Source organism: Sciurus carolinensis, chromosome 16, assembly GCF_902686445.1.
Source record: "Sciurus carolinensis chromosome 16, mSciCar1.2, whole genome shotgun sequence".
Classification (NCBI taxonomy): domain Eukaryota; kingdom Metazoa; phylum Chordata; class Mammalia; order Rodentia; family Sciuridae; genus Sciurus; species Sciurus carolinensis.
In genome coordinates, this window is record NC_062228.1 from 53743726 (window position 1) to 53815814 (window position 72089).

Genomic DNA, 72089 nt, shown 5'->3' on the forward strand with positions numbered 1-72089 from the left:
TAGGAAGAGACAGAAGCTAGATCTTACAGAAAAGGAAGGATGACTCTGTAGAGACCAAGGGTGCTTGGGGTGGAGCCAATGTACATAGAGAAGCATTAACAGTCAGCAGAAGGGGGCCAAGTCCAGAACCAGTGCTGCTATCTGTCACTTATCCTTTTGGGACAACTGCTCATATAAGGCATGCAAGAAGCTGGACTGGGTGAAACTACAGATTGCCTCATGTAGTTGTGGAGGTCTCCAGACCCAAGACTCAGGGTGCCTCAGAGAGTAGGAGATGCACCAATGACTAGTTCCAGTCCAAGTCCAAGGGCCAGCAGTCAGGAGGGTCCCTGGTGTAGGACCAGTCTGAAGGGCAGCAGGCTTGAGGCCCAGGAAGAGCTGCCATCCACTTTGAGTCTGAAGATAGGGGGAAAACACCACCACCAATGTGCCAGTTTGGAGACAGTCACTCAGGTGGAATTCTCTCTTACTCAAGCAAGCATGTCTTAGTCAGGTTGGGATACAGCAAAGTACCACAGACTGGGTGGCTTATAAATATCAGAAGGTTATTTCTCACACTTTGGAGGCTGTATGTCTGAGATCAGGTGCCAGGTCAGAAGGGTCACATTCTAGTGGGTCCCTCTTCCAGGTGCACACCATCATCTTCAGTTTTATCCTCACAGGCAGAAAGAGGGTGAGAGATCTCTGGAGTTCCTTTTGATGAGCACTAATGCCAATCACGAGAGCTCCACCTTCATGATGTAATCACCACCAAAGACCCAGCCTCCTAGTACCATCGCATTAGAGTTAGGATTGCACATGAATCTGGGAAGACACAATCATTCAGTCCATTAAGGAGATCCAGCCTTTCATATACTTCAGGTGGTTAGGTGAGGTCCATTCGTATCAGGAAGGACTACCTGCTTTATTCATCAGCAGGTTAAGTGCTAACTCATCCAAAACATCCTCACAGAGACAGCCACAATAATATTTGACCAAACATCTGGGCACCTCATAGCTCAGTCAAAGTTGACACATAAGTTTAACTATTACACAGTGTTTTTGACATCTAGCATTTCTTTTGTATTCCTTGTGAGGATTTCCATCATCCCACTACCTTGGCCATTTGTTCTTGCATGTTGTCTACCTATTCCATTAGAGATCTATATTGATACCTTTTCAGTTCCTATAAGAGTATGAAGAGAGAACCTATCCAATAGGAGAAGATCCTTACCACCTTATGGAATGGCAAGTGGAATGCATCCTGAGGCTGGATGATGTCTAATGAAAAGAGGATCATTTACCTTAGAGTTATGGAGATCTAAGGGCATGTTAGTAGCACCTGTTCAGCTCTGATAAGGTGTCAAGGCAGATGGTCACACATGGTGGGAATGTATAAAAGAGTATGCATGACACAGGAAGACAGAGATGACCGTGGGGTCAGGCTCACTATTTTATAATAGCCCCCTCTCATGAGAACTCACTCACCCCAGGAGACAAGCACTAATCCCTTCCAAGCAATGTCCTGATGACCTAACCACCTCATACAAGGTCCCATCTCTTGAAATTTCCACCACCTCTTAACATTACCACACTGAGGACCAACCTTCCAGTATATAAATCTTTGGGGGACACAATCAAGCCATATCCACACTAAAGCATCCCTCCCCAGATTCCCAAGGTCTATGTCTGTCTCACCATGTGTAATGCATTCTCTCCACAATCATAGTCCCATTAACTGGCTATTTTTTTTTTTTTGGTGTGAAGTGTTTTGGGTCCTCTATGTGTTTTCAATATTAATCCCCTGTCTGGGGAATAGGTGGCAAAGATCTTCTCCTATTCAGTAAGTTCTCTCTTTGCACTCTTAATTGTTTTCCTTTGTTGTGTAGAATTTTTTAATTTGATATGGCTAGATCAAAATTGGGGGTGGGGAAGGAGGCAGTGACAGTTCCCAGGAATATAGAAGAGAGATCAGAGGAGTAGAGAAAGGAGATTGAGGGGGAGGGATGGGGAGAGGGAGGAAGAGAGGAATGCAATTGACCAAGCTATGCTATGTGAATGTATGGATACACCACACTGAACTTCACCTTCATGTGTATCTATATAGCACATATTTTAAAAAAACTACTACAAATTAATGGAAGGAAGACCAGCAGAGTGGAGGAAGGAGAACAGGGGGAGGGAAGAGGAGAGCAAAAGGGGAGGTACTGGGGACTGAAATGGAGTCAGTTATAGTCTATGCTTATATAATTATATCAAAATGAACCCCATTATTATGTCTAACTATAATGCAGTAATAAAAAGTCCCCCAATTTTAATTCATTTCAACATCATTAAAAAGCCCAAGTTCAAAGCCTCATTCAAGATTCAAGGTAAACTCTTCCCAGCTTCGAGCATTAAAAAAAAAAAATCAATTCACAGGACTGAGTGCAGCTCTGAGGTGGAGAGATGGACCAGTAAGCACATGGCACTGGGTTCAATTCCCACAACAAAGAGTAAAACCAAAAAAAATCACATGCTTCCAAGATACAAGGGCAGGACAGGACAGGGTAAAATAGTCCTGGACATTAACCAGTGAAAGGGGTCCATAACTTTAGAGAGACCAAATATCCACAGGGCAGACACTAAGCCTCAAGCACCCTGATTGGCACCTGGTGCAGACTGCAGTGTCCAAGGGCCTTGGGCAGCCCTGCCACCCCTGGGTTGCTGTTCAAGCCCACATGGCTGCTCTCCTGGGCAGTGCAGTGATGTCTGTGGCTTTCCTATTTGGTTGCTGCATGGTGCCCACTGCTCTGCATGTCTGAGGTCCTGGCAGCAGATCAACTCCCATTGCTCCACCAGGCACTGCCCCATGGGGGAATTTCTATGGCACCCCCACCCCTGTAGCAAACTCCAGACTGTCTTCCCAGGTTTACCATTACAGCCTTGGTGGAAGCTGCCATGACCTCCTCACACTTGCATTCTGTGTGCCTGCAGAACCAGCACCTCACAGATGCACCAAGGGCTGTAGTGGCACCAGCCTCACCTGGACCTGCTTGAACTATGGCTGGAGCAGCCACAGAGCACTGTGTGGGAAAACAGGGGCAGCGTCCCAAGGAGGCCCTGGACAGTGGGTCCATGGGGAAAGCCCTGAGCTCCCTTCCCAAAGCTCTCTGCCCTGGAAGGCCTGTGGAGCTTTGATGGTGAGACAGACTTGCAGGTTTCTTAGATGCCCTCAAAGTCTTGTGGGGATGAGGTGGTTCTGCATGCTGGAGTTAGGGGTCATGGAAGCTTCCACCAGGATTTCAAAGGAAGGCCTGAGAGGCCAGGCCAAGTCCAGCAGGGTTGGAATCCCTGCAGACAGCCCTTGAGATCTTGGTGTGTGAGGATGTGAGAAGGAAGTCAAAGTTCCAGTGGGGACACCAAGTAACATGGAACATCTGCTGAGGAATCAAGCAGAAGGAAGCCAAGAGAGAGGCCATGTGGGCTACAGTGAGCAAGGCCCTAGGGGCAGAACTACACAAGCCCTTTGGAGTGAACATCATGATGCCATGTGTGCCCCCGATGTTGGATATGGAGCTATGGATGTGGTTGCCCAGCTGAATTTTGGTCTTGCTTTGGTCCCTCCCCTTCTTTCTGTGCTCCTGTTTCTCCCTTTTGGAATGGGAATATTCACTTTGTGCCACGATATATGGGAAATATATACCTCGTGCTTGATCTTTACAGGGATTCACAGTCATGAGTTTGCCTTGAGTCTTAGTGAACGTGGACTTGTTGGCAATGCTGAAACTGTTAAGACTTGTGGAGAGTCCTGGAAGTGGGCAGCTTTAGTCAGATTTAGTTGCTGTGATTAAAGGACCCAACAAGAATAGCTGTAGAGCAAGAAAGGTTGAGGACTCAGATCCAGAGGTCTTAGTCCATGGAGACTGGCCTCATTCTTTGGGGCTTGAGGCGAGGTTGAACATCCTGGCTTCCATGTGTGGTGGAGGGAAGCAGTTTACATCATGGTCAGGAAGTAGAGTCCACTCACCAGATACAGATATGTACCCAAAACCACACTCCAATTTCCACCTCCTCCAGTCACACCCTACCAAGACTTCAGTTACCACTCAGTTAATCCCTATCAGGGGGTCAAATCACTGATTGGGTTAAAACCCTTACAACCCAGTCATTTCTCCTATGAACCTTCTTGCATGTCTCACATGAGAGTTTTTGGGAACATCTCACATCCAAACCATAATATGGACTAAATATATATTGCATTCTGAGATGGGCATGGGTGAAATGGGGGCCAGGGTGAAATGTTATGGTTTGGATATATGGAGTCCCATGAAAGCTCATATGTACAAAAAACAGGACTGTTACAAGATGAAATGAGTAGATAATGAGATTCTTAACCCAAATAGTTGATTAATTCATTTGATGAATAAAGATTTTGAATGTATTAATGGGTGATAACCATAGGCAGGTAGGGCTTGGCTGGATGAAGTAGGTCATTCATGGTGTGTTCTTGGGGAATTATCCCTGGCTCCTTGCACTCAAGCTCTCTCTGCTTCCTGGCTGCCATGTTCTGAACTGATTTCTTCTATCAAGAACTTCTATCATGATGTTCTCCTTATCTTGGGCCCAAAGCAATGGAGTTGGCCAACCATGAACTGAACCTCTGAAACTGAACCAAAATATACTTTTCTCCTTCCAGGTTGTTCTTGCTGGGTCATTTGGTTACAGCTATGAGAAGATGACTAACACACCATATGCTTGTCTGTCACAGCAGTCTCTCCCTATTTATAATCAATTACTTTGTTTTATAAAGAGGGTTGTAAACTGTGAACCCATTTCTCTAGCCTTCTGATTGATTCTCTGGATTTCTCTATATCCTTTCAATGAATTTCTTTCCTGGATTTTTTTTGTATGTGCTGGGGTTTGAACCCAGGGCTTTGTGCATGTGAGGCAAGCACTCTGCCAACTGAGCTACAACCCCAGTCCCCTCTTTTCTGGATGTTATTTATCCTGATTGCAATTCAGACTCCTGAAGGAGACATAGGACTTCAGATGAAATTGAAAGTGTTTCAGACTTGAGCAATGAAAAGACTCTTACACAACTGAGAAAACCCTTATGGGATGTTTAACAGGAAAAAGTACTGTCATAAATGACTCATGTGGTACAGACATTGGTCACACATTGTGCTCATGAAGTCAAGTACCAGTAGCAACATGAATTGTAAATATTGAAATTTGTGAGGATATACAAATGAAGACAGAGATGAGCAACTCATCCCTGGAACTCAGGGTCACCCAGAGAGCTGTGCTGGGGTCAGGCAGAGAGTGAATGGATGCTCCATGGGAAGGCTTCAGTGGTTCTTTTACTAGTTTGGCAGAAAGTCTTGAGAGAATAGGTGTGAGAATTGAAGGCTTTGATAAATTAAAGTATGACTTTAATTTATTCTTTCAGAGTGAATATTTTTACACTGTGCTTCAGAAATACTGGGTATCTCTTTTTGGAGTGCTTCCCTGATACCCCTCTGCAGATCTTAAGTGAAAGCATCACATGGTCTTTCTGAAGACCAAAAAAATCATGGATTCCAAAATGCTTCAGCCCCAGGATGCTGTGCACAGAAATGAGGACCACAATCACTGCTCCTCTCTCTCTTGGCTCTGGGGGATTGTGGCAGCCCTTGCTTTTCTCCAGTTCCTGTCCCACGTTCTCCATGGGGGGAAATGTGAAGTCTCAGAAGACTCATTGATGCAGCCAGGAACTAGTTTCCAGGAGTTTGTTTAAAGCTGGGAACTGGAGGAGGGTGTGGGGTTGAATGTTGGAGCTTCCAAGAAACACAGGAATGAGAACAAGAGACCGCATCAAATTAGCCTTGGAGAGAACTAGCGATGAGCATGCTCCCTTCAGCCAGGGGATCTTACCTCTTGCCTTGTGGGAAGGATGAGCTTGTGAAACCACAGCGAACCGCAACCTAACTCCTTGAAAACCTGAAACCCAAGTTCAATAAACATCTGGCACCATCTCTCAAGGAGAATTCCCAAGTAACATAGGTCTGCTATTTGTATGTGAATTTCAAATAAGAAGATAAAAATCTTCAGTGTAAGCACCTGTCAAATGTTTTACCCAAAGTTCTTCAAAAATGGATTCATTATTTATCTGAATATCAAATATATCTGGGCTTCTGCTGTGGTTGGGGTGTAGATTTTCTTCAAAGGGTCCACTCATGGGAGGCTTTGTCCTCAGGGTGGTGGTATTGGGAGGTTGTGGAAAACGAAAGAGATGAAACCTCATAGGATGTCCCTAGGTCACTGGGGCTGTTCCCATGGTAGGGGTTAAGGGAGGTACCCTGGATTTCATGGTTGTTCTCTTTACAAGTTTATTGCAAAAGTCCAAAACTGGCCCCATCCAGCTCTCTGGCTTCCTGTCTGAAGATGTGATCATTTATACCCTCACGTACTCCCTTGTGACTATCTACGATGGCCATAAGGCCCCTCCCCAGAGCCAAACTGATGCAATCCATACATTAGAATCACCAAAACTGCAAGCTAAATCAACTTTCCTTCACAAGTTGTCTTAGGTATTCCATTATGATAATGAATGCTTACTAGTAAAGTGTCCTTTTATTTCTTGAATTTGGCAAACTCAATGAGCAGCACCTGGCTCCAGTGTCCATGAAATTCCCCTCCACTTCCTTGCAGATTTGAGGTCAAGGAACCCCAGTGCTCCTTCAAGGGACCTGTTCCTAGTTCCAGGTAGTCCAAGGCCAGTCCTAGGGACACTTCCCCCTTCCTGATCACCAAGATCCCAGAAGAATCAGTCTCAAACTTACACTGGGTTTTAGGCAGAACCAGAACTAAGGTAGGACATTCCCCTGAAGAAAACAGATAAGCCAGGTGCAGTGGCACACACCTGAAATCCCAGTGGCTGGGGAGGCTGAGGCAGGTGGATCATGAGTTTGAGAACAGCGTGGGCAAATTAATGAGCTCCTGAGCAACTCAGTGAGACCATGTCTCTAAATAAAATATGAAAAGGTGTGATTAGGCAGCCCTGGGTTCAATCCATGATGCCAAAAAAAAAAAAAAAAAAGAAGAAACATGACTGAGTCCCATCACCACCCCCTTTCCTTTCCACAGAGCTGGTTTGTTTTCTTGTACACCTGTGCTCACACTCAGGGATTTCTGGTGGTGAATAGGGAAGAGGGAGGAGGCGATTCCGCACCCCAACCACAGCAGAAGCCCAGATACATTTGATATTCAGATAAATAATGAATCCATTTTTGAAGAACTTTGGGTAAAACATTTGACAGGTGCTTACACTGAAGATTTTTATCTTCTTATTTGAAATTCACATACAACTAGCAGACCTGTGTTAATGTGGGAATTCTCCTTGAGAGATGGTACCAGAAGCCCAGCACTGGAGCCAGGCCTGGTGTTCTCTGCCACTTGAGGACATTACCCAATGTGCCCCAGGAGAGGGCTGGCCAGCCACCAGGTGAAGGAACCAGATCTATTACACATGGAGGGCTGATGTGTGGAATAGACCATGCACCTCTGCCCACCTGGGGGCACAACTGCACCTAATGCCACACTTCTAGAGATGCTCATCCAGATTTGTGGGTCTCCTTTGGCAGATGACTTAAGGACAAAAAGTCCTAGGTGTCAGCTGTGACTGCAGGACTCCTGCCACCACCATCAAGGAAGGCACCAGCTGGGAAGTCTGCTGAGTTTAGGAAGGAGGGAGCATGGAGAGAGCAGCAGGGAGGGTTCCAGCACCTGCCCCTCCTGAGAGAGGGCCTGCTGTGTCCCCCACCCTCCACCTCCCCTCCCAGGTTCTCTTCCACCTGCTCTGCCTCTGTGTCTCTGAAACCCAATTGCAAAAAGTCTCCCCTCTTGTCTTTTCAGATTAAAAAAAAAAAGCTTGTCAGAGAAGCCAGAGCTGATGTTCTCTGGAAGAGGCTTACAGAGAAGCCTGTAGTCCTAGGCTATGGACATGGGCAGGCTGCACCACAGCTTTAGAGACTGTGAGTTTGGAGTCATTTCTCATCAGGATAGAATGAAATGTAAAGTAGACCAAATGAAAATGTGATGTTTTAATTGTTTGCTGAATTGAAGGAGATGATTTTTCACTTGATGATTTGCTTGCAAATGTGAACTTAGTTAACTAGTACTGCACTGTTTCCTTATTTTTTTCTGCTTTACTGACTCCTGAATCAAAGAGTTGAAGTTCATTTAGAGTACTGAGGGCATTAAAGCCCTCTGGATGTTCACCTGATGATGAATTTTTTCTCTGGCTGGATCCATCTTCCTTTCTGGACCAGTCATGTCCAGGGCCTTCCCTTTGATAAACAGTGGGGAAAGATCTGGATCCTAAAGACAGGCTTGGGTGGGGATCCAGCATTATAGGTGCTTCAGTCATGTGTGGCTGCCCCTCAGCCTCAGGCCACTGCATGCATGACTTTGCGAGGCACAGCACACAGAGCACTGTCTCTTTGCTTTAATGACTTCAGTTCCCACCAAGGTAACAACCTCATGCTAGAGACTCCATCAGCCCTGATGAGGGATTGGAGAGCATGTTTCTGTTCTGGCCTTGGTTTGTGGCTGCAGGAGGGGTGTTGAGTCCAGGTCCTGGGGCTGCAGGGAGCACAGGGAGAGCTGTCCAGTCAGCACTGCTCAGAGAAGGAGGCCAGATAAGTGCCTCCCTGGACTGTGGAAACCCATGCACATTATTGACTCTCCCCAGACAAGAGAAGGGGGTGAGTGGCTTGTTCCAGGTCCCACCCTAGGATCAGGCACTGTCAGTGCTTAGAGCAGAATCCCCTGCCCCTTCCTCACTTTCTTTCCATCTAGTCCTTTGTTGCTGAGGTCATTTGATGTATGTCTGTTCATTCTCTGTGATCCTTCTCTGTATTTTTAATTTTTGAAACAATACTTAAAGTTATTATACAGATTATGAGGGAGAATAGATTAAGGACCCTTGTCCAGGCCCCACTCCACCTGGATTAGCAGAGCTGACACAAGGCTAAGGATCTACCTTCATCCTGTCCCTTGCAGTTATCAGAAGAGCAAGCCTTTCCCCAGTTATAAACAGCAAGATCCTGTTTTCCATATGGGTTTGTAATCTCAGTGACTCAGGAGGCTGAGGCAGAAGGATTGCATGTTCAAAGCCAGCCTCAGCAATTTAGTGAGGCCCTGTTCAAGATAGGGATATCCTGTCTCAAAATAAAACATCAAAAGGGCTGGAGATATGGGTCAGTGATAAAGTGCCCCTGAGTTCAATTCCCAGTACCAAACAAACAAAACAACTGACAGACAAACATGTTTTCCAAAATATTTCCCTACCATCCCTAGGAGCATGGAGAGATCCCCAAACTTGACTTATAGTACCTGGAGGGAATAATCTCCTACTTAAGTTCCCATACGTATTCCTTCAATCTTATGCATCCAGTGTAAAACCTAGGAACAAACATTTGGTAGATGCACAAGAGATATTATGGGTAACACATGGGAATCTGTCCATCGTCCCACATTTAGTTTGAACCACTCCTAGTGAAAAGCTCATCAAAGATGAACAAAGAACTCAGAAGTGCATAGTAGCCCATATCCCCTCTGAGTGGACAGGCAGATATCTATGTCATGTTCCTGCTACCAGGGTGCAGCTTATCTCCTACCAATAAACTCTCTCAACTGCTTTCCTTTGTCCTGGTGAATTCTTCTTACCCACTGCCCCACACTATACCAGCCACCATCTAAAAGTCCTGCGACAGACAATGTAGGAATATATTTTATGAAAATACATTGAGAACTAGAGCTTTCACAGTGAGGGCTGGTTCTCATCACATGCCCTTCCCTCACCAGAGGTAAGTGCATTTACAGGGTGAAGTTTGTATTTTTCCATAAATTCTGCATAGTTGAATACGTATGTATACATACAGACTACACATTTGATTTTCATAGGTAGACTGTCATACACACCTACTCAAACCCTAAGTGATCACAGGTATTTCTGCCTGGATCTCCATAATAAGGATAAATTATAATTTATTTCATTTGATCCTTTTGAAAGTCATTTAGTTTGCACGCAATGTTTCAGTCTTGTTCCAAAAATGCTGCAACAGATGTACATACATTATAACATGGACTTGAAAAACTGCTTTTGCTAAAAAAAGTGATTTTACTCAGGTCTGCAGATGCCCAAAGGGCAACTAAAGCAGGATAAAGCTTGGCATCTTGGCCTTTGCTTACATCTGTCTCTTTTATTAAATGAAACTTTGGGTCAGTTCCCTGCTCAAATCTGCACAGTCATGTCAATCATTTTGGGAGAGTTCACCTAAAAACAAATAATATGAGGTTTATCAGCCTCAGATTTACCTAACTTCTCAACCTCCTTAAAGATTTGCAGATTTGCAGCTTCCTGTTTCAGATGCCTGGAGTGGCCCTGGAAGATTCCAGTGACTGTCCTACACTTCCTACACTCAGGCTAAAAGACACAGCTGAAAATTTCTCAATGCCTATTTATTTATTTATTTATTTATTTATTTATTTATTTATTTTTATTGTAAACAAATGGGATACTTGTTTCTGTTTGTACATGGAGTAATAGCATACCATTTGTGTAATCATACATTTACATATGGTAATGTTGTTTGATTCATTCTGTTATTTTTTCCTTCCCCCCACCCCTCCCACCCCTCTTTTCCCTCTATACAGTCCTTCCTTCCTCCATTCTTGCCCTCCTCCCACCCCCCATTATGTGTCATCATCTGCTTATCAGTGACATCATTCATCCTTTGGTTTTTTGAGATTGGCTTATCTCACTTAGCATGATATTCTCCAATTTCATCCATTTGCCTGAAAATGCCATAATTTTATTATTCTTTATGGCTGAGTAATATTCCATTGTATACGTATACCACAGTTTCTTTATCCATTCATCAGTTGAAGGACATCTAGGTTGGTTCCACAATCTGGCTATTGTGAATTGAGCAGCTATGAACATTGATGTGGCTGTATCTCTGTAGTATGCTGATTTTAAATCCTTCGGGTATAGGCCGAGGAGTGGAATAACTGGGTCAAATGGTGGTTCCATTCCAAGTTTTCTAAGGAATCTCCACACTGCTTTCCAGAGTGGCTGCACTAATTTGCAACCCCATCACCAATGTATGAGTGTACCTTTTTCCCCACATCCTCTCCAACACCTATTGTTGCTTGTATTCTTGATAATGGCCATTTTAATTGGGGTGAGATGGAATATTAGGGTAGTTTTGATTTTCATTTCTCTTATTACTATGTTCCATCCAGCAGAACTGGTGCGGAGAAAGGAGACACCACTAATCTTTAGTTTGATGAGATTTATTGCGTCCTCCCTGTCTCTCTGCCTCCTTTGTTCTATCCCTATCTTCCTTCTTCTTCCCTCTCCCTCTCTCTTCCCCCAGGCTCCTAGCTTATCAGCCAATTATAGCAAAGCTTTCTCTCACACAGGAGAGCATGCAGAGGAGTGTCAGCATAGCACTATATGAATCACGAGCTGTCCACACGCGGCATGATATTAGATAGCCAATCCTTGAGCTTGGCGTTAACATGTCATAAGTCTCCAAGGAACTAGTAAGCAAGCAGCCTTTTTGGGTACTTATTTTGGTATCCAGTGCCCTTTGGCTCACTGCCAGGTGCCATCTTGTCCAAGATGGCCCTCAACAGGCTCCTCCTTTTTATTATTAAAAGAAAAGGACAGTGACTGTGTCTGTCTTAGGTGCCAGAGTCAGACTTTATCATTACCTGTCATTGGGAGTCAAAGAGCTGTTGGCATGCTTTGATCCCTGTCTTGGGTTGGTATAAAGTCCACCCTGTGCTTACCCGTCATTGACTACCAGCCCTGTAATTGGGAGAGCCAAATCTGAGGATCAGAGCCTTGGTCCATGACCATAAGGGCTTGCCATACCACTAAGGCTTGCTGTCTTTGATGACTCCTTAGAGACAACAGATATCTCAGCAGCAATAATAACAGAAAGAACAACAATCCCATCATAGCAAAACTTTCCATCCATTGTTTACCAAATTGTAACGCTGGCTGTAAGAAACTAATGGCTTCTGGTATACCCGGGACCTTGACCTGAGTACTATTTATTACAAATATAGAATTTCTTAATAGGGTAGTCAAATGAGTAAACTCTTTAGTCCATGTCCCATTAAGCATGTTTCCAAGCTGTTTGGACAGATTTGCAGTAATATTAGAATAGGGTATAGGGGTAACACATAGTACTTGGCATGCACTAGACAGCCCATCTGTGCGGTAACAGTCAACATGTCCACTTGTTCTTGTAGTAAGTCCACTCTTTGGTTTAGAATCAGGATCCCCGTGGTGAGATGTGCATTGATGTTTTCCTGGGCTGTCAATGCTTTGGCAGTGGCTTGTGACAGATTGTTGAGCGTGTGAGCAGTAGGAATAGCAGTTCCTAGGGCAAGTCCAGCAGCAGTGGCAGCAGCCGCAGCAGCCGCCGCAGCAACAGTGATGGATATAATTGCTGAGATACCAAAATCTCTTTTTGCTCTCACGGGTAGGAAATTCCACTCACTATGATTTAAGGTCACTGGGACTGGAATAAATTTATTTATTATAAATTGGCAATCCCAGCCAGAGGAAATAATGAAGCATCCCAACAACTAGATAACACTCTTGGTTGGCGCAGTCAAGGACCTCAGTATCATTATCATTGTTATTAGTAATGTTAATATTAAACTTAGAACTCTTAGAATGAACACAAATGGAGAAGTGACACATATGGGAGTAGGGGGGAAAGATTGATAAAAGGAAGAGTAATTGGCCATGCACCTTGTATAACTATAAGCAGGTGTATTACTTCCCTATATAATAGGCTTGCTTTTGACTGCACCTTTATTGAATGAGAGAGAGATTGCCTCCCTGTATCATGGCAGTTTCTGAGGTGGCTAATCAGAGGAGGCAAAGACTACCTCTTAACTTGAAGTTTAGACTAGTAATAAGTGGCTTTACAGTGGAATCAGCTGGTAGGTAAGGGATACCTAAGTTCTGTACTAGGAAATAATTGAGGGAAAACTTGTGCACATGAGTAATAGGCAAGGGAATAGGCCATATGGATAGCAGTCCCCAGAATATATCCCCAAAAGTTTTAGGAAGGGTTAACAACAGTAAGCTTACCACCATCACCATCATTTTGTGTTTCGGTGCCATTTTCTTTCTTATGGATTTTTCTTACCAAGCGGTCCGGGACCCAGATAGGTTGTTGTTGGTCCTGAGGAAAAACACAAACAGATCCTCTCCCCCAAATTAATACTGGGTCAGGTCCTTTCCAGGACCCAGTCAAGATGTCTTTCCACATGGCTTGTGGATGGCCACCAGACTTTCCACTAAAATGTCTATCAGCTGCAGTACAGCCCATAGCATACAAATTAAAAAAATTGAGGGTGAATAAAGCAAGGTTAAGTCTGTTCTTGGGAGGGGCTAATGCCCCTATTCCCCCTTTTTGTTTAGTTAAGCAGACTTTCAATGTTTGATTAGCCCTTTTCACAATAGCTTGTCCTTGTGGATTGTTGGGCAATCCTGTAGAATGATAGATATTAAACTTTGAGCAAAACTGTTGAAATGAAGAAGTATACACAGGCCCATTATCTGTTTTAAATGATTTTGGCCTTCCCATAGTAGCAAAGGCTTGAAGGCAATGACTGATTACATCTTTTGTCTTTTCCCCTGTATGGGCAGTAGCAAATATATATCCTGAGTAGGTATCTACAGTTACATGTACAAATCTTAAAGTACCAAATTCAGGGATATGGGTGACATCCATCTGCCATAGATGATTTGGAAGGAGTCCTCTAGGATTGACTTCAAGACGAGGAACAGATAAATGAGGCACACAGGCAGGGCACTGTTTTACTATATTTCTGGATTGTTCTTTTGTAATGTTATGTTTTATTTTGAGAGTAGTAGCATTGACATGAAAATCTTTATGGAAATTAATTGTTTCTTGTACAATATTAAACACATGAGGATCTCGAGTAGCTGAGTCTGCAGTAGAATTTCCTTGAGCTAAAGGCCCAGGTAAGCCTGAATGTGCTCTGATATGGCCTATATATAGAGGTTCTTTGTGAACCCACAGAAGAGTTTGTACTTGATAAAAGCATTGTTGTAAGGTAGATTGAGGACTAATGGGTCCAGCTGTCTCAAGCCGTGGCACAAGCTGGGCAATATAGAGACTGTCAGTATAAATATTTAAAGGTTCCTCAGGAAATGTTTGTAAGGCAGTTATAAATGCTTCTAGTTCAGTTTTTTGAGCAGACTTATGAGAAGTAATAATAGTCTGCACTTTATCAGAAACTACTGTAGCTGAACCGGAGGAGGAGCCATCTGTAAAGATTGTATTTGCTGCTGGGATAGGTTGAGCCTTAACAACCTGAGGGAAAATAACAAGATGTCTTTTGAAGAAGCTGACAATAGATGAACTTGGCAAGTGATTATCAAATGTGGCCATGGTGGAACAATAGACAATTGTCCAATCTTCATTATTGTTAGCTAGTATTTCAATCTGTTTTGCTGTGTATGGGACAATAACTGTCTGAGGATGAACTCCAAAAACTCAAAGGACTGTCTTAAGTCCTAATGCAACTAGATTTGCCACTATCACAGGATATGGGGAAACAACATTTTTGGGGGACACTGGCAAGTGGATCCATATCAGGGGTCCAGTCTGCCACAATAGACCTGTAGGAGTATATTCAGAATCTAATACTATGAGATTAAAAGGCAAGGATAGATCAACTCTATCACTATGAGCATTTTGTAAAGCTTGTTCTACTAATCTCAAGGCTTTTCTATCTTCAGGAGTTAAATTTCTGGGGGATGTAGGGTCTGAATCTCCCTGGAGAATATCAAACAGGCTTACGTTGACTAGTGGTGATTCCCAAATTTGGCCTTATCCAATTTATATCACCTAATAATTTTTGGAAATCATTTAGAGTCTTAAACTTTTTAGTGGCTAATTGAAATTTTTGTGGCCTAACACAGGTATCTAATATTTGATGTCCTAGAAAGGTAATAGGGCTGTGGGTTTGCACCTTTTCTGGGGCCACATGTAATCCCCATTTTCCTAGGGTCTCAATAATATTGTCAAATATCCCTAATAAAGTCTCCTGTTCCCTATGAGCCTAAAAGAATATCATCCATATAATGGAGACAATAAAGTTCTTTACAATTTTGTCTTATCTGTGATATAGCCTGGCCAACATATATTTGACACATAGTGGGACTATTTGCCATTCCCTGGGGAAGGACCACCCATTGGTATCTAGTATTAGGCCCTTCATTATTTAAAGAAGGAATGGAAAAGGCAAATCGAGGACTATCCTCGGGATGAACAGGAATGGAAAAGAAACAATCTTTTATGTCTATAGAGATGATATGATAATGTTTTGGAATAGTGGCTAATGAGGGGAGACCCAGTTGCACTGGGCCCATAATCTGCATACTGGAATTTATGGCTCTCAGATCTTGATGTACAGTATTTCACCCAGTGCCTTCCTTTTTGGCACCGGGAACATAGACCTGGGTCAGGTTGACTTGCCCCTTGCTGTTCTCTAGTCTTAGGTGTTCCCCTGGGCTCTAGATCTGTGGGTCCTTCAGGGAAGTCTCTTCTGAAGTGCCCTTTTGGTCCACACTTAAAGCATGTTATTCCTTTAGCTCTTGATGGCCCCTGATTTGGCCCATGAAGAGCAGCAGCTTTTACTTGTCCTGTAATGACTGCATCATTGATATCCCTGCAGACCTTTATATAGGTACTTAAATCTTTATTTTTTCATGGTCTTCTTTACACCATTTATTTGCTTGCTCATAAGCTAATTGTTTTATCAAGGGCATTGCTTGTTCTGAATCTCCAAAACCCTAGCAGCAGTTTGGATTAATCTATCAACAAAATCTGCAAATGGTTCGTTACTTCCCTGAATCACATTGGACAACTGCCCCTGTAAATCTCCTGTCCCTTGAATTAATTTCCAGGCTTTAGTGGCAGCAACAGCAATTTGTGCATACACCCCAGGATCATAAATAATCTGCTGTTGAATACCTTCATAGTTTCCTTCTCCTGTCAGCATTTCTACATTTCTTTGGGGAAAGCCTGCGGCAGCATTACAGCGTGCCGTTTCTAATGAGGCTTCCTGCCATGCAGTTTTCCACACTAGGTACTGCCCCCCTGATAGCACAGCTTTACATAGCCTTTTCCAATCTTCCTGCACTAGATTTAGCCCCACTACTGATTCCAACATACTAATTGTAAATGGGGCCTGTGGACCATATGTAGCCACTGCTTCCTTAAAAATTTTCACTGTTTTGAAATCCAGAGGTTGGTGGAATCTTTGTCTATTTTGGTCCTCTAGCACAGGGAAGAATTGTGGAACTGCTGAGGTTTCTTTAATGGGGGTTTCTTCTCCCCATGGTGAAAAACCCTTCTGATTTATAGCATAAGCTAACTCCTCCCAGGGGTACCTTGGGGGATGTAGGGGGCAGGCTGCCTGGGGGGGGGCTGCTTCCTCCAGGAAGGGATTGGTATTCCTTCCTGACATAACTGATGGGGGCCACCGTGTCCCTGATGCTCTTTCTAATTTCTCCCCAGTAAGCCCCTCCTCCTCTTCTTCCTCTCTTTGAGAAGTTACACTTAGTTGTTCCTTTATCTCTTCCAAACACATATTTCCTTCTTCTACTAAAGTTTTTATTCTGCCTTTCTCAGATGTTAGACATTCCTTAATGAGCTGCCACATGGGAAAAGTACCTCTAGGTAACGGGGATTGTTTTTCTGCTTTGATAAGATCCTCTTTATGAAGTTCCCACTGTGAAATATTTAGGACTCCCTCTTCCAAAAACCAAGGACTAACCTTGACCAGTGTGGTTACATATGCTGCTACAGTAAATTGTTTTATGACAGTCCCATTACCCTTAAGTACATCTTGTATGATTCTTATCATTTGATTTCTAGACACTTGTGACTCCATTCTGGAGTTATGTGACCCCTCCACCGGGTTATGTGACCCCTTCCACCAGGGTTATGTGACCCCTTTGCCGGGGTTATGTGACCCCTTCCAACAGGGTTATGTGACCCCTCCACCAGGGTTATGTGACCCCTTCGCTGGGGATATGTGATCCCTTTACCAGGGTTATGTGACCCCTTCACCCGGGTTATGTGACCCCTCCACCGGGGTTATGTGACCTCCCCCTTATACACTCTGGCCAGAGATTTCTGGGAGGTTATCCTACAGTTTTCCTATAGCTTACCTTAAGTTACTTAGTTTTCCTATAGCTTACCTTAAGTTACTTACCTGGGAGGATGCAGAAGGAGAAAGAAGTTCCCCATATGGGCCACCACTTGTTCCGTCCAGCGGAAATGGCGCGGAGAAAGGAGACACCACTAATCTTTAGTTTGATGAGATTTATTGCATCCTCCCTGCCTCTCTGTCTCCTTTGTCCTTTGTTCCTCTCTCCCTCTCTCATCCCCCAGGCTCCTAGTTTATCAGTCAATTATAGCAAAGCTTTCTCTCACACAGGAGAGCATGCAGAGGAATGTCAGCATAGCACTATATGAATCACGAGCTGTCCATGCATGGCATGATACTAGATAGCCAATCCTTGAGCTTGGCGTTAACATGTCACAAGTCTCCAAGTAACTAGTAAGCAAGCAGCCTTTTTGGGTACTTCCTTATTTTGGTAGCCAGTACCCATTGGCTCACTGCCAGGCACCATCTTGTCCAAGACGGCCCTCAACATTACTAGAGATGTTGAACATTTTTTCATATATCTGTTGATTACTTGTAGATCTTCTTTTGTGAAGTGTCTGTTCCTTTCTTTAGCCCATTTGTTGATTGGGTTATTTGTATTCTTAGTGTAGAGTTTTTTGAGTTCTTTATATATTCTGGAAATTAGTGCTCTATCTGAAGTATGAGTGGCAAAGATATTCTCCCACTCTGTAGGCTCTCTCTTCACATTGCCGATAGTTTCCTTTGCTGAGAGAAAGTTTTTTAGTTTGAATCTATCCCAGTTGTTGATTCTTGCTTTTATTTCTTGTGCTATGGGAGTCCTGTTAAGGAAGTCTGATCCTACATTTTGAAGATTTGGACCTACTTTTTCTTCTATAAGATGAAGGGGTCAGAACGTAAGTGACGGCAAAAGCGGTGGGATAGCACCTGGAGGGCAGGAGAGGTGGCGCAGCTAGCTGGTCCTGTCTTCGCCATGAGGCCGCACAAAGGTATTCATTCAAGGAGACTACAGCAGTGGCACATGCTGCCAGTTCCAGACCAAGTTCCCTGTGGAGCTGGAAAACCGGATTGATAGGCAGCAGTTTGAAGAGACAGTTCAAACTCTAAATAACCTTTATGCAGAAGCAGAGAAACTTGGAGGCCAATTGTATCCTGAAGGCTGCTTGGCTTGTTTAACAGCATATACCATCTTATACATGGAGACTCATTATGAGAAGATTCTGAAGAAAGTCTCCAAATATATTCAAGAACAGAATGAGAAGATATATGCTTCCCAGGGCCTCCTTCTGACAGACCCTATTGAGAGAGGACTTCGAGTTCCATTTATGAAGACAGAGGCATGAGCAGTGGAAGATAAACCATAAAATTAAAGATCCCACCTCCAGCTGGGACCCTCATCTACCCACTGGCTGATCACAGAGTCCCTACCTCCTCTCCAGAGCATCATTCTTTTGTATCTGCTGCCAGAGCAACGGTACCATTTACTCCAAGGACTAACTTTCAAAAATTCCACACCTGGAGTGACCTCTAGTCACTCAGCATCCACTTTGTGTCTCTAAATTGTGTAGGACTCTGTAATCTTTTGATTCATTTCTGAGAAAACACAATGAAGCCTTTCACATTTTTTAATTCAAAGTGATTTAATAAAATACGCAGTTGGTCAGCCCAATGCAAAGTTTTATTTCTTACCTGCCACCAGTACCATGAATTCTCTTCATTCCTTGGGCCAGTTTTCCAGGTGGCTTTAGACTTCAACGAGTTTATATCAGCCAATGTTCAGTCTCATTCCCCAAAATTATTAAAATACTTTTTTCCAGGTGAGGGATAGACTGTCTGTGGTTATGCTAATGCATTTCCCAGATTTCAAAGAACTACCCATTTTGCCATGATTCAAGTCTTAAGATTGATTTCTGTTATTCAGTTTTCAAACCGAAGTTCATTGAAAAAAATACTGTATAATGTTATTTGTTTTATTATAGCAATTATACCCAATTAAAGCAGTATTGAATACTATTTCCAGTTATTTTCTTTGGAGACTTTTATGTTATTATTGCATTACCTTGAATGTTGGAAAGATGTGATATGTGTTGCTTGTTCATTACACAAATAAGTGAGCATAATAAAGTGGATGCTAAACCATCAAACACATATGTCCCTTCTGTGTCCCTGAATGTGTAATAAGCAAGTATAGTAAATATGTTAATTATAGTTTTGTTATAAATATAACTTACGAGAAAAAAATTTGATAGGCATATTACTGTATATTGCTAATTTTTAACCATACTGGCAACTTTATGATTTATAGATTCCTCATACAGTATTCAGTGCACAAAAATCTTGATTGGTTCAAGTAAGTTAAGTGACTTCAATGTTAAACTCTCAAGTCTGAATCAATATTTCTAACTCTTCTTTTGTCTCTGTGTTCCTAGTGTTTGGGTTTCTTAAAGTCTTTCATTCTTTTCTGGGTTTGAGAGCACTGAATTTGAGAGAAAGTTACAAAATATATTAGGTGAGAATGAAGCAGTTAAAAGTTTTACTTTCAGAGATATTGTAGGTGCTAATACTGGGTCTAACCTTTCAGATGTAATTTCTTTTCTGGATGTGGTAGTTACTCAAATCTCATAGGTCTGTGTAATATTTTAATTGTATAAAACTTTGTTAATATGTAGCCTCTTTCAGTGTGTCTCTCTGACTTTTAAACCCATTGCAATAACTTTGCTGAAATACTGACACATTAGTAAAACTTTTCTTAAACAAACAAACAAACAAAAAGATGAAGGGTCTCTGGTCTGATTCCAAGGTCCTTGATCCATTTTGAGGTGAGTTTTGTGGAGGGTGAGAGATAGGGGTTTAGTTTCATCCTGCTGCATATGGATTTCCAGTTTTCCCAGCACCATTTGTTAAAGAGGCTATCTTTTCTCCATTGCATATTTTTGGCACCTTTGTCTAGTATGAGAAAATTGTATTTATTTGGGTTTGTGTCTGTATCCTCTATTCTGTACCATTGATCTACCTGTCTATTTTGGTACCAATATCACGCTGTTTTTGTTACTATTGCTTTGTATTATAGTTGAAGTTCTGGTATTGCGATACCCCCTGCTTCACTCTTCCTGCTAAGGATTGCTTTAGTTATTCTGGGTTTCTTATTCTTCCAGATGAATTTCATAATTGCTTGCTCTATTTCTGTAAGGTACATCATTGGGATTTTAATCGGAATTGCATTGAATGTGTATAGCACTTTTGGTAGTATGTCCATTTTGACAATATTAATTCTGCCTATCCAAGAACATGGGAGATCTTTCCATCTTCTAAGGTCTTCCTCAATTTCTTTCTTCAATGTTTTGCAGTTTTCATTGTAGAGATCTTTTACCTCTTTCGTTAGATTGAGTCCCAAGTATTTTATTTTTTTTGAGACTATTGCAATGGAGTTGTTTTCCTCATTTCCCTTTCAGATGTTTCATCGCTTGTGTATAAAAACGCTTTAGATTTATGTGTGTTGATTTTATAGTGTGCTATTTTGCTGAATTAATTTTTGAGGTCTAGGAATTTTCTGGACGAGTGTTTTTGATCCTCTAAATATAGAGTCATGTCATCAGCAAACAGTGACAGCTTAAATTCCTCTTTTCCTGTTCTTATCCCTTTAATTTCTTTAGTCTGTCTAATTGCTCTGCCTAGTATTTCCAGAACAGTGTTGAATAGAAGTGGTGAAAGAGGACATCCCTGTCTTGTTCCCATTTTTAAAGGGAATGGTTCAGTTTTTCTCCATTAAGAATGATGTTGGCCATGGGCTTAGCATAAATAGCCTTTAAAATGTTCAGGTATGTTCCTACTCTCCCTATTTTTTCTAGAGTTTTGAGCATGAAGGGGTGTCAAACACTTCTGTGTCAATTGAAATAACCATATGATTCTTATCCTTAAGTCTATTGACATTGTGGATTATGTTTATTGATTTACGGATGTTAAACCACCCTTGCATTCCAGGGATGAACCCCACTTGATCGTGGTGAACAATTTTCCTAATATGTTTTTGGATATGGTTTGCCAATATTTTGTTCAGGATCTTTGCATCTATATTCATCAAGGATACTGGTCTAAAATTTTCTTTCCTTGATGTGTCTTCTCCTGGTTTGGGTATGAGGGTGATATTAGTTTCATAGAATAAGTTTGGGAGGGTACCCTCCTTTTCTATTTCCTGGAATACTTTGAGAAGTATTGAATGAGTTCTTCTTTGAAGGTCTTGTAGAACTCAGCTGAGAATCTGTCTGGTCCTGGGGTTTTCTTGGATGGTAGGTTTTTAATGGCTTCTTCTATTTCATTGCTTGATATTGATCTGTTTAAATTGTGTATGTCCTCCTGGTTCAGTTTGGGAGGAGCATATGTCTCTAGAAATTTGTCAATGTCTTCGGTAGTTTCTATTTTGTTGGAATACAGATTTTCAAAGTAGCTATTCATTATGTATCTCAGTGGTGTCTGTCATGATATTTCCCTTTTCATCATGAATTTTAGTAATTTGAGTTTTCTCTCTCCTCTTTGTTAGTGTGGCTAAGGGTTTGTCTATTTTGTTTACTTTTTCAAAGAACCAACTTTTTGTTTTGTCAATTTTTTGAATTGTTTCTTTTGTTTCAATTTCATTGATTTCAGCTCTGATATTAATTATTTCCTGTCTTCTACTACTTTTGCCGTTCTTCTGTTCTTCTTTTTCTAGGGCTTTGAGCTGTAATGTTAGGTCATTTAGTTGTTGACTTTTCATTCTTTTCTTGAATGTGCTCCATGCAATGAATTTTCCTCTTAGTACTGCTTTTATAGTGCCCCAAAGATTTTGATATGTTGTATCATTGTTCTCATTGACCTCTAAGAATTTTTTATCTCCTCCCTGATGTTTTTTGTTATCCATGTTTCATTCAATAGTATATTATTTAGTCTTCAGGTGTTGGAGTATTTTCTGTTTTTTATTTTGTCATTTATTTCTACACTCATTCCATTATGATCTGATAGAACACAAGGCAATATCTCTATTTTTTTGCATTTCCTAACAGCTGCTTTGTGGTATAACATATGGTCTATTTTTGAGAAGGTTCCATGTGCTGCTGAGAAGAAAGTGAATTTGGTTGTTGATGGATGGAATATTGTATATATGTCTATTAAGTCTAGGTTATTGATTGTGTTATTGAGTTCCATGGTTTCTTTGTTTGGTTTTTGTTTGTGAGATCTATCCAGTGGTGACAGCCATGGGTTAAAGTCACCCAGAATTATTGTGTTGTGGTCTGTTTGATTCCTGGAATCAAGAAGGATTTGTTTGATGTACAGGAATGCACTGTTGTTTGGGGCATAAATATTTATGATCATTATGTCTTCCTGATTTATGTTTCCCTTAAGCAGTATGAAATGTCCTTCTTTATCCTTTCTGACTAACTATGGCTTGAAATCCACTTTATCTGATATAAGGATGGAAATCCCCACTTTTTTCCTGAGTCCTTGTGCATGGTAGGTTTTTTCCCATCCTTTCACCTTTAGTCTGTGGATGTCTTTTTCTGTGAGATGAGTCTCTTGCAGGCAGCATATTGTTGGGTCTTTTTTAAAATCCATTCTGCCAGTCTATGTCTTTTGATTGATGAGTTTAGGCCATTAATGTTCAGGGTTATTATTGAGATATGATTTGTATTCCCAGTCATTTGGGCTTATTTTTGGTTTTTAACTTGCCTTGGATTCTCCGTTGTGTGGATTTTTCTTTAAAGTAGTTCCTCCCTTTGCTGACCTCCATTGTTGTTTTTCATTTCCTCCTCATGGAATATTTTGTTGAGAATATTCTGTTGTGCAGGCTTTCTATTTGTAAATTTTTAAAATTTTGTTTATCCATGGAAGGATTTTATTTCATCTTCAAATCTGAAGGTTAGTTTTGCTGGGTACACGGTTCTTGGTTGGCAACCATGTTCTTTCAGAGATTGAAATATGTTGTTCCAGGCCCTTCTAGTTTTTAGAGTCTGGGTTGAGAAGTCTGCTAATATCCATATTGGTTTCCCCATATATGGAATCTGATGCTTTTCTCTCACGGCCTTCAAAATCCTATCTTTATTTTGAATGTTAGGCATTTTCATTATAATGTGCCTTGGTGTGGATCTGTTGTGATTTTGTGCATTTGGTGTTCTGTAAGCCTCTTATAATTGATTTTCCATTTCATTCTTCAGGCTTGGGAAATTTTCTGATATTATTTCATTGAATAGTTTGTTCATTCCTTTGGTTTGTATCTCTGTGCCTTCCTCAATCCCAATAATTCTTAAATTTGGTCTTTTCATGATGTCCCATAGTTCTTGGAGATTCTGTTCATATTCCTTGCTTTTTTCTCTGTTTGGACAACTCTATTTTCAAGATTAACTATTTTGTCTTCATTGTCTGAGGTGCTGTATTCCAAGTGGTCTAGTCTTTTGGTGATGCTTTCCATTGAGATTATATTTGGTTTATTGTTTCCTTCATTTCAAGCATTTCCATTTTTTTTGAGAATCTCAATCTCTTTGTTGAAATGATGTTTTGCTTCCTGCAGTTGCTCTTTCAATTGCTTATTTGTATTATCATTCATTGCCTGCATTTGCTCTCTTATCTCATCCTTTGCTTCACAAATCATCTTAATCAAGTGTAATCTGAATTTCATTGATGACATTTCTTCTACCATTCTGTCATTGGATTCTATTACTATAGAATCTAGATTTGTTTGGATCATTTTCTTCCCTTGTTTTTTCATGTTGTTGATGTATCTTCACCTCTAGCAGTGCAGATCTGGGGTATTGCAGATTCCCCCCTATAGGCTTATAGTGGCTCTATAGGTTTCCTAAACCTTTTCTTTAAGGGGGAGATCAATATTAGCAGTTTCTAATTCAGACAGTATGCAATCCTAGATCAAATTGCTCCTATGAGGACACTAACAATATTGTCATAATAAACAGAATAAGTTCAACTATTATCTTCAGTATAACAAACAGATTTGCAATAAGTTCTGCAGTTTCTAATGGAGGACAAAGAGGATGCAGAGAGAGGTAGGATGTAGCTGTTAATTGGATAGGAAAAGAATATACAGAAGTTCTGGATAATAGAAAGGGTGAGAGTATAATCAAAAGACATTGGTTGTTAGCATGCAAAAGGGGAGAAAGACACTGAGGGAACAGGCAAACAAAAGGAAAAGAGAGCAAGAAAAGTAAGAAATAAAAACTTAAAATTGTTCAATAAGGAGAAATCTACAGTATTAACAGCCATATAGTATTCAAACCTCCCAGTCTTCAGTAGTCTGATGCACGAGAGGTACCTGAAAATGAGTTTCAAGTCTCCAGCAGGCAGCTCAGGATGGGATTTGCCCCACCTAAAGATCAGAGCTATGGTTTCCAGGATTATCCAAGATGGCCACTCTGGTTTATAAATGTGTTGGCAAATGGGGAGCTGCAGCTCAGGGTGTGGACGTGGTCAGCTGGAGGTCCTGGAGGCAGGGTACGGTTGGTCAGGCAGGGGTCCTGGAAGTGGGGTGTGTTCGGTGTGGTTGCAGGATCCTGGAGGTGGGGTGCAATCAAATTCCAGTTTGGAGGACTGTATTAGGATTATGTAAGTAAGATGTTACATTGGGGGAATTGTGTGAAAGATAAATAGAAGTTTTGTTATTCATAATTCTTATGAAACCTGAAATTATTTGAAAATAGTAAGCTAGAAAATATTTTACATTCACAATTATCATGACCTTCCCCAAAGATATAATCAAGAAGCCCTTTGGGCCACCTCATGCCTGAAATTGCAACCATAAACTCCTCCTCTTCTCTGTGCTTTGTATCTAGGTTCCCTGGACTTTGACATGGTCCAGGGGATTCTTTGGAACCACGATGCTCAGTTAAAATACTCTACCACCTGCAACACAGCTGACCACTTTTTGGTCCAGATGTAAGAGCAAAGGCATGCTGATCATTTCAGAATGTGACAGGCATGTTGTGGAAACCTAGGGAGAAAATGTCCTGATTACCACATGTAACCCACATAAACCACTAAAGACTGAACAGGTCCAGTGGTATGGTTTGCCTATTATGTGTACCCCCCACCCTCTGCCAAATCTCATGTCAACTCAGGGATGATTGGAGGTGAAATGCTTGGAGTGTGAGAACTGTAACCTAATTAGTCCATCCTAGTTTGAATAGATGGCTGGGGTGCTTACCTGTAGGGAGGTGGGTTGAGCTTGAAGAAGATGAGTCATTAGGTGTGGCCTGGGAGGATTCATCTTTCCTCTTGCCCTTTTCCCCCTTCCCTCTGTTTCCTGGCTGCTATGAATGGAGAAGTGCTTCATTATCAGCACCTCCCACCATTTTGTTCTCCCACGTCTGGGGCCCAGGCCAAAGGAGTCAGTCATGTATTGGCCAAGACCTCTGAAATCATGAGCTCCAAATAAGCTTTTCTTCCTATAAGCTGTTCTTGTTAGATATTTTGGTTACAGCAATGCAAAACTTACTAAAATAGAAACTAAAATAGAAGGTGGTACCAGGAGTGAGGCTATTGCTATAAGTAGCCTGATCATGTGGTTCCAAAACCTTTGGAAACAGATTGCAGGGGGAGTTTGGGTTAAGTGAGGCTGAAAAAACTTTAGAATGTTGGAAGAAGAACTTAATAGTGATTCTGGTGGAAGCTCAGAGGGACAGAATGCCAACAGGAATGCAATCTTTGTTCATGAGGTTTCAGAGGAAATGAGGACTCTCCTGGGAATTGGACTAGAGGCCATTCATGTTACAATCAGGCAAAGAGGCTATCTACAACATGACCATGTCCTGAGATTTTCAGTGTGGCTGAATAGAGTAGTGGTGAACTAGTTAATCTGGTGGAGGAAATTTCATGGCAGCACAACATACAGTCAGTAGCATGTATGTTGCTGGCAGTTTTTAGCCAGTTGTACTGTGGGGGTCAGGAGAAGAAAGCAAGGCTAAAGGATGTTTAAACATGCAGTTTGACCAGAAAAGGACTTGTCAAACTAGGATCGAGGAAGGTGAACTTTTCTAAATAGATTATGACCTAGATGTTCTTTGTGGAATTAGGGCAGAGGATGGGACCTGTTTTCTCACTTAATTTTGGTCCTATTTTGGTTTCATCCTTCTTTCTATGCCCTTATTCCTCTCTTTGGGAATGAGAATGTTTACCCTGTGCCACTGTATATTGGATATATATATATATATCTATATATATATATATATATATATCTTGCTTTTAATATGTATATAACTTGCTTTTAATATTTACAGAGTCTTGTAGCCAAGAGTTTTCCTTGAGTTGTAGGGGAGATTTTGAACTTGGACTTCTGGGCAATGGTGGAACTGTTAAGACTAAGTGACTCTTGGAGATGAGAAGAATGCATTTTGCATTGTGAGATGGACATGAACTTTTTGGAGGTCAAGGGAGAATGTTATGGTTTGAATAAATGTGTGCCCCTAAAGCCGCTGTGTTAATGCAGAAATATTCAGAGGTAAAATTATTAGATTCTGATAGTGGTAACCTAATGATCCTAATTTAAATGAACAGACTATAGGAAGATGGGGCATGCTTGGAGGAGATGCGTCACTGGGGGTTCGTCTTCAGTGGCCCCTCCCCCTCCCCTCTCTCTCTCTGCTTTCTGGCTGCCATCAACAGAGAAGCACTCCTGCACCTCACCCTTCCTCCATGATGTAGTCCTTAACCTGGGGCCCAGAACAAAGGACTTAGCAATCTCCAGACTAGATCTCTGAAACCACGAGGTCCCCCACCTGAAAAAGTTTCCTTCTTTAACTTGTTTGTGTTGGGTATTTTGGTTACAGGGACTCAAAGCTGACCAAACATGCAGTCTGTACTAAGAGTCCATGTTTCCTGGACCTTACCTGACTGCAACACATGCTGGGAAAACTGCAGGGACTTCACAAACTTTTCTGCAAAGCAAAATTACTATTAGTATTTAAATAGATCATATTGCTAAAAAATATTGATTGCCACATATCATTACAAACCACATTTGCTCTTTATTTGTGGATTAAAAATCATCACTCATTTCTTTTCCTTACACACAAATTGGGGCAGGTCTCAGATTGGAAAGGCTCATGTCTCTTTCATGTAATGGTAATAGGTGAACAGACTTGGCCTGGAGAATTTTCATCCAGAATGGCTCATTTGTGTTCCTGGGAAGTGGTGCTAAGTACTATTTGGGAGCCTAGGCAAGCCTTTTGACTGGGGCCCTATGTCTCCCACATGGGCCTTTTGACAGGGCTCCTTGATCTTCTTTGCAGACTGACAGATGAGCTCCATGAGCAATTTAAAAAAATTGTTTGTTTTTGTACTGGGGATTGAACCCAGGGGTACTTTACCACTGAGCTTCACCCACAGCCCTTTTTATTCTTTATTTTGAGATAGTATCTCTCTAAGTTACTGAACCTCACCTCAAACACTCCATTCTCCTGCCTTAACCTCCCAAGGTGCTGGGATTTTAGGTGTGTGCCACTGTATCTGGTTCATGGACAGGTTTTCCTAGAAGCTTGTGCAGTAGCCACAAAGCTTATGGTCTACTTTAGAAATTAGCCTTGATGGTGGAAAACCATGCCATTGACATGAAACTCAGATCATTTCCAACACAATACTCAGGGAAATCCCAGATTTAGTGGGGTCATGGGACAAATTAGAATTCACTCTTCATTGGGAAAAATAGGAAGCATTTGTGGCCATCTTTCATCTACCAGATACATGGAAATTCAATATTAAAATAAACAATATTCAGTCTCTGTGCCTCAGCCCCTGTGGTACCGACAGCACTCCCACAGCTCCTGTTGCCACCACCTCTGAGTAGAAAATGGTTGTGTCTGCCACATACGATGAGCTTGGTAAATGGTCCAGGGACATCTTTACCAAGGACTGTGGATTTGGCTTGTTACAACTTTTTTTTCAAAACAAAATCTGAGAATGGATTGGAATTACAATCTCAGGATCAGCTAACACAGAGACCCCAAAGAGACAGGCGGCCTGGAAATAAGTACAGGTGGACAAATGACACCTGATGTTTACAGAGAAGCAGGACAGTGACAACATCCTAGGCAGTGAGGCCATGGTGGAAGATCATCTTGCTCCTGGACTGACACTGACCTTCAATTCATCCCACTCACCTAACACTGAAATCAGCTAAAATCAAGACAGGATATGAGCAGGAGCACATCCACCTGGGCTGCAGGGTGGCCTCTGACATCCCTGAACCTTCCACAGAACATCTGGTGTTGTGCCAGAGGGCTGTCGGTTGACTGACAAATCAATTCTGAGACTGCATGTCCCAAGAGACTCAGAGCAACATCACAGATGGCTACAAGACTGACAAGTTCCAGCTTCACACTAATGTGAATAATAGAACCAAGTTTAGTGGCTCCATTTATTAGAAGGTAAACAAGAAGTGGGAGACCACCATCTATCTCTCCTGGACAGGAGTAAACACCTGCTTTGGAATAGCAGCAAAATATCAGATCCACCCTGAAGCCTGCTTCTCAGTAAAAGTGAACAACTCCAGCCTGATAGGTTTAGGATACACCCAGATCCTAAAGTCGGGTGTCAAGTTGGCATGGTCAGCTCTGCTGGATGGCAAGAATTTCAAAGCCAGTGGTCTGAAACTTGGTCTAGGACTGGAATTTCAAGCAGAAACAAATACTGTAACATGGTTAATTATAAACTATTTTGCAGCATAGCTACCTTCAGAATTTAGTGTACCTTTTAATGCTATATGTATGTGATACAAGAATTGGTAAAAATCAGCAATGTGAAGAGAGAGCCTACGGAGTGGGAGAATATCTTTGCCACTCATACTTCAGATAGAGCACTAATTTCCAGAATATATAAAGAACTCAAAAAACTCTACACCGAGAATACAAATAACCCAATCAACAAATGGACTAAGGATATGAACAGACACTTCACAGAAGATCTACAAGCAATCAACAAATATATGAAAAAATGTTCACCATCTTTAGTAATAAGAGAAATGCAAATCAAAACTACACTAAGATTCCATCTCACCCCAAGTAGAATGGCGATTATCAAGAATACAAGCAACAATAGGTGTTGGAGAGGATGTGGGGAAAAAGGTACACTCATACATTGCTGGTGGGGCTGCAAATTAGTGCCCCCACTATGGAAAGCAGTGTGGAGATTCCTTAGAAAACTTAGAATGGACCCACCATTTGACCCAGCTATCCCACTCCTCGGCCTATACCCAAAGGATTTAAAATCAGCATGCTACAGAGATACAGCCACATCAATGTTCATAGTTGCTCAATTCACAATAGCCAGATTGTGGAACCAACCTAGATGTCCTTCAACTGATGAATGGATAAAGAAACTGTGGTATACATATACAATGGAATATTACCCAGCTATAAAGAGTAATAAAATTATGGCATTTTCAGGCAAATGGATGAAATTGGAGAATATCATGCTAAGTGAGATAAACCAATCTCAAAAAACCAAAGCATGAATGATCTCTCTGATAAGCAGATGATGACACATAATGGGGGGTAGGAGGGGGGCAAGAATGGAGGAAGGAAGGACTGTATAGAGGGAAAAGAGGGGTGGGAGTGGTGGGGGGGAAGGAAAAATAACAGAATGAATCAAACACTATTACCCTATGTAAATGTATGCTTACACAAATGGTATGCTGTTACTCTATGTACAAACAGAAACAACATGTATCCCATTTGTTTACAATAAAAATAAATTAAAATAAAAAAATGTTATCTACAATAACAGTCCTCTCCCCAACCAACACTTTAAAGATGTCACTCCATTTTCTTCTAGCATGCATAGTTTCTGAAGAGAAGTCTTCTGTAGTTCTCTTTTTTTTCTTCTGTAGTTATTTTTCTTTGTTATTGCTGTTTTATTTTGCCTGTTTTTGTCTACTTTGTAGATTTTATCCATACTGGGTTTTCAGCAGTTTGGATATGACATACCTAGGTGTTTTCTGGTTTAGTTTATTGGTTTTTGTCTTGTTCTGTATTTTCTTGGTGTTCTATGAGCTTATTTGATCTATGGTTCAGTCATAATTTTGGAAAATTGTTGATGGTTTTTTTTCTAATGTTTTTCTCCCCAGTTTTTCTTTCTCCTTATGGGATTTCAACTATACATGTATTATCCTACTTGATAAATTTTCACACTTGTAGAAGCTTATTCTTAAATTTTTCCTTTTTTGTTGCTTTGTTTTTCTATTTGTGTAATTTCTATTGATTGATCTTCAATTTTGGAGATTCTTTCCTCACCTGTTCAAAGTCTACTGGTGAGACTTTAAAATACATTGTCAACATGTGTTACAAAAAAAAATCATGTTAGACCTCAGGTCAATGAGGATTCAACTTTAAAGTATTACCATTTCAGAGGTATAGAGGAAACCGAGGTTCAAAAAAAGTCCTTTCAGTTGTAGATTTGTGTGTAAGAGGCCTTGGTGTCCCTCTACAGATTCTCTCTCTCTCTCTCTCTCCCTCTCTCTCTCTCTCTCTCTCTCTCTCTCTCACTGTCTCTCTCTCTCTCTTAACGTATAAATGCCTGGAAGTGGAAGCTGGTAATATCTGGGCACTTTGTAAACTGCACTGAGTAAATGAGTGAAGTGTGACTTCCTGGGAGTCACACTCTGGCTTCCTAATCCTCATGGATGAGATGCTCGTGGTTGGTGGTGTGTACAAACACATCTGAAGGGACTTTGCTTAGACATATCTTCATGACCTTTTTCTGTCCTAGTGCATCATGACCTTTTTTATACCACAAATAGTCTTCAGGGGGTGGTTGCTCTTTATTTTGTGCCATTTTGGGGTGGAGTGTGGGTGTAATGAAGCATGTAATTCCAGACTTCATTCCTTTTCATGTTTTTTGGCCTTTTCAACAGTGTATGAAACAGCTTCCAGGAGCTCCAGCTACAGTCTGGGAAGAGGCTGCATGATTGTGATCCACAGTGACAACACTAGGAATCTACACTGGACCTCTGTTGTACTCTACCACTCAATTTATTTTTTAGCAGTTTCATGGGGACACTTTACAGGCTTCCATTGTGTGTGGAATTGGATCTGGCCCTTCAAATAATGTAATTAGCATCACTTAAAACTTGAACATTAATGAAACCTTTAAAAATTTAATTCATTTTTAAAAACAGTTTTAAGTTTATAGAGAAATTAGGAAACAAATAACAGTTTCCATATACCTCCAATCTATTCTCCACTATTATTATGTTCTTTTTTTTTTTTTTGGGGTGCTGGGGATTGAACCCAGGGTCTTGTGCTTACAAGGCAAGCACTCTACCGACTGAGCTATCTCCCCAGCCCCTATTATTATGTTCTTAAATCAGCATGGTAGTTTGTTATACTTAATGAAGCAATATGGACACATTGCTACTTACTAAAGCCCACACCCTCTTCAGAATTCTCAGCGTTGCTTTCCAGAGAGGGAAATGAGAGGTCTCAGGGGAACAATTGAGGGAGTCAGAACCAGTTTCCAGGAGTTTGATCAATGCCCAGAGCTGTTGGGGGGTGTGTAGGGCTGAATGTTGGACCTGGCATGAGACAAGTGAATGAACCAGAGAGCCCATCAGAGTGGCTGTGTCCCATGCCACCCTCCACCCAGCCAGGAAACACTCCTTCCCTGAATCCCCCTTCACTTTTTAGGAGCATCCTTTCCTGCCTTTCCATCTCTGGATCTCAGACTGCACAAGACCAGTTCTCAGGAACACTGCCCACTCCCCGAGCACCTAGCTCTCCAAATGATCATCCCCCAAACAACACTGTCCTTAGATCTCCAGAACTACCTTACAACATGCCCAGGCAGGAAACACGCCTACAAATCAGCCCCATACCAACCCATTCTTTCCCCCATGGCTGATTTGCTACCCTGCCCACCTGTGGTTAGACTCAGGGAGTTTCTAGTGACTAAAGGATGATGAATAGGGAGGAGGGAATTTGTGGGGGGATTGGACTCCCACATAGCCCAGAACTGCAGCCAAGCCAGTTGCTCTCTGCCACACACATCTAATGCATCCCTGGGGAGGGCTGGCCAGCTTCCAGGTGAAGGAACCAGATCTATTACACATGGAGAGCTGATGTGTGGACTAGACCTCAGCACATTTTACCCATCTGGGGTACAACCACACCTAATGCCACACTTCTGGAAATGCTCCTCCAGATGCACAGGTCTCCTGGGACAGATGACTTAGAGGCAAAAGGTCCCAGCTGTGGACTGTGACTGCAGCACTCCTTCCACCATCAAGGAAAGAACCAGCTGGGAAGCCTGCTAGGCTCCAGGAAGGAGGGAGCATGGAGACAGCTGCTCTGCATCTGTGTCTCTCTGAATCCCAATTTCAGAAAGCCTCTCTTTATTAGAAAGTGGATACTGGGGATTTAACCCAGGGCTCTTTACGCCAGTCCTTTCTACTTTTTATTTTGCAATAGGATCTCTCTAAATTGCTGAGGTTGGTCTTGAACTTGAGATCCTCCTGCCTCAGCCACCCCAGTTCCTGGGATTACAGGCATGTACCATCATGCCTGGTTCTCTTTATCTTTACAGATTAAAAAGAGACTCATCCAGGATGTGCAGCAGATGCTCTTTGGCAGGGGCTTAGAGAGGAGTCTGGGCCTGGGATATGGGGATGGGCAGTTTACATTGCAGCTTTAGGAACTTCCAGCTCTGAGCATCATTTCTTATAATTTGAAGAGCAAGGTAAGGTGGTCCAAATGTTTTAACTGTGATAAACTGAAAAGAATGGTCTTCCCTTGTCTTTACTTCTTGCTGATTGTGGGATAAGTCAGTGTATAGGAACTCTTTCCTTATTCATCATCTTGCCTTGAGGATTCCCTAAGGAAGAGCTTAGGGTATGTTGGGAGTAGAGAGATCTGATGCCTGAGAGGAGGGCTGTGTACTTACTAATAGAATTAATTTTTCTGCTGGTCTCCATCTTCCTCCCTGGGCTAGGCAGCCTTGACCATGGTCTTCCATGTGATAAAGTTTGGGGAAAAATCTGGAGCAAAATTCTAGAGTTTGTTCTGGATGCAACCTGAGGCATTTGTTTTTGTTTAAGGAGGAAGTGTTACAGGTGCCTCAGGTGTGTTTGACCATCCCTCAGCCTCAGGCTACTGTGTGCTTAACTTTGCAAGAAACAGCACTCAGAGCCCTGGGGACCTGAATCTCTTTTCTTTACTGATCTCAGTTCCCATCAAGGTAACAACCTCATGCTAGAGACCACTTCAGCCATGATTAGGGAATGGAGAGCACGTTTCTCATCTGTCCCTGGATTCTGCCTGCAGGAGGGGTGCCGACTGACTGGAGCTGTCCAGTCAGTACTGCTCAGAGCAGGAGGTCAGATAAATGCCTCCCTGGACTGTGGAAACCCATGCACATTATTGACTCTCCCCAGAGGAGACAAGAAGTTGGTGGGTGCATGGTTTTGTTTCAGGGCCCACCACAGGGACCAGGCACTGCCAATGCTAAGAGGATAATGTCCTGTCTCTCCCTACGTTCCCTCCATCTGGTCCTTCTGTTGATGACATTGTTTTCTCTCTCTCCCCATCCTCTGTGATTTTTCTCTGTCATTTTCACTTTTTTTCAATATTAAACAATATCAAGTGTTTTCTTCAAATACACTTGAACACCAATAGAGATAATGTAGGAATGAAGTATATTGAAAAACACTCATCTGCTGACACGCCAAGGGCTGGTGATCGCCATCCCATGTCCTCTTTCCCCAGAATAGATTTCATGGGCAGGGCAGCGTTTGCATTCTCCTCTGTATTCTGAATAGCTACCTGCATATAAACGCCTGTGCATACATTTCACATTCCCCTTCATGTATAAAGGGTAATATAACATTCTCTTGAAATGCTACAAGACTACAGATATTTCTTAGGGTTGCCAGATTTGCATTTTATGAATAAATTGTAATTTATTTCATTTGATCATTTTGAAATCATTTAATTTATTCCCTTTTTTCTGTATTGCCCTAAAAATGCTGCAATGATTATCTTTTAAAATTGTTTTTATTTGTTCTAATTGATTATACATGATAGTAGAATGCTTTTTGACACATTGTACACAAATGGGGCACAACTTCTCATTCCTCTGATTGTACAAGGTGCAGAGTCACACCAGTAGTGTAATCATACATGTATATAGGGTAATAATGTCTGTCTTATTGAACCACCATTCCCATCCCCACTGCCCCACCCAACCCCTCACTCCCCTCTGCATAATCCAAAGTTCCTTCATTCTTCCCTACCCACCCCCCACTAGGAATCAAAATCCATTTATCAGAGAAAACATTTGGTTTTTGTGTTTTTTTTGGGATTTGCTTATTCCTCTTAGCATGATACTCTCTAGTATAGAAGTTTCAGGTCAGTCAATGTGCAGAGGAGTAAAAGTCCTTTGAGTGAGCAAACTCCTCAGGACAATAAGGCCTTCTGTTTGAATGGATTAGAAACACTCTGCAAGTCCTCTCTCCTTGAGGCCTGGAGACATTGTCTTATTATAAGAACCTTTGGTACTAGTGGACTCTGAGGAGCAAGCAAGTTATGTGGTCTGCACATGTGCAAAGCTACCTGCACTATATAATCTAGGTAACTTGGGATGACCATGGGATAGATAATAAAACTGAATTGGCTTTCCCACGGGAATCACTTCTTGCTATACACCATCCTGTGTGCTTGCCTCTTTATTTGCTTTCCCCTTAACCTTTACAGCTGGACCCCAATTCACCTTTACAGTGGTGCCCTGAGCTGGGACATTTGTGGGTGTGTTGATGGGAGAAGGGAATAGCTTACTTCCTGGAACAGGCTTTGACACATTGCTCATTCACAGGTACTGATCCCACTGTAGAGCTATGGGAAATTCCCTATCTGACGCTCAACGTTGTCATCAGGCTGAACTTTCCTATTTGTTTTGTAAGGCTAAACATTCTGTAAGTAATGCAGAACTTGCTGCTTTGCTGTCTGAAGTAGATTATTGCTGTCCATGGTATCTGGAGAGTGGGTCTTTGAGACCCAAAGATTGGGAGGACATAGGTAAAAAATTTCATGAGTAATGGTGGGTTTCTATACCTGTGTTACATGCTTGGTATTTGCGTAAAGATGTTCTCTCAAAAATAGCCTTGACAGAGTCACAAACTTCTCTGGTAGTCTCTACAACTGAAGTTTTTTCTCAGTCACCTCCTTCTTCTTCCCCTCTTCCTTATCCTCTGCAAGTCCAGTCTTGTTTATCTGAGTGTCTCAGGCAGGAATGTGAGGAGGGAGAAACTCAGATATTGGCTGTCTGCCATATTAGATTAAATAATGGTAATCAGCCAGAATATGAACAATTGCCTTTTGCTGCATTTAAAGAATTAAGAAGGACAATGTTGGAGAGTGGAATTAATAGTAATTTCATGCTCAATATGATAGAGAGGCACTGATGAAATGGTTACTTCTCCTGCCCAAAGTACAGTGTTTTTTACAAGAATACTCTGATTAAGCCCATGTTCAAGCTGAGGATACTGCTTAGGGAAATGTTAATATTGATTATGATGACTTGTTTTTTGTGGGTCAAAGAAGCACATTACAATAAGCTCAGTTACCCACAACTGCCTTTGCCCAGATTAGAACCTTAGTTTGTAAAGCATGGAGGAGTACTTTGCTATAATTCAACAAGTCTCAAGGGAACCTTTTATTAATTTTCTTAACTGATTGTCTAAAGCTATTGGAAGACAAATAGACAATTTGGAAGCTTCCAATATTCTGAGCAAACAACTAGCTTACAAAAATGTCAACCATGATTGTAAAGAAGTAATGAAATCTATTTACCTTAAAGTGGATACTACACTTTCTGATTTAATAAAAGTATGTCACAATGTTGAAACTGAAAGTCATAAAGCAGGTTTACTGACCACTGATTTCAAATCCCCTGATAAACTTTGTTACAATTATAGAAAAACTTGGTCATTTTCAAAAGGACTGTAAGAGGGCTGGGGGTATAGCTCAGTTGGTAGAGTGCTTCCCTTGCAAGCACAAGGCCCTGAGTTCAATCCCCAACAGTGCAAAAAAATTTTGTAAGATTAATAAAAGGGTCACAAAAATGACCCAATCAGAAATGTCCAATCTGTCCTAATGGATTTCATTGGGCTAATCAATGCAGATCTAAAACAAACATGTTGGGAAACCCAGTTATGGGTAGCCTCCTGACCCAGGGCCAAAGGAGGAGGAACTCTTTTCACCTGCAAATGCAAATGTCTCCTGCACAAATGTTTTGGATTCAAGCAGAAGCTCCTTCAAAAAATCCTTCCATGCCACTAGAGGAAACACGGATAAATTCAGTTACTGTTGAGGATGCTCAAATATGTCTCCCTGCAGAAGTTTGTAAAATTGCTACCCAAATTCAAGGACTTCTACTCAAAGATACCATTAGTTTAATTTTGCACACTCCCACAGTGCTAAAGAAGGAAAATTTATAATTCCTGGAGTAATCAATTCTGATTATGCTAGTGTTATATACATTCAAGTTTGGTCTCATATGCCTTTAAATCTCCCCAAGGGATCCTCCATAGCTCAATTAATTGCCATTCCTTATATTACTGTCCAACAACTCCTAAATGAAAGAGGGAATACAGGATTTGGGTTCACTTTTACTGGAGCATGTTTAAATATTACTGAAAATGGACCAAAGTTAACCCTCTGCTTAAATGAACAGTGAATCACAGGGTTATTGGACACCAGTGCTAATTTTACACTTTTACCTGTCTCAGTGTGGCCTCGTACATGACCCTTACAAAGGGCCACCCTGGTTTGGGGCACGGGAGGCAATAATGAACAGATACTAAAAGTTCTGTATGGTTATGTTCTGCCCCTTCCAGTCCACAACAAGTTATTACTCAGATTCAACTGTACATTGTGGCAGTTCCCTTTCTGTATGGGACAGAGACATCTTACCCAAGTTACAAATGTCTGTGGAGTCGCGGTTTTATAGGGTCCTCTGAGAATCCAACCACCTTGCCATTAAAATGGAAGGTCACCACTCCTGTCTGGGTAGGACAATGGCCACTGTCAAAGAAGGAGGTGGTAGTTGCAGAGGCACTCATTCAAGAACAGTTACAGTTGGGACATATCGAACCTTCTACCAGTCCATGGAATATGCCCATTTTTACCATAAAGAAAAAATCAGGGACATGGAGATTATTACAAGATTTAAGAGAAATTTTAAAAATGTGTACAACTAATGAGTCCACTTCAGTACGGATTGCCTAACACTAGACTTTTTTTTTCTTAATGATTGGGAAAAATTTGCCTTCACAGTTCCTGTTTTCAATTATCATCTATCAGTGGAAAGTTCTTCTTCAAGGTATGTTAAATAGCCCCACATTATGTCAATATTTTTTGAATAAGGTTCTTCTGCCTTTCCAACAATTATTTCCACATATTCTTGTTTATGATTATATGGATGATATTTTGATTGCTGGGCCAATACTTACAGAAGAGACTTTAAATTACAACACATTCTATTACATTCTGGCCTCCTTGTGGCCACAGAAAAAATTCAACAACAACTCCTTACTAATTATTTAGGACATAAAATACTCCAATGTTATTCCATTCCTTATATTCCCAGATTGACTCTTTCTTCCAAATTTTCCTGACTTCATATGCAATAATTTTTAGGACACTTATATTGGGTCTGACAATATATTTCGTTAACTACTGATAGGCTGTCACCTTTTTTTCAACTGCTGAAAAAGCAACATAATCCCACCAGTTTTTTCCAGGTAACTCCTGCACTGACTGCAGCTCATCAATCTGCTAATAAAAAATTATCTACAGTTTTTTAAAATTTATTTTTATTATAAACAAATGGGATACATGTTGTTTCTGTTTGTACATGGAGTAAAGGCATACCATTTGCGTAAGCATACATTTACATAGGGTAATGATGTTTGATTCATTCTGTAATTTTTCCTTCCCCCCACCTCTCCCACCCCTCTTTTCCCTCTATAAAGTCCCTCCTTCCTCCATTCTTGCCCCCCTATAACCCCCCATTATGTGTCATCATCCGCTTATCAGTGAGATCATTCGTCCTTTGAATTTTTGATATTGGCTTATCTCACTTAGTATGATATTCTCCAATTTCATCCATTTGCCTGAAAATGCCATAATTTATTATTCTTTATGGCTGAGTAATATTCCATTGTATATGTATACCACAGTTTCTTTATCCATTCATCAATTGAAGGACATCTAGGTTGGTTCCATAGTCTGGCTATTGTGAATTGAGCAGCTATGAACATTGATGTGGCTGTATCTCTGTAGCATGCTGATTTTAAATCCTTTGGGTATAGGCTGAGGAGTGGAATAGCTGGGTCAAATGGTGGTTCCATTCCAAGTTTTCTAAGGAATCTCCACACTGCTTTCCAGAATGGTTGCACCAATTTGCAGCCCCACCAGCAATGTATGAGTGTACCTTTTTCCCCACATCCTCTCCAATATCTATTGTTGCCTGTATTCTTGATAATCGCTATTCTAATTGGGGTGAGATGGAATCTTAGTGTAGTTTTGATTTGCATTTCTCTTATTACTAAAGATGTTGAACATTTTTTCAAATGCTTGTTGATTGCTTGCAGATCTTCTTCTGTGAAGCATCTGTTCATATCCTTAGCCCATTTGTTGATTGGATTATTTGTATTCTTGGTGTAGAGTTTTTTGAGTTCTTTATATATTCTGGAAATTAATGCTCTATCTGAAGTATGAGTAGAAAGATTTTCTCCTGCTCTGTAGGCTCTCTCTTTGCATTGCTGATAGTTTTCTTTGCTGAGAAGAAGCTATTTAGTTTGAATCTATCCCAGTTATTGATTCTTGCTTTTATTTCTTGTGCTATGGGGGTCCTGCTAAGGAAGTCTGATCCCAAGCCAACAAGTTGAAGATTTGGACCTACTTTTTCTTCTATAAGATGCGGGGTCTCTGGTCTGATTTTGAGGTCCTTGATTCATTGTGAGTTGATTTTTGTGCAGGGTGAGAGATAGGGGGTTAGTTTCATTGTGTTGCATGTGGATTTCCAGTTTTCCCAGCACCATTTGTCAAAGAGGCTATCTTTTCTCCATTGCATATTTTTGGAAACTTTGTCTAGTATGAGAAAATTGTATTTATTTGGGTTTGTGTCCGTGTCCTCTATTCTGTACCATTGATCTACCTGTCTCTTTTGGTGCCAATACCATGCTGTTTTTGTTACTATTGCTTTGTATAAGGTTGAAGTTCTGGTATTGTGATACCCACTGCTTCACTCTTTCTGCTAAGGGTTGCTTTAGCTATTCTGGGTTTCTTATTCTTCCAGATGAATTTCATGATTGCTTGCTCTATTTCTGTAAAGTACATCACTGGGATTTTAATTGGAATTGCATTGAATGTGTATAGCACTTTTGGTAGTATGTCCATTTTGACAATATTAATTCTGCCTATCCAAAAACATGGGAGATCTTTCCATCTTCTAAGGTTGTCTTTAATTTCTTTCTTTAGTGTTCTGTAGTTCTCATTGTAGAGGTCTTTCACCTCTTTTGTGAGATTGATTCCCAAGTATTCTATTTTTTTTGAAGTTATTGTGAATGTGGTAGTTTTCCTAACTTCTCTTTTTGAAGATTCATCACTTATGTATAAAAATGCATTGTATTTATGATCATTAATCTTATATCCTGTTACTTTACTGAATTTACTTATGAGTTCTAAAATTTTTCTGGTGGAATTTTCTGGTTCCTCTAAATACATAATCATGTCATCAGCAAATAGGGATACTTTGAGTTCTTTTTTCCTATTCATATCCCTTTAATTTCCTTGGTCTGTCTAATTTCTCTGGTAGAGTTTGGAGTACAATGCTAAATAGAAGTGGTGGAAGAGGGTATCCCTGCCTTGTTCTGGTTTTTAGGGGGAATGCTTTCAGTTTTTCACCATTTAGAATGATATTGGCCATGGGCTTCACATAGATGGCCTTTACAATGTTAAGGAATGTCCCCACTATCCCTATTTTGTCCAGTGTTTTTTAGCATGAAGGGATGCTGTATTTTATCAATGCTTTTTCTGCATCTATTGAAATAATCTTGTGATTCTTGACTTTAAGTCTGTTGATATGGTGAATGACATTTATTGATTTCCTGATGTTGAACCAACCCTGCATCCCTGGGATAAAACCCACCTAATCGTGGTGCACTATCTTTTTAATACATTTTTGTATGCGATTTACTAAGATTTTGTTGAGAATTTTTGCATCAATGCTCATAAAGGATATTGGTCTGAAATTTTCTTTCCTGGATGTGTCTCTATCTGGTTTAGGTATCAGGGCGATATTGGCTTCATAGAATGAATTTGGGAGGGTTCCCTCCACTTCTATTTCATTAAATACTTTGAGAAGTATTGGAATGAGCTCTTCTTTAAAGGTTTTGAGAACTCGGCTGAGAACCCATCTGGTCCCGGACTTTTTTTTGTTGGTAGACTTTTGATGACTTCTTCTATTTCATTACTTGAAATTGATCTATTTAAATTGTGTATGTCCTCCTGGTTCAGTTTAGGTAATTCATATGTCTCTAGAAACCTGTTGATGTCTTCTAGATTTTCTATTTTGTTGGAGTATAGATTTTCAAAAAAGCTTCTAATTACGTTTTTTATTTCACTCATTTCTGTAGTGATATTTCCTTGTTCATTCCGAATTGTAGTAATTTGGGTTTTCTCTCTTCTCTTTGTTAGTGTGGCTAAGGGTTTATCAATTTTGTTTATTTTTTCAAAGAACCAGCTATTTATTTTGTCAATTTTTTCTATTGTTTCTTTTGTTTCGATTTCATTGATTTCAGCTCTGATTTTAACTATTTCCTGTCTTCTACTACTTTTGGTATTGCTCTGTTCTTCTTTTTCTAGGGCTTTGAGCTGTAGTGTTAGGTCATTTATTTGGTGATTTTTTCTTCTTTTATTAAATGAGCTCCATGAAATAAGTTTTCCTCTAAGAACTGCTTTCATAGTGTTCCAGAGATTTTGATATGTTGTTTCTTTGTTCTCATTTACCTCTAAGAATGTTTTAATTTCTTTCCTGATATCTTCTGTTATCCATTCATCATACAATAATGTATTATTTAATTTCCAGGTGTTGGAGTAGTTTCTGTTTTTACTCTGTCATTTATTTCTAATTTCAATCCAATTTGATCTGATAGATTACAAGGTATTACCTCTATCTTCTTGTATTTGCTAACATTAGCTTTGTGGCATAATATATGGTCTATTTTAGAGAAGGATCCATGTGCTGCTGAGAAGAAAGTGTATTTGCTCTTTGTTGGATGGTATATTCTGTAATTGTCCATTAAGTCTAAATTGTTGATTGTGTTATTGAGATCTATGGTTTCTTTTTTCAAGTTTTGTTTGGAGGATCTGTCCAGTGGTGACAGAGGTGTGTTAAAATCACCTAGTATTATTGTGTTGTGGTCTATTTGATTTCTGGCATTGAGAAGAATTTGTTTGATGTATGTGAATGAGCCACTGTTTGGGGCACAGATATTTAAGATTGTTATGTCTTGCTGATTTATGCTTCCCTTAAGCAGTATGAAATGTCCTTCAATATCTCTACTGACTGACTTTGGCTTCAAGTCCACATTATCTGATATGAGAATGGATACTCTGGCTTTTTTGCTGTGTCCATGTGCATGGTATGTTTTCCCCCATCCTTTCATCTTTAGTCTGTGGGTATCTCTTTCTATGAGATGAGTCTCTTGCAGGCAGCATATTGTTGGATCTTTCTTTTTAATCCAATCTGCCAGTCTATGTCTTTTGATTGATGTGTTTAGGCCATTAACATTCAGGGTTATTATTGTGATATGATTTGTATCCCCGGTCATTTGGCTAATTTTTTTGGACATGACTTGATTTCTCCTTTATTTGGTTGTTCCTTTAGGGTAGTGCCTCCCTGTGCTGATTTACATCATTGTTTTTCATCTCTTCCTCATGGAATATTTTTCTGGTAATGTTCTGTAATGCTGGCTTTCTTTTTTTAAATTCCTTTAGCTTTTGTTTATCATGGAAGGATTTTATTTCATTATCAAATCTGAAAGTAAGTTTTGCTGGGTATAAGATTCTTGGCTGGCATCCATTTTCTTTCAGGGCTTGAAAAATGTTGTTCCGGGCCCTTCTAGCTTTTTGGATTTGGATTGAAAAATCTGTTGATATCCATATTGGTTTCCCCCTGAATGTAATTTGAGTCGTTTCTCTCACAGCCTTTAAAATTCTATCTTTATTTTGTATGTTAGGTATTTTCATTATAATGTGCCTTGGTGTGGATCTGTTGTGATTTTGTGCATTTGGTGTTCTATAAGCCTCTTGAACTTGATTTTCCATTTCATTCTTCGGATTTGGGAACTTTTCTGATATTATTTCATTGAATAGTTTGTTCATTCCTTTGGTTTGTTTCTCTATTTTGTTGGAATACAGATTTTCTAAGTAGCTTCTCATTATGTTATGTGTCTCAGTGGTATATATTTTAAATGATACAAGAATAGCACAAGAGAGACCACTACTACCTTTGAATAAAGAATGTCCACTATCCTAAAACACAAACAAATAAAAATAGGCCAAGAGCAATCATGGAAATTCACTAAAGACACAATCAGGGTGCCTGAAGTGCTTCTGCAAGCCTGAAATTGCAGTTACAAACGCCTCCTCTCAGAACTATTGTCTAGGCTTCCTGGGCTTTAATGTGGTCTAGGCCATTCTTTCTGAGCTGTAGAAGAGAGCTCATGGGAATTCTGCGGCACAGGTAGGATGACTCTATACCCACAAGATAAGTGGCTAACTGTTGGACCAAGAGTAAGAGCAAAGACAGACAAACCATTTCAGCATGGGAAGGGTGTGTTGTTGAAGCCCAGGGAGGCAAAGTCCCACAGACATTATGGCATCCAGTTAAACCTCTAGAGAATGAACTGGTCCAGTTTCTACTAGCACCAGCATAACCACATTCCTCCCTCCAGGTCATGCTGCCCGGCCTCTCCTGAGAGCAGCTCATGCTGGGAAAACTCCAGAGACTTGGCAAAACTCTCGACACTCCTGAGTGAGAATCATGATCTCCACTTCTCTGGACAGTGGAAGTCTTAACAGAGAGAAGGATTTTGGTCAGAATGATTGAAAGCCCTTTTTATAATGAGAAATGAAATTCCTATTAATAATTAAATAGAATTGTTTCCCTGAAAACACTGATTTATGGAGTGTAATTACAAAGCATCTTTCTTCTTTTATGACATATCTAAAAAGCAACAATCATTTAATTTTCCTCACACATATGTGTTTCCACAGCTCAGTGGGGAAGGTTCATGTGTCCTTCATACAGAGGTAATGGGTGGACTGATTGGGCCTGGAGGATTTGTTTCCAGATGGGCTCATTCGTGTTCCTGGGAAGCTGGTGCTGGGTGTCATTTGGAGGTTCAGTCTAGGCATTTGGCTGGGGCCACAGTTCCTCCTACATGGGCCTCTCATCAGGGCTATGTGGGCTTCCTCACAGCCATGAGCAAGTTTTCCAAGAACCATAAGCAGTAGCCACAAGGCTTATGGTCTGTCCTTGATTTTGGAAAGAACATCACTGACATGAAAATCATTTCACTTTCACCCCATTCTATGAGAAAAATCCAGAAGTAAGAGGCAGGGACTCGATTCCACCTTTCATTGGGAAAAAAATACAAAGAATTTATAGCTATCTTGAATATACTGCATACATGGAACTTTTAATTTTTTAAAACCAAAATTCAGTTTTTAGAATAGTTTTAGATTCACAGAAAAATAGGAAAGCATACAAAGGTTACATACTTCCTGATTCCAGTTTCCCCCAGTAGTAACTACTTACATTTGTGTGGTACATTTGAAATAATTAGTGAGACACAATTCCTACAGCATTACTAACTGAAGTCCAGGGTCTATACAAATTCCTTCATTTCCACCTAGTGCCCTTTTCTGTTGAGGGTACCACATCTGCATTGGGTTGTCAAGTCTCTTCAGCCTCCTCTTGACTGTGACAGTTCTCAAGATTCTCCTTGGTTCTGAGACTTGACAGTTTTGAGAAGTACAGGTAAGGCATTTTATAGCAGGTCCTGGTACTGGAATCTGTGTGAGGTTTTTCTCATGAGTACACGTGAGTCATTGGTTTGGGGGAGGAAGGTCACAGAAGTAAATTGCCACACTCATCACCTCAGAGCAACGTGGCTCACAACTGATGACTGTGACGCTGATCACCACACAGATGGAGTATTCTTTAGATTTCTCTACTGTAAAGTTACTTTTTCTATCCCCTTTACATACTGTGCTCTTTGGAACCAGGGCCTTATTTGCAGCTACACATCAGGAATGGAGTTATTCTCCCCATCCTTGAGGATGCTGTGTCCACATAAACTGCTTAGACTTCTTCTGCACTGGGGATGTGCCATTTCCTATTTATTTACTTATGCACACATACAAACATACATACCAGTCTGGATTCAAGCATATTTATTTCAAATGTTGGATTTGTCTTAGTCCATTCCTGCTGTAGCAAAATACCTTACACTGAGTACTTTATAAACAACAGAAATTTATGTCTCCTGGTTCTGGCAGTGGCAAATCCAAGGTCAAGGTACCAGCCAGATTCCATGTCTGGTGAGAGCTGCTCTGGGCTTCAGAGGTGGTGCCTTGTTTTGAATTGTTTTTAAATGGGGATTTTTGTATGTTTCCCAGGCTAGTGTTGGACTCCTGGGCTCAAGTGATCCTCCTGCCTCAACCTCCTGAGTAGCTGAGGCTGCAGGTGTGTGCCACAATACCTGGCTCAGATGGTGACTGGCTGTGGTGTCTCACAGGGTGCATGTTAGTTTTTATAACTGTAACAAATACCAGAAGTAAATCAACTTCATGAGAGAATGTGCTTCCTTGACCCACAGTTTTGTAGGCTCTAGTGCATGGTCAGTGGGCCCCACTGCTCTGGGGCCTGTGATGAGGCAGCCTGGATGGCAGGAGTGCCTGGCAAAGGAGGCCACTCACCACATGGCAGCCAAGAAATTAAGGGAGGAAGGGGTCAGGGTCTCAGTGTCACCTACAGGGACACGAACCCACTGACCTGAATGCCCATGAGTAGGTCCCAACTCTTATAGTTCAACCACGTCCCAACAGAGACACACACTTGGGACCAAGCCATTAACTCATGGGACTTTGGGGGACATTTCAGAACAAAACTACAGCAGAGTAAACAGTGGAAAGGTGACTGCAGACTCCCTCATTTCCTTTATACAAGCAGTAGTTTCTATCAGGAGGGTGGAAGAGTGACAACCTAATCTCTTCCTAGTTCCCACCTCTTGATACTGTTGCACTGGGGGTTAAGTTTCACACCCATCTGGAAGGGACACAAACATTCAAACCACACCTTGGTTATCAGTCAATATCACCTAACTTGTTTTTGCCTTAATGGTTCCAATCTTGTCACTGAGAGCTTTTCTAGTGGGCTCCTGAGTCCCCAGACACGTGGTGATCAACGTGGGCGTTATGAGTTTTATATGCATGGTTTTTTCACTGCCTAATTTCCTGGCACCCCATGTCCCTGGATCAGGTTGTATGCTTCCCACCCACAGCCAGAATCTCACATTTCTCCAAAGGCCCTGCAGCTTGCTTTCACATATTTTCCCTTATAAATTTATTCTGTGATTATAGTTCATTAATATTCAATAAATATTCTCACTTGATGAACTTAATATATTCAGAAATATATAGAAGTGAAAACAATAATCTTAATTTAAAAGTTACATTTTGCCAACTTATATTGCTATATTGTGTGCATGTATGAATATGTAACAACAAATTCCATCATTACATACAAGTATCATGCACCAATAAAAAATGTGTACTGTAAAAAATAAAGTTACATTTTATTGAACGGGGTTTCTGCCTTGGAGGGGTTAGGGCCATGGTGTCACCTATACACAGACACTGGGGACTCACTCGAGGTGGTGGTGAAGCAAAATCTATTTATAGTGCGCCAATATTTTGCTTACATAGACTATGCAGCTGCTTACATGAGGGGAGGCTTTTTCTGCATCAGCCCATGAAAAGGTCATTAACTCCGCTTATCGCGGGTGTTTCAAGGCCACAGGCAAGCATCACAAGTCCACTGGATGGCTTCAATCCAGCCTGAGTGGTGGGCCTTTGCTCACACCATTGACTCAGTGACTGCTTCCAAGTATGCCTGTGGGACATTACCTACAACATTTCATTCTATCTTCCCCGAAACTTGACATAAGACAGGTCATGGGCGCCTTTCTCTATCTCCCCAACCTGTGCATCTTCTCCGTTGACCTGGCTTCTATTTCTCTGATGCTGGGAGCACAGGCAGGGAGGACGGAGGCAGGAAGCCTCCTCCCTGATTTGTAACATTAGGGTGATCGTCCACTGACACCGTGGACATCGCAGACATGTAAGGCTGAGAACCTTGCGGTGGCATCTGGTTTCTGCAGACACCGGGAATGCCAAGGATCTCTCATCTGAGCTTCCCTGGAGAAGACAGCAATGGCTATTCACACCCCTCCTTGTCTCCAGAAGGTCCTTGAGCCAAAGCCAGGCTGCCACTGAGCTGGCTGGGGCCTTGCACAGGTAGGTGCAGCTGGAGCAGATGCGCCCCGCGGCTGCAGTTCTCCAGGTGCTGGGTTTACAAACGCAGGGCGCGGCCTGGAGTCTCCGGTGCCAGGTTGTGGGCGGAGGCGGACATGAAGGCCCCCCGAATCACACGTGTGTACTTTGGTTCTCTCAGTCTAAGGGGGTGCACGCTGTCTCCAGTCCTCAGGGGGACGCACTTTAGTGACTTGCGTAGGCTGCAAAACCAGGGGCGCTGCGATTCTCTGAGTTCCAGTTTCGAGGCGGGGAGCTCCAGTTTCGACTGCGGGCCGACATCCAAGGGGAAGGGTGGCCACTTTTCAAACCTCCAGGGCCGCACTCGCAATTTCTTTACGTGACATCTTTAGAATTTTGGCAGGCAGTGAACTCCCTCAGCCCCCTGCACCCAAGCAAGCCCTACAGTAGGTGCCTGCGCACTCGGGGTCTGCGCCTCCCTCCGTTCCCAGAGCATCTTTTGCTGCCCCCTAGTGTTCACTACTGGTGTTTCGCCTTGAAAAATCAGGGAGAGGGCGGCTCTTCTGAGAGAATGTGAATGTGACATACAGCTGTTTGATCCATTTTTAACTCGCCCTTGACCTCACGCTTAAATGATTCTGTAACACACACACACACACACACACACACACACACACACACACACACAAATATAGAAAGGATAAAAGCCCCAGACTAATTGCTTAGTGTGGGAATAGTTCATTGATACCCATAGAAAGTAATTTCCTGTGGTTTACATTAATTTTGTTAATCCAAGTTCATGAAAGTGTTGGAGAAAACATTCACAACAGATTTTAACATCTCTGTGGTTAGTTGGCTTCAGGTTATCTTATCCCAACACTGTTTCTTTGGTACCATCCTAAGGATAAAATAAAGTAAAATGAAATGAAGGTGGAGTGTGTTATCAGGCAGCATCTGTTATCATTAAAAAGATCCTCTATACAAATATGGACTGTGAGTACACACACAGCCCCAGGGTACCTATGCAACTTGGACTTCAGAAAACAGTGTAAGAAATGAGCTCTGGATTCCCTGGGAGGAGTCTTTTGTCCCTGCAGCTTGTGTTGGAATCTTAAGGGCTGATACCAGCTAATGGATCCTGCGTGCATTGGACAGTTGTTTGCTGGGCTAATTTGCACCATAAAGGCTGCCAAGGCACCAGATATGAGCGTGACTTAGTGACTTCCAGTATTACCAGCCTCAGCCACCATTTCTCTGCAGTGACATGAGACACTCCAAGTGAGAACAAGTTGGCTCAGCTGAGTCCTGGGAACTGTGAGAGGGGAGAACAAAGTTATTGTTGCTGCCTCCAGTCAGTACATTTTGGGGTGGTTTGTTAACATAGCAGTTGATAACTTGAGAACTTCCACCAAAAAATAACAGTATGAATTATATCTATACCAAGGTATTTTAGGGCTGAAAATCCAGAAAGTCATCCAGCACAGGTCCAGAAACAGAGTAGAAGGAATTCAATAAATATGGTATTTTGGTGCTAAAGAGAATTGTCCTGAATCCATCTCTGGAAAAATGGGTAGGGAATAATTTGTGGAAGAGTTTGCCATAAAGCAGAATCTTACAGAGTGGAGAAGTTGGGGAGACAGAGGTGGATGACATTGAGATATCTAGAACATACCTCAGTGCTCCCTTTTGAAGGCTGATACTATAACACTTCGGTGAACACAGACTGCAAGATCAGAGTCACTTGGCAGAAGTAGGGATTTTCTTCATTGTGCCCCTGGAACTAAAAATGTACCTACTCCTCAAAGGTTTGCAATATCTGAAAAATTATGCTCATCTCGCATCTACTGGCCCTTAAGGCATGGATTCAGAGTTAATTCCCATGTAGAGTTTTCTCATTCCCACAAATTCTATTGCCTCACAACACCCTCAACTGTGGAGAGCAGTGACAGAGGATGGGAGAGCAGTGACTGAGATCGGGGGTCTCTGATGACCTCATGGCTGTGGCATGCCTGGTGCCTGGGAATGTTCCTGTGCAAGGGCACAGGATGTTCAGCTGCCGTGGCAATGCCCTGGCATGAGGACGTTGTACAAAAGTCCTGTCAGCTCTGACCTTGATCTGAGGCACACAGCTCCTGGGAAGGAGGGAATTCTTATACTAGACAACTACAATATTCATCAGCTCTGCTTCTCCTGAGCCTGCCCACTTCACAGTAACTTTAAACAATGGACCTCCTTGAGACCTGCACAAAGCTCCTAACATTGCACTTTGCAACTGTGAAAAAGCTACATAGATGTCCTAATTTCTGTAACTTTCCTAAATACAAAGAATAATGGTTGCATAGTCTTTAACTTGATAATGAACGATTATCTAAGGAACGATTGCTGGTGTAACTCTTTAGATCTGCATCTCCATCAGAGAGTACAGCTCACCTAATCCCGGCTTAATTGGCAAAATCTGTGTTTGTGAATCTTTATTTTCCAATCCCCCTTCAACCCTTGCCAGACCTGAGAGTTTGGTCGCTCTGGTCATGGTGGTTGGTGGCCCGTGCTGATCCAGACACAGGGGAACTTCCTCAGCCATTAGAGGAGATGCTCCCAGAGGCGGGCCACATAAGCACCTCCTCAAGGCAAGGGGGTTAGGGGAGTGAGTAAGGGTCAGGTGTAAAGTGTGGGAAATACAGGATCCACAGAAAGGGTCATTATGTGTCTGTCCTTAGAGATATGCTTAAGAATAGAGGTAGTGTTGTTAGAAGCTCAAAGCTGTTGCAATTTGTAAACTTTATTACTAAAACTTGCCCCTGGTTCCCTATAGAAGGAGTGGTAAATGTAAAGACATGGTTGACTGGCACCCTGCTTAAAGTTATGCTTGTAGCTTGAGGAACAAAAGAGAAAACGGGGCTCTTTAGAGAGAATATAAACTATGACACCATGCTTTAAGAGAATAGTCTTATAAAAGAAAAAAATGATTACAGCAGTTTTCCTTACCTCTTAATTTCTACTGGATCTCTATCCCTCCTAGTCTTATATTTAAAAATGTAAATTACCCAGCCTGCAGGATTTACAAGACTTATGAAAAACCAGTTAAGACATAAGGAAAAAGTGTCCCTTTTTAAATTCCAATGACTTGACTGGCTATCTTATCTGTTTTTAGCTGGTTTCCTTAACCAGTTCCTCTCTAAATCTACAGCACAGAAAGAGAAAAGTGAAAAATTCTGAATGTACAAGCTTTCTTTTGCTAAAATTTCTTCCTCTTTTTCTCCTGAGGACTTCACAGGCTTCCACATTGTTTAGATATCTGAATTGTCTTTTATCGGAGCTAAAAGTACACTCTCACCTGAAGAAGATGTTAGTATTGTGGCCATGTAATTTTTTTTTAACAGAAAACCCCATTTTTAAAAATTCTACATATTAATGTACTTTTTGATCAGTATTATTTTATCTAACTATTAAGGTTTTTACACTCTTTTCTCCAGGGTCAACTTTTAAATACCTTCAAAAATTCTTTTTAAATAAATCCTAAGGAGGACATCAACATGGTGATGTTGGGAATGAGTCTGATAACTATCAAGGACAAATAGCTGGTTACCTGAAACCTTTGATTCCAATGTCCTTCATGGTTGTTAGATTTTGTATCTGGCATTTCCAATTGGACAGACCTATCCTATATTTAAGTCCTAATATTAAATTCTGATGGGCTCTATTTTAATTTATAATAGGTTAAATCTAATAGATGATTTAATATACATCAATAACATTACCTCCTACCTGTGGAGCTTCACTTAAAAAATGTACAAAATCTTTGTTTCTTGTCTGTTTTTTGTATGTGTGCACACCTGTGGATTGTGTTGTTGGATCTATGTATTATGTACATGGAATCAAAATTGGCACTTAGACAAATGAGTGCTCAACAATTAAAATTTAAGTAAAGATATGGTTCCAAATAATTTAATTCAAATCAAATAATCAGATAAAAATAAAGACATCTTTAAAATTCTAACTCACAAGTTTTTCTAGGTGGTCAAACAATTAATACAGTGTTGATTTTTATAAGATGTCTATAATGTGATGTAATATCCATTGCTTCTAGAATTTTTCTCCAACAGGAAAGAGATGGTTAATACTGCTTATACACTTGTCTGATATTTTTATTTTACAGTTAAAATGAGTAAATTAGATTTAACATAAATGGAATTAATCTTCATAAATGTGTTTTTTAAATAGATAAATTTAAAAAGGAGGTTAGGATTGCTTTGTTTCTGGGTCTTTACTAAAGCAAAATTACTGAGTTAAAGTTCTAACAGGTGTAATTCTATATGCAAAGGCTCCAAAAAGCTTTCAGTTGTGTTTCATTTAAAGCACTGTAAACAGCATAAAGTAGTTCATCTTATTGAGAGGAGTAATGGAACAAATTCAGAAATTTCATAAGGATTGTTTCAGAATGTGAATTTAAAAAGGGATCAATGGCTAGGAAAGAGGTATAAGATTTGTGAAGGGAAAGAGATTGAAGGTCTGAGTACATGACAAGAAGGTCTGAGTTCATGACAGGAAAGTTTGTGTAAATCACAAAAAGATTTGTGTCAGTTGTAGGTTTGTAAAGATGACCTCTTCTCCAGACACAGGTAAAATATTCATCTTATGATGTGAACCAAAGTTTAATCCTGTATATGTTAAAGTAATAAATATTTCTTAAAACATTAATTTGCTCCTACTTATCAAGATAGTTTCTCATGCCTGTGGTCTTATTAAAAATAAATCAATAAATAGATAAACCAGTCTTTATAAAAATTATTGTTTGTCCAACTCTGGTTAAAAAATAACTATTATTTTAGAGTATTATGCTACATTCCAGATTCTAAATTTTTCTTCAAAAGTTAAACTTGGTTAATATAAAAAACATCAGTGCTGTTAACTTGTTTCTTTGTATTCTAAAAATATTCATATAAAGTCTTTAAAATAGAAAGTTTAGGAGAACATTTTACAAAGCTGATGTTCTCTGTAATAGTGATCTATTATAAAAATAACAAATTAATTAAGAAATTATGTGATTTAACATTATGTAATGAGATAAAAATAATTTGTCATAAATTATAAAATTTTGTGTTACTCTCTACACTGAGAGGTAAACTTAAATATATTTTTAATAGACAATAAGGAGAACCTGGTTTATTAAAGTTTGATAATATGAGATGTAAACACATTTTTCCATTTTTGCACAAAAGAGTATTAAAAGCTCTCTTGCCTTTTAATTCATATTTCAGATGTAATGTTAAATTATGTTAACTGATTCATATGGACTCCAAATGATGTATTAATACTTTATAAAATAATATTTAAGAAAGAGATTAAAGATTAGTTCCAGAAATAAAATACCTTATCTAAGATTTGTCAAGAGGTCACACCTCACTTGAGTTAAGACTCTGCCTCTCACCTTATTCTATGTTAAGTTAACCACTAAATTTCACTTAAAGTTAGGTTCAAAAGAAAGATTTTTTTGTTATAATAATTAGTATAATCTTAAAATACACAGGAAACATAATATATAGCTAAATAAAAGTTTGGGATTACAAAAAAATCATGTTTATCAGTTCATAGAAATTATGCAATCTAAATATGTTTTTAACTCTTATTAACTTTCATTTTGTATTTTCCTTGTAAACTTTGTAACTATTGTCTATTAGTTCCTTACAAAAATACAAAAGACCTTTCCTTTTTATATTTGGATAGCCTAATTATAGAACACTTGATTCTTCCACAAAACTTACAAATTACAGGTGATGTTTTACATATTCTCAATGATTTCCAAAAGTTACCAGAAGATTTTAACTGGTTAGGGCTTACAATTATCTACTGCAGATTTGAGGCCTTTATTGATATATTATGTGGAGACCCTTCTCTGGGCTCTCCTCAACAGCATACTACAGAAGCAATGGCTGCCTTAATGAAAGTTGAAACTGCTATTAGACTGCACAACTTACTAAAATTAATTTACAGGAGCCTATACATGTGTTGATGTTTTCTGTTTCTCATACCCTACAGGGGTCATATGGCAGTCTTCAAAATTTTTAAATGGCACCATCTTGTCTAGTCTCCTCCAAAATCTTTAACGCCATTTCATAACTTTGTTAAAGAAAAAAACTGAGCCCTCTTTCATTATGGTGCCCTTTTCAGTTTAATGCCTACATCAACTTTGACAATCCATACTTGCCTTCCATGTGACTTTTACTAATTTTCCTGGCCAGTAAAAAATTCACATCAAGTTATTTCCCACTGTTTGGCTGCTTTTGCTGTGCTGGGCTGTCCATTGCCAATGAAAACTGATAATAATGCTCCAACTTATACTAGTTTATCTGTTCAACAATTTTGTGATCATTATCATATTGAACACTGAATTTGCATTCCTTATAATCCTCAAGGCCAGGCAATTGTAGAGCAAGCTCATTTATCTCTAAAGTTACTGTTGCAAAAACAAAAGGGGGAAATAGAACCCCACAAAATTGTTTAAATCATGCTCTTTATATATTAAATTTTCTGAACTGTGAGGTTGAAGGTCCCATGGCAGAGGAGCAACATGTGGCTCATACAACAGTAGGCTCAACAGGTCTGGTCTGGAGGAAAGACTTACAAACAGGACAATGGAATGGACCAGATCCAGTGATTATGTGGGGTAGAGGTCATGCTTGTATCTTTCCAGAAAGTGCAGTTCATACTCCAACCACAGTTCAAATGATTGAAGCTCACACCAGAAGTGTTGATCCTGGTACCCACCAAGAAAGAGATGTTGGGGAAGAAGAAGAAGAGAACTCGCTGACACCAGAATGCTGGTCAACCAACATGGGGACTACAGAAGAATCTGACCTACCAGGCTGAACAGATGGTAAATCAACAGGGAAATACAAAGTCTTTTGCCACAATGCTTGTGGCCATGCTGGCTTTATTAAGCTATCAGGTAAGTAGAGTTTATGGTGAAATTTACTGGACTTACTTTCCAGATCCACCCTTAGTACACCCAGTGATTGGACTGGAGAATCTGTTCTATTTACTAATGATTTTCAGACAAACACATTACACCTGTCCATTCAGATGGATTGAATTATACTGGATACAGTGGAAGTTGGTCCCACAATAACATACCAGCTGTTTAAGAGTGATCCCAGAAGATAAGACAGCATATGGGGGAGCCAAGGTAGCTCAACTAACTGGTCCCTGGGATGTAACTAAGAATGGGACTGCTTGATGACATAACCATGTTTCCCATGGTACATCCACCAATACCTTACTGTCCTAATCATACTACTACAGAATTGGATGCCATTCCTAAATGGATGGAGTGTGCCAACAATTGACCTGTATATTATAATATCTATGGCAGTGATGAATATATTTTGGATTGGTCTCACAACATTGATGAGAAGCACTTATATAAAATATGACTCCTGGAGGATTTATAAGTAACTTTCTGACCTTCAGTTGTGGTGACATACAAAGAGATCTTTGGCATTTGATAGCCGCCCTAGATTTTGTTAACTTTACTAGCACTCCCCTACCTGATCTTGTAAGTAAGGATTGTAAAGTGGCTCCTTGTTATGGTTGTGAGCCTCTGTACAATCCCCTTCTGTTTTAATTACTGGAAATATAAAAATAAACAGGATAAGAGAAAAGTATCATGTAACTTGTTATAACTGTAATTTGACTAATTGTATTACTATGTATAATAGATGACAAGGAACACTTGTGTTAAGATGATCTTCTTTTATTATGACTCCAGTTAATATTTTAGAGCCTTGTATTCCAATACTGGAGTTCATATTCTACAGCAGAATCCTGTCCAGTTAGATAGACACCATCATGCCTTGTTATAATTGAAGTAGTCACCTTAATATTTGCTTTAGTTTCTGTTGTGACTGCTGCTATAGTTTTACCCAAAAGCATACAAAATGCTCAATTTGCTAATGATTTAGCTCAGAATACTTCTAAAGCTTTTCAGAATCAGGCTAATATTGATGATAAGTTAGAGGCAAAGTTAGATGCTCTAGAAGCTAGAATTATTAATATGGGAAATGAAATTGCCACTCTTAAGTTTAGACAAAAGCTCCACTGTCATGTTAACTACAGATATGTTTGTGTCACAGCATCAAAATATAATGCTTCTCAATGGGGTTGTGAGAAAGTTAAAAGTCATTGGATGGGCATTTACCAAAGAAATAATGATAGCCTGGATCTTATGGAGTTACATCATTATATCCAGGGCATTCTAGAAAGTCAAATTGATTCTGTAGATCCCACATGGCTTGCTAAATAAATAATTAATGACCTAAATGGCTTTAATCCCTGGAATATGTTAAAACATACAGTATGGTACATTTTTGGAATTATATCTTTGCTACTAATTCTCTTTTGTTTTATAAAAATAGAATGCTGAATCTTCTGAGAAGAAATCCAATGACTCCAAGTCTTAACCCATCACTTACATTTTAAAAATATAAAAGGGAGAGATGTGGAGAGTGGTGGCAGAGGATGGGAGAGCAGTGACTGATATTGGGGGTCTCTGATGACCTCATGGCTGTGGCATGCCTGGTGCCTGGGAATGTTTCTGTGCAAGGGCACAGGATGCTCAGCTGCTGTGGCAATGCCCTGCATGAGGAGGCTCTGTGCAAGAGTCCTGTCAGCTCTGACCTTGATCTCAGGCACACAGCTCCTGGGAATAATGCTCTCATGCTAGACAACCACAACGTCTCACCAGCTCTGCTTCTCTGGTTCCTGCCCACTTTACAGTAACTTTTGTTTCCAGGAGGACCACAGGCTTTTTGGGGGGTCCACACATGCTCATAGCATCACACAACAACAGAGTCGTTACTTGGGGCACGGAATGTGGCCTCTGCACAAAGCAGGCCCAGAGGCAGTGCGGTGCAGTCTCCTTCCTTGTGGCTCAGCTGAATCCCTTTCTCCAGGGCAGCTGAGGGAGGGGGCTGCATGGTGGGCTGCAGGCCTGGCGGGGTGTGGGCAGGTAAGTCCAAGGTGGTGGGTGAGTGGCCTTGACTCCAGCAACAGCAGCATCAGCAGCTGCTTCGGCTCCTTCCTCTGACTGGTCTCATGGATTTTGCCAGCCAGGAACATCTCGTCCATGACCCTGTAAACCTTATAGAAGTGGAACACCAGGTCCAGTTCACAGACATTGCGGAAATACTCATTCAAGTCCTCCACAAAGTTGTGGATGGCCTCCAGATGGGCCAGGTTGTTGTCATTGATGTCCATGCAGATGCAGAAGTACAGGCCAGTGTAGTGTTGGTAAATGATCTTATAGTGCCACAACTCCACAAAGTTGGTGTGCTTGGCATCTCAGACAGTGATGACAGCGTACACTTCCTCTATCAGCTTCTGCTTCTCATCATCATCAAATTGCATGTACCACTTGGCCAGGTGCATCTTGCCTGCCTGGTTCAGGATTAGGATGAATCAGATCATAGCAACCCTGTCCAGACCCCAGCAACCCTGGTCCTGCGGCGACTGGGTGACTCTGGCTCTGGCTGTGGTTGCAGGGCCCCTACAGTAACTTTTAACAAAAGACTTTCTGAGAGCTACAAAAAGTTCCTAACATTGCACTTTGCAACTGTGGAAAATCTACATAGATGTCCTAATTTCTGTAACTTTCCTGAATACAAAGAATAATGGTTGAATAGCCTTTAACCTGATAATGAGGCATATATAAATAAAGATTGCTGGTGTAACTGTTTAGATCTGCATCTCCACCTAAGAGCAGAGCTCCACCTAATCCCAGCTTAATCTTCAAAATCTGTGTTTTGAATCTTTATTTTCCAATCCCCCTTCAGCCCTTGCTGGACCAAGAGTTTGGTAACGTAGGTGGAGTCATTCAACTTCACTTTATATTTTATCAATGTCTCCAAAGAATCAATCTGTAGCTTTGCTGGGTTTTTCTATTGCGTATCTATTTTCTACTTACAACTGCCAGGTCAGAGCAGCAGTAGATTTTTTGGATTCATATTGGCATTCACAGACCAAAGGGGAAAAGTGAACTTTGATTCGGCACCAGGTTTCAGGGACATTCTGGGCACTGGCTGCTTGCAGTTTTTCTTTTTTTTAACTAAGCATATATTTCTCTTTAATTATATCTACTAGTTAAGTAGTATGTGTAGAGAAAGTTAATTTTTTTCCAACTAAAAACATACTTTGTTTAGTACCTTTAAATAATATATAGGCACTCACTGAAAAATGTTTTTATTTTATGTACAAATAATGGGTCAATGTTATACCCATAAATTCTATCTTCCATAACAATTAGGAGCCTGTACTTAAAAAAAGGGAGAAAACTGCACAGCAAAATTTAAAAGATACTGGGATTTCTTTGCTTCTAGACTATTGCTAGGTGGGGGGAGAGGGAGGGAGCATCCTCGTTACAGGAATCACAAATTAGAACTGAGTATTCTCTAAAGCAGAAATAAGACAGTGCTATTTCAAGAGAACATTATTCAATTCTCCTTGGAAACACCCACAAGTATCTGCCAAGAATAGGTAAACCAGGTCAAAACAGCCCAGTATATCTATGTTTCATCGTTTTAGGCCACTATGTTCCTTTAAGCTACTAAATCAAAACAAAAAATACTACAGTAAAAATAAATGATTTTGAGATTGTCATACAAATTCTTATTTCCTTGTTGTATCCTCCCTTCTATAACATAATAAAGGGAACATTTTACTGCATAGAAAAAATTTTATTTTATATATCATTGGCCATGAATTTTTGTAATTAGTTATTACATAAATGCTGTCAAGTGCCATTATCCAAAAAGCATGACCACTCTGTCCACAATCCACTTGAGCATTTATAAGCAGAATTTTCATGATTTACATTACATAAACATGCCTATCGATGATGACATTGCTGAGGTGCAATCTAACATCCATAATCTGATGCTGTGCAAATAGCAGCATAGGAGAAAAGTATTTCTAATCACCTTTCGCTTCATTGACCATATATAAAAATCAGTAATTTAGAATTAAGTTCTAAGTCTCCAAAGAAGATTTTCAAAGGTACATATAGAAATGGTTACACAGATTGAGATTTTTAAGAAACATCCTCCATGTTCACATCCTGTTTTAACTGCTGTACCATTTTTTCTTCCAACTGCTTTCCTTTGCCTGCAAGAAAGGGTCGGGTAAGTGGATGTTTTGCTTGACTTCTTTAATATCCTGAAATTTCTTAGCACTTTATTTTTCTTCAATTTGTTCATTATAAATATTGCTTGGCATTTCTTTTTGATCTCTTAAACCGACTTCATTGCATCAATAGTTTTATTCCATAGTTCTTGCTGATATTTGACAGGTTCATTTCTACGTTTTTCAAATTCAAATGAATTATCCAGTGTTAAGTTCTTTATCAGTTGCTTTCCAGAATGCTTTAGTCTACCTGACCTTGCGAGGATTGCACTTCTTTTTAAAGTTCTCATGACATTTGGATTTACTGAATCTGATTACCTTAATGACTGTGGATGAGCATCATGCCATGGCAGGGGTAGATGGGCCCAGAACAGAAATAACACTTCTCCACATGCATGCTGAACCAGCATGGGACCCCACCAACCAAATGGAGAACTGAGGAGGAAGTGACCTGCTTGTAGTTTTGATTTGTGTTTCCCTAATGAATAATGATGTCCAGCACGTTTTCATGTGGTTATTGTCTATTTGTATTAATTGGATTAATGTCTATTCTTGACCTTCATCTAATTGTAAATTGGGTGCTCCTTATTGAGTTGTAGGAGTTCCTTATATATTCTGGGTATTAATTTCTTAGCTGGTATATTGTCAGCAAATATTCTCTCCCATTCTGTGAGCTGTCTTTTCCAAAGCTTCTTATATAGGTTATAATACCATTTAATTTTGGGATCAAAGGCACAGTTTGCATGTACCCAACATAATACTCTATCACTTTAATACTTTCAAGCCTGGCATGGTAGCTCATACCTGTGATCCTCCCATCTGGGGAGGCTGAGGCTGGAGGATCACAAGTTCCAGAACAATGTCAGCAAATTAGCAAGGTCTTGTGTCAAAATATTAAAAAAAAAAAAAAGAGGGTTGGGGACATGGTCAGTGGAAGAGCACTTGCCTAGCGTGTGTGAGGCACTGGGTTCAATCCTCAGCACCACATAAAACTAAATAAGTAAAATAAAGTTATATCAACAACTTAAAAAAAAAAGAGTTGGGGACGTGGCTCAGTAGTAAAGCGCCCCTTGTTGAATCCCCAATACAAGCAAAAACAAAACAACAACAACAACAAAAAACTTCAAAATGTGTCCACCACTCTCTGGGGTGTTTCGGCGACATCCCTGTATTCTCCCGCAGGTGGCAGCAGGCGACTGCTCAGAGTCCGCAGTGACGCGCAGACTTGCAACGCTCAGGCGCTTCAGGTAGAGCTCGCTTGGGCAGCGCTTCCGCGCAGAGGGGGCGGATGGCCAAGTTTCTGACTCTGTCACCTCCTTGTGTCACTATTCAGTAGCTGCTGCTGCCTCCGGACGCCCTGGTCGCTGCCAGAACCGTGACTGAGGCAGTTCTTTCGATATGACTGGGATTTGGTGGCCTCAGTGCCCTGCCAAGTAGCGCTGTGGTGGTCTTCCTGAGTGTCAGGCTGTCCAAGTTCCTAGCCTTGAAAATGGAGTCCAGCGAATTGTAGCCCACCTGCAAGTCACTTAGGTGCATCCACTGAGTGGACTGGACACAGCGTGGACCTCCTTAGCCTTGCTGAGAGCCAGGACACACTTGTGAGGAGCAGAACGTGGTGTCCACTTCCGGCCCCAGCCTGCTCTCCAGCGCCGCACCAGAGTTGCCTGGCAGCACTGCAGCCTGCGCTTGGAAACCCCAGCCCTTGGGAACCCCGCAGCGGCGGCAGATCAGCTCCAGCTGCACCTACATGTGCACCGCGCCCACCAGCTCTGGGACAGTCAGTCTTTGACTGTGGAACTTTTGGAGTGGACGAGGGATGTGAACATCCACACGAAATGGAGATATCGGTACTCTGACCTGCAGGGAATCTCAGATGAGAGGTCCTCGGTATTCCTGTCTCTGCTGAAGCAGGTGCCACCGCGAGGTTCTCAAAGTTAAGGTTATGATACACGTTAAAATTAATGAAACCATCTTCAAGCATGGTTATGAACTAAAGACTCAGGTTGTTCAGATCTCCTCATTGTAACCTAATGTCTTTTTCTGTTCCAGGACATGACATTGCACTTAGGTTTTGAGTTTCCTCAGTCTCTAAACTCTGACAGATTCTCAGACTTTCCTTGATTTGATGTTTCCAGTAGTACCAGCAAGCTCTTTTGTAGAACATGCCTGTCTTGGGATTCGTTTGATATTTTTTTCCATATTTAGATAGGGGTTATTGATTCGGGGGAGGAAGGTCACAGACAGAAAGTGTATTTCTAATGCAACTAGAATACAGCCTTTCAAGCTGGGTGCATTCCTGTAATCCCAGCATCTTAGAAAGGGAGGTTGAGGCAGGAATATTGTGAGTTCAAAGACAGCCTCAACTACTTAGTGAGGTCCTAAGAAACTTAGTGAGAAGCTGTCTCTAAGTAAAATATTTTTAAAAAGAACTGAGGATGTGGCTCAGTGGTTAAGCAACCCCTGGGTTCAATCCCTGGTACAAAAAAAATGTGTCCTTTTAACATACTTGATGATGATGATGATGATGATGATGATGATGATGATGAAATTGATCACCTGGCTGCTGCAATAATTTTCAGGTTTTTCCAATGTAACATTCTTTACCTGCCCAAATGGTACTCTTGAGAACCAAGTTTTATTTAGAGCTCACACTTCAAAGAGTATGGAATTGCTCTCTCCATCCCTGAGGTGACTGCATTGGAGATGTATCTCTTCCTTCTCATTTATTTATACAGTCATTTATTTATACCTGTACAGTTGTCCCTTAGTATCTTAGGGGAATAGTTCTAGGAATCCCTGGAGATAACAGAATTCGAGGATATTCAAGTATCATATCCAATGGCATAGTGTTTGCCTAGAACCTATGCACAGCCTCCTGTATACTTTTGTCTAGATTAACTGCTTTAGTCAGCGTTTTCACTGCTGTGACTAAAGGATCTGACCAGAACAATTGGAGAGGAGGAAAAGTTCATTTGAGGGCTTCACAGGTCTTAGTCAGTAGAAGGCTAGTTCCATTCCTCAAGGCTCAAGTTGAGGCTGAACATCATGGCAGGAGAAGGTGGTGGAGGGAAGCAGTCATATCATGGTGATCAGAAAGCAGAGAGAGTCTCCACTCACCAGATATAAAATATATAACCCATAGCCACACCCCCAATTAACCACTTCCTCCAGCCACACCCCGCCTACCTCCATTTACCATTTAATCCCATTATGGATTAATTCACTGACTGGTTTAAGAGGCTCACACCCCAATCACTTCTCCTCTGAACCTTCTTGCATTGTCTCACACAAGAGGTTTGTGGGGGTTGCCTCATATCCAAACTATAACAGTAACTAATAAAATATAAGTGCTGTGAAATAACAACAAAACATCTGTTTGTGTTCAGTATAGGCACAGCACTTTAAAATATTTTTGATCTATAGTTAATGCAACCCATGAATGTGGAACACACAGATATGAATGACTACAGTAGGAACTCATTGATAGTCAGTTTTATTTGGGGGTTTGTATTAGTCTGTTCCTGCTATAACAAAGTGCCTTAGACTGGGTCATTTTTTTTTATTGTAAACAACTGGGATACATGTTGTTTCTCTGTTTGTACATAGAGTAAAGGCATACCATTTGTGTAATCATAAATTTACATAGGGTGATGTTGGTTGATTCATTCTGTTATTTTTCCCCTTTCCCCCACCCCTCCCATCCCTATTTTCCCTCTATACAGTCCTTCCTTCCCCCATTCTTGCCCCCCTCCCTAATCCTCACTCTAACCCTAAAACTAACCCCTCCCACGCCCCATTATGTATCATCATCCACTTATCAGCGAGAGCATTCTTCCTTTGGTTTTTTGAGATTGGCTTATCTCACTTAGCATGATATTCTCCAATTTCGTCCATTTGCCTGCAAATGCCATAATTTTATCATTCTTTATGGCTGAGTAATATTCCATTGTATAAATATGCCACAGTTTCTTTATCCATTCATCAACTGAAGGGCATCTAGGTTGGTTCCACAATCTGGCCATGGTGAATTGAGCAGCAATGAACATTGATGTGGCTGTATCTCTGTAGTATGCTGATTTTAAGTCCTTTGGGTATAGGCCAAGGAGTGGGATAGCTGGGTCAAATGGTAGTTCCATTCCAAGTTTTCTAAGGAATCTCCATACTGCCTTCCAGAATGGCTGCACTAATTTGCAACCCCACCAGCAATGTATGAGTGTACCTTTTTCCCCACATCCTCGCCAACACCTTTTGTTGCTTGTATTCTTGATAATCGCCATTCTGATTGGGGTGAGATGGAATCAGGGTGGTTTTGATTTGCATTTCTCTTATTACTAGAGATGTTGAACATTTTTCCATATGTTTGTTGATTGTTTGTAGGTCTTCTTCTGTGAAGTGTCTGTTCATTTCCTTAGCCCATTTGTCGATTGGGTTATTTGTAGTCTTGGTGTTGAGTTTTTTGAGTTCTTTATAGATTCTGGAGATTAGTGCTCTATCTGAAGTATGATTGGCAAAGATTTTCTCCCACTCTGTAGGCTCTTTCTTCGCATTGCTGATAGTTTCCTTTGCTGAGAGAAAGCTTTTTAGTTTGAATCTATCCCAGTTATTGATTCTTGCTTTTATTTCTTGTGCTAATGGGAGTCCTGTTGAGGAGGTCTGGTCCTAAGCCGACATGTTGAAGCTCTGGACCTACTTTTTATTCTATAAGATGCAGGGTCTCTGGTCTGATTCCGAGGTCCTTAATCCATTTTGAGTTTAGTTTTGTGCACAGTGAGAGATATGGGTTTAGTTTCATTCTGTTGCATATGGATTTCCAATTTTCCCAGCACCATTTGTTGAAGAGGCTATCTTTTCTCCATTGCATATTTTTGGCCCCTTTGTCTAGTATGAGAAAATTGTATTTATTTGGGTTTGTGTCTGTGTCCTCTATTCTGTACCATTGATCTACCTGTCTATTTTGGTACCAATACCATGCTGTTTTTGTTACTATTGCTTTGTAGTATAGTTGAAGTTCAGGTATTGCCATACCCCCTGCTTCATTTTTCCTGCGAAGGATTGCTTTAGCAATTCTGGGTTTCTTATTCTTCCAGATGAATTTCATGATTGCTTGTTATATTTCTGTAAGGTACGTCATTGGGATTTTAATTGGAATTGCATTGAATCTGTATAGCACTTTTGGTAGTATGGCCATTTTGACAATATAAATTCTGCCTATCCAGGAACATGGGAGATCTTTCCATCTTCTAAGGTGTTCTTTAATTTCTTTCTTTAGTGTTCTGTAGTTCTCATTGTAGAGGTCTTTCACCTCTTTTGTGAGATTGATTCCCAAGTATTTTATTTTTTTCGAGGCTATTGTGAATGGGGTAGTTTTTCTAACTTCTCTTTCTGAAGATTCATCACTTATGTATAAAAATGCATTAGATTTATGAGCATTGATCTTATATCCCGCTACTTTACTAAATTCACTTATGAGTTCTAAGAGTTTTCTGGTGGAATTTCCTGGTTCTTCTAAGTATATAATCATATCATCAGCAAATAGGGACAGTTTGAGTTCTTCTTTTCCTATTCGTATCCCTTTAATTTCTTTGGTCTGTCTAATTGCTCTGGCTAGAGTTTCAAGGACGATATTGAATAGGAGTGGTGAGAGAGGGCATCCCTGCCTTGTTCCAGATTTTAGGGGGAATGCTTTCAGTTTTTCACCATTAAGAATGATATTAGCCATGGGCTTAGTGTAGATGGCCTTTACAATGTTAAGGAATGTTCCCACTATCCCTATTTTTTCTATTGTTTTGAGCATGAAGGGGTGCTGTATTTTATCAAATGCTTTTTCTGCATCTATCGAAATAATCATGTGATTCTTGACTTTAAGTCTGTTGATATGGTGAATTACATTTATTGATTTCCGAATGTTGAACCAACCTTGCATCCCTGGGATGAAACCCACTTGATCATGGTGCACTATCTTTTTAATATGTTTTTGTATGCGTTTTACTAAAATTTTGTTGAGAATTTTTGCGTCGATGTTCATTAAGGATATTGGTCTAAAATTTTCTTTCCTCGATGTGTCTCTGTCTAGTTTAGGTATCAGGGTGATATTGGCTTCATAGAATGAGTTTGGGAGAGTTCCCTCCTCTTCTATTTCATGGAATACTTTGAAAAGTATTGGAATGAGCTCTTCTTTAAAGGTTTTGTAGAACTCGGCTGAGAAACCATCAGGTCCTGGACTTTTCTTTGTTGGTAGGCTTTTGATGACTTCTTCCATTTCATTACTTGAAATTGGTCTATTTAAATTGTGTATGTCCTCCTGGTTCAGTTTAGGCAATTCATACGTCTCTAGAAACTTGTTGATATCTTCGAAATTTTCTTTTTTGTTGGAGTATAGATTTTCAAAATAGCTTCTAATTATGTTTTGTATTTCAATCGTGTCTGTTGTGATATTTCCTTGTTCATTCTGAATTTTGGTGATTTGGGTTTTCTCTCATCTTCTCTTTGTTAGTGTGGCTAAAGGTTTATCAATTTTGTTTATTTTTTCGAAGAACCAACTCTTTATTTTGTCAATTTTTTGTATTGTTTCTTTTGTTTCAATTTCGTTGATTTCAGCTCTGAGTTTAACTATTTCCTGTCTTCTACTACTTTTGGTGTTGGTCTGTTCTTCTTTTTCTAGGGCTTTAGCTGTAGTGTTAGGTCATTTATTTGTTGAGTTTTTCTTCTTTTATTCAATGCGCTCCATGAAATAAATCTTCCTCTAAGTACTGCTTTCATAGTGTCCCAGAGATTTTGATATGATGTTTCTTTGTTCTTGTTTACCTCTAAGAATTTTTTAATTTCCTTCCTAATATCTTCTGTTATCCATTCATCATATAATAGCATATTGTTTAATCTCCAGGTGTTGGAGCAATTTCTGTTTTTTACTCTTTCATTTATTTCTAACTTCAATCCATTATGATCTGATAAAATACAAGGAAGTGTCTCTATCTTCTTGTATTTGCTAACATTAGCTTTGTGGCATAATATATGGTCTATTTTAGAGAAGGATCCATGTGCTGCTGAGAAGAAAGTGTATTCACTCTTCGTTGGATGGTATATTCTATAAATGTCTGTTAAGTCTAAATTATTGATTGTGTTAGTGAGTTCTATGGTTTCTTTGTTCAATTTTTGTTTGGGAGATCTGTCCAGTGGTGAGAGAGGCATGTTAAAATCACCTAGTATTATTGTATTATGGTCTATTTGGTTTCTGAGATTGAGAAGGATTTGTTTGACATACATGGGTGAGCCACTGTTTGGGGCATAGATATTTATGATTGTTATGTCTTGCTGATTTATGCTTCCCTTAAGCAGTATGAAATGTCCTTCTTTATCCCTTCTGACTAACTTTAGCTTGAAGTCCACTTTATCTGAAATGAAGATGGATACCCCAGCTTTTTTGCTGAGTCCATGTGCATGGTATTTTTTCCCCATCCTTTCACCTTTAGTCTATGGGTATCTCTTTCTATGAGATGAGTCTCTTGCAGGCAACATATTGTTGGATCTTTCTTTTTTATCCAATCTGCCAGTCTATGTCTTTTGATTGATGAATTCAGGCCATTAATATTCAGGGTTATTATTGAGATATGATTTGTATTCCCGGTCATTTTGACTCATTTTATTCATTTATTTGTTTATTTTTGACATGACTTGGTTCCTTTTTATTTGAGAGTTCCTTTAGGGTAGCTTCCTTTGCTGATTTGCTTCTTTGTTTTTCATCTCTTCATCATGGAATATTTTGCTGAGGATGTTCTGTAATGCTGGCTTTCTTTTTGTATATTCTTTTAGCTTTTGTTTATCATGGAAGGATTTTATTTCATCGTCAAATCTGAAGGTAAATTTTGCTGGGTATAAGATTCTTGGTTGGCATCCATTTTCTTTTAGGGCTTGAAAAATATTATTCCAGGCCCTTCTAGCTTTTAGGGTCTGGATTGAAAAATCTGCTGATATCCGTATTGGTTTCCCCCTGAATGTAATTTGGTTCTTTTCTCTCACAGCCTTTAAGATTCTGTCTTTATTTTGTATGTTAGGTATTTTCATTATAATGTGCCTTGGTGTGGGTCTGTTGTAATTTTGTGTATTTGGAGTCCTATAAGCCTCTTGATCTTGATTTTCCATTTCATTCTTCAGATTTGGGAAATTTTCTGAAATTATCTCATTGAATAGGTTGTTCATTCCTTTGGTTTGTTTCTCTAAGTCTTCCTCAATCCCAATAATTCTCAAATTTGGCCTTTTCATGATATCCCATAGTTCTTGGAGATTCTGTTCATCATTTCTTACCATCTTCTCTGTTTGTTCGACTTTGTTTTTGAGGTTAAATATTTTGTCTTCAATATCTGAGGTTCTGTCTTCCAGGTGTTCTCTCCTATTAGTTGTGCTTTCTATGGAGTTCTTAATTTGCTTTATTGTTTCCTTCATTTCAAGGATTTCTGTTTGGTTTTTTTTCAATCTCTAACTCTTTATTGAAATGGTCTTTTGCTTCCTGTATTTGCTCTTTTAACTGTCGATTGGTGCGTTCATTCAATGCCTGCATTTGCTCTTTCATTTCATCGTTTGCTTCCCTTATCATGTTAATTATGTACATTCTGAACTCCCTTTCTGACATTTCTTCTGCCATGCTGTCATTGGATTTTATTGATGTAACATCCAGATTTGTTTGAGGCATTTTCTTCCCTTGTTTTCTCATGTCGTTCAGGTATCAGTGGACTGCTGAGATGTTGCAGATTTCCTCTATCGACTTATAATGTCCCTGAAGATTGCTAGTGTATCCCCTCTTATCCTTCAGTTGCCTGAAGTCTTAGAGGAAGTTGATACTGCGGTTCTCCCCAAGGAAGCTGCCTCTCTAGGGGTGGTGGTCTTCAGGTGGGGTATATTCCCTGCTAGTGGGCAGAGGTGCCTCTACTTGTTGACCAATTGTCATCCAAAGGGGAACTAGGTTGCGGGCTGAGGCAAGGCTTGTTTGTGCCTGTGTCTCTGGTTTTACCATCCTTGTGGGAAAACATCACCCGGCGGGGAAGACTCACCTGATGGGGAGGTCTCGCTGGTCAGTTCCCCTCCTAGAGGTTCCCCTCAGTCCACAACTACCGCCTGGGCCGGGCAGCCTTCCCAGGCAATGTTCCCAGGGGCCCGGACCTACCTCCTGGGCCTGAGAGCCTCACCCTTCGCAGACAAGTCTCCTTAGGTTGCCCCTCCTTAGAGAAGCTGCCTGCAGTCCTGGAACCTTCGCTCAGCCCCTCAGCTTGTCTCTGTGTAGCTCTTTCAACAAAAGGCGCCTAGTTCCCTGGACCGGACCGTGCTTTGCACCTAATCGCCTGGCTATGCGACCCCTCCTCTGAGCAGTCACTTGGAGCCTCGTACATGTGCTCCAAGCCCCAGTGATCCGCCGCTTGCCTCTTCCTCCAGGCAGCCACTGGGTGTTCTGTGTGGGTGCTTGGAGATCAAGCAACTCACTGCGCACCTCCACCTCCTCAGGACAGCCCCCCCCCCCCGTTGTTCAGGAGGTTGCCGAGTCCAAATAGCTCACCGCCCAGCTCTTCCTTTGGCAGCCGCCGGAGCCCTGGCAGATTGCTCCGAAACCAAGCGCTGTGCTGCAGGGCCTCCTCTGCAAAGTTCCCAGCTGTCCATGTTGACCGCTCCAGCAGGGGGAGTGGTGTCTCGCCGGGCAACTCTACTTCACAAAGTTCCCTGCATTCTGGGGCTACCGCCCCATCCGGGACGCCTCCCCAACGGGAGAGACTCACCGGCGGCTTTGAGTTGGTCCCAAGTCACTCACTATCTCCTCTTTTGAATCCTGAGTCCTGGAGCAACATGAAATGCAGCTGCCCTCTAGTCTGCCATCTTGAAAACCGCAGACTGGGTCATTTTTAAGCAACAAAAATTTACTTCTCCTAGTTCTGGAGGCTGAAGAGTTCAAGATTAAGGTGGCAGCATATCCCAAGTATGGTGAGGGCTGCTCTCTGCTTACACCATGGGGTCTGCTTGCTGTGCACTCACACACACAAAGGGAAAACAGGGACAAAGAGACTTCTTGTCCTTTTATAGAAGCAGGAATTTTATTCATGAAGAGTCAGGACCTAGTCACTTACTAAGGATCCCATTTCTTAATACTATTGGATTGATGATTAAGTCTTAGACATCAACAGGGAGGGACATAAATGTTCAAACCACACCACAGTTATCCAGTATCACTGACCTAATTTTTACTGTGCTGCCCATTGGAGCTCTGACACATCATGACCAATGTGGGTTTTAGCATTTTTGTAATAATTATCTTTTTTCACTTCCTTGTTACTGGCATTACATGCTCCAGGCTCAGGTTGTATGCTTCCTAACCCACACCTAGAATCAGATGTTTCTCCAAGAACAGCTTGCTTTCACATGTCTTTCCTCTTTTAAATTTATTCTGTGAGTCTAATTTCTTCCTGACTTAGAGAAAAGTCAGGACAAATCACATGAATTTTTCTGGTCACTTTTATTTAACATATATCCTCACAGATCAGCTTGAAATGTCCAGAAACACCTAATCTTCATTAAAAAGTTACATTTCAGTCTATCTTGCTGGAAGCCTGTAGTCAGGACCGGGTTCAGGCGTCTTTCTCTGTCTCCCCAGCTAGACTCTACTTGAGCATCTTCTCCGTTGCTGATCTGGCTGGAATTCCTCTGCTGCTGGGGCACAGGCAGGGAGGAGAGAGGCAGGAAGACTTGTAAGGCTTGTTGATTGGTAACATTAGGACTATTGGCATAAGACCTGCTATTTTGCTGCTGCCATTATTCTGCCTCCCCCACACCACTTTACAATCCAGATTGTTAGCCCACAAAACTCCTCGACTGGACAACCACTGGTTTGGTTCCTTGTAATTAGCCCTCAAAATTCCACTACTTAATAGCTCCCCCCTTCCCTGTTCTCTCTCTCTCTCTCTCTCTCTCTCTCTCTCTCTCTCTCTCTCTCTCTCTCTCTCTCTCTCATCCTGTGTGCAGGCACTCTGCCTGTCAGCTTAATAAAATCTCCAGCGTGAGTTCCTGCGCCTGGAGTGGTTTCTGGGTGTTTTCAAGGAAGATATTCCGCTAAAACCGTGGAAGTTGCAGACACATAAGGTTGAGAACCTCACGGTGGCACCTGCTTCAGCAGAGACAGGAATGCCGAGGACCTCTCATCTGAGCTTCCCTGCGGGTCGGAGCACCGATATCTCCATTTCGTGTGGATGTTCACATCCCTCGTCCACTCCGAAAGTTCCACAGCCAAAGACTGGCTGTCCCAGAGCTGGCGGCGCGGTGCACACGTAGGTGAACCTGGAGCTGATCGGCCTCCGCTGCGGGGCTCCCAAGGGCTGGGGTTTCCAAGCTCAGACTGTGTGATGCCAGGCAAATCTGGTGTGGCGCTGGAGGGCAGGCTGGGGTCGGAAGCGGACACGCACGTTCTGATCATCGCAGGTGTGACCTGGCTTTCAGGTTAAGGAGGTCCACGCTGTCTCCAATCCACTCAGTGTATGCACCTAAGTGACTTGCAGGTAGGCTACAATTCGCTGGACTCCATTTTCAAGGCTAGGAACTTGGACAGCCTGACACTCAGGAAGACCACCACAGCGCTACTTGGCAGGGCACTGAGGCCACCAAATCTCAGTCATATCGAGAGGACGGTTCCGGCAGCGTCCAGGACGTTCGGAGGAGGCAGCAGCAGCTACTGAATAGTGAAACAAGGAGGTGACAGCGTCAGAAACTTGGCCATCCACCCCTGTGCACGAAAGCGCGGCGCGAGCCAGCTCTACCTGAAGCGCCTGCGCATTGTAAGTCCGCGCGTCACTGCGGACTCTGAGCAGTCGCCTGTTGCCACCTGGGGGAGAATACAGGGATGTCGCCGAAACACCCCAGAGAGTGGTGGACACATTTTAAAGTTTTTTTGTTGTTTCTTTTTTTGTTTGTATTGGGGATTCAACAAAGGGCGCTTTAGCACTGAGCCACATCCCCAACCCTCTTTTTATTTTTATATTTTGACACAGGCCTCGCTAAACTGCCGAGGTGTTTGCTAAGTTTGCTGATGTTGTTCTGGAACTTGTGATCCTCCATCCTCAGCCTCCCCAGATGGGAGGATCACAGGTATGAGCTACCATGCCAGGCTTGAGCATATTAAAGTAATAGAATATTATGTTGGGTACACGCAAACTGTGCTTTTGATCCCAAAATTAAATGGTATTATAACCTATATAAGAAACTTTGCAGAAGATAGCCCACAGAATGGGAGAGAATATTTGCTAACAATATATCAGATAAGAAATTAATACCCAGAATATATAAGGAACTCCTACAACTCAATAAGGAGCACCCAATTTACAATTAGATGAAGGTCAAGAATAGACATTAATCCAATGGGGGAAAATACAAATAGACAATGAACACATGAAAACATGCTGGACATGATTAATCATTAGGGAAATGCAAATCAAACTACAAGGAAATAGCACTTCTCTCAATTAGGGTGGTTGTGACAAAATAAATAAATAAACAACAAGAGTTGGCATGGATATCAGGAACTGGAAACCCGTGTGTTGCTAGTCCAAATATAAAAAGTGGTTCACAGTGGAACGAAGCAGATGTGACTTTCTCTTCACATATATGAATACTCCACAGAGAATATCACAATCATGTATATCCACAAAACACTAACTTAATAGCAAAAAGAACAGAGGGAAGGGAACAGGGTGAGAGAGGAGGAGAGGGTAAGGGGAAGTGCTGGGTACTGAATAGAGCAAATGATATTCCATGCTTTTAAATTACATCAAGATGAATCCTGAACTCTAGGTCTCACTCTTCTGCTTCAGAGTCCCAGTTTGCTCTGCTGTGCAGTGGCTGAAGATCCCTAGGGACAATGACTGACTCCTGAGCATCAGGAAATGGTAGTTGATGCTATGCTGCTACTGAAGGTGTGTGTCAGGAATTTGGGGAGAAATATTGGCCACCAAATTTATTCTCAAACATAAAGAAGGGGAAGAGAGGGGGCGATCCAAGATGGCGGCCTAGAGGGAGACTGCACCCCCAGTCGCTCCAGAACCCAGGAGTTAAGAAGGGGAGGCATTGAGAGACTCGGACTGAAATAGAGCCACAGGTGAGTCTGCCCACTGGGTAAAGCTCGGCCCGGGTGGCAGGCCCAGATAGAGGTGGCTTATCGGAGCCGGGCAGGGCAGCTAGAGTCATCCACAGGCAGCCCTGCGCACTCCGGCGGTGGGCCCCGCCCACACAGCCAGCTTCTCCAGGTTCTCGGAACGGAACTGGCCTGCTAGTGAGAGCCTTTCTGACCAGAACAAGCTCCGAGTCCCAGAGCCAGTGCAGCGCAACGTACTCCGGCACACAAGCAGCTTCAGGGACCAGGATAGGGCAGCCAGAGACCTCCCCTAGTAGCCTGGACCCCTGCAGTGGGAGGTGCCTTTCAAGGCTAGCTTCTCAGACCAGACCGTCCAGTGAGAGGTTTTCTACATAGAACCAGCCACAAGTCCCTGAACCAACGGAGAGCTTCGATCCGCAAGCAGCCTCTGGGATCAGGGCAGGGCAGCCGGAGACCTCTTCAGGCAGCTCTGCCCACTCTGGTCGCAGGCTCTCTTCACAGGGCGATCCAAGATGGCGGCCTAGAGGGTGACTGCACCCCCAGTCGCTCCAGAACCCAGGAGTTAAGAAGGGGAGGCATTGAGAGACTCAGACTGAAATAGAGCCACAGGTGAGTCTGCCCACTGGGTAAAGCTCGGCCCGGGTGGCAGGCACAGATAGAGGTGGCTTATCGGAGCCAGGCAGGGCAGCTAGAGTCTTCCCAAGGTAGCCTTCCACACTCCGGCGGTGGGCTCCTCCCACACGGCCAGCTGCACGGTGCAGGCCCACAGTGAGAGCATTTCCGCACAGAACCAGTTCCAAACCGTGGAAACAGTAGGGGGCTAGGGGCAGTTTTCTTCGGATGAGCTGCTTTATCAGATTCCTCCAAGACATCAGGCTACTGAAGGCTGGGAGGTGATACACTGGAAATCTACTGGGACACTATAAGGCAATAGAGGAAATCTGCAATATCTCAGGGTCCCACTGACAGCTGACCAATATGAGAAAACAAGGGAA

At 41.1% G+C, this 72089-nt stretch overlaps 4 pseudogenes; 2 read left to right on the top strand and 2 right to left on the bottom strand.

Moving 5' to 3' along the window:
• The first annotated feature begins 18100 nt into the window (after positions 1-18100).
• On the top strand, positions 18101-18577 carry LOC124966140 (golgin subfamily A member 7-like; annotated as a pseudogene).
• A 9465-nt stretch (positions 18578-28042) lies between these two features.
• LOC124966141 (voltage-dependent anion-selective channel protein 1-like) lies at positions 28043-47382 on the top strand (annotated as a pseudogene).
• Positions 47383-55655: 8273 nt separating this feature from the next.
• On the bottom strand, positions 55656-56267 carry LOC124966142 (AP-2 complex subunit sigma-like; annotated as a pseudogene).
• A 1618-nt stretch (positions 56268-57885) lies between these two features.
• LOC124966456 (probable ribosome biogenesis protein RLP24) lies at positions 57886-58374 on the bottom strand (annotated as a pseudogene).
• Between the last annotated feature and the right edge of the window lie 13715 nt (positions 58375-72089).